Source organism: Herpailurus yagouaroundi, unplaced genomic scaffold, assembly GCF_014898765.1.
Source record: "Herpailurus yagouaroundi ecotype Mexico unplaced genomic scaffold, PumYag 182, whole genome shotgun sequence".
Taxonomy (NCBI): domain Eukaryota; kingdom Metazoa; phylum Chordata; class Mammalia; order Carnivora; family Felidae; genus Herpailurus; species Herpailurus yagouaroundi.
The window spans coordinates 9339002-9408866 of NW_024412413.1; the positions used below are offsets into that span (position 1 = coordinate 9339002).

The 69865-nt window shown below is 53.0% G+C and overlaps 2 protein-coding genes, 1 long non-coding RNA gene and 1 pseudogene across 5 annotated transcripts in view; 1 reads left to right on the forward strand and 3 right to left on the reverse strand.

The window, feature by feature from the left end:
• Nucleotides 1-7596: 7596 nt before the first annotated feature.
• On the reverse strand, nucleotides 7597-39945 carry TAB1 (TGF-beta activated kinase 1 (MAP3K7) binding protein 1). 2 transcript variants are annotated; one of them, XM_040490785.1, is made up of 11 exons: nucleotides 39824-39945; nucleotides 25695-25831; nucleotides 25192-25345; nucleotides 18864-18950; nucleotides 18187-18325; nucleotides 17268-17381; nucleotides 16563-16674; nucleotides 14285-14429; nucleotides 12498-12720; nucleotides 11278-11440; nucleotides 7597-9423 (listed from the first exon to the last, which is right to left on the reverse strand). In XM_040490785.1, the coding sequence occupies exons 1-11, from the start codon at nucleotides 39854-39856 to the stop codon at nucleotides 9216-9218; spliced, it is 1515 nt and encodes a 504-aa protein (XP_040346719.1). In that variant the 5' UTR covers nucleotides 39857-39945; the 3' UTR covers nucleotides 7597-9215. The 2 variants fall into 2 exon arrangements, with proteins under 2 accessions (XP_040346719.1, XP_040346720.1); XM_040490786.1 differs by having other exon boundaries at nucleotides 11278-11434; nucleotides 39824-39944.
• Nucleotides 39946-39984: 39 nt separating this feature from the next.
• LOC121040325 (uncharacterized) lies at nucleotides 39985-42864 on the forward strand. Its single transcript, XR_005795234.1, has 3 exons — nucleotides 39985-40088; nucleotides 41673-41849; nucleotides 42190-42864. It is a non-coding gene; the product is annotated as an uncharacterized LOC121040325 (long non-coding RNA).
• Nucleotides 42865-62302: 19438 nt separating this feature from the next.
• On the reverse strand, nucleotides 62303-62456 carry LOC121041146 (uncharacterized; annotated as a pseudogene).
• A 4772-nt stretch (nucleotides 62457-67228) lies between these two features.
• SYNGR1 (synaptogyrin 1) overlaps nucleotides 67229-69865 on the reverse strand; it is a 23417-nt gene continuing 20780 nt past the window's right edge. The window contains exon 4 of one of the 2 annotated variants that reach the window (XM_040490788.1): nucleotides 67229-68207. In XM_040490788.1, the coding sequence (XP_040346722.1) occupies nucleotides 68052-68207 (156 nt within the window). In that variant the 3' untranslated portion in view covers nucleotides 67229-68051. Of the gene's footprint in view, nucleotides 68274-69865 lie in introns of both variants that reach the window. The other variant, XM_040490787.1, reaches the window with a different exon arrangement.

Consider the following 69865-nt stretch of genomic DNA (forward strand, 5'->3'; position numbering starts at 1 on the left):
TGTAATGAGTTCCCATCACGACCCCAGGGCAGCTCTTCCAGCCCACGGGTCCTGTCCTCGTGCTTTAATAAAATGACCTTTGTGCACCCAAGGCATCTTCAAGAATTCTTTCTTGGCCGGCGGCTCCGGACCACCCCACCATCACCCCAAAACTTCGTCAACATGGCAGACCCCAAAGGGGTCTGTCACCTGGTCTCCTAGCCAGAGCAGGGCACAGGCCAGGCCTCTTACCTTTGTGTTTGTAAGCAACTATGAGATTCTGGGTCTCCCGCTCTGGAACCAGCATAAGGGCTGCTTCTAAATGGGGCCAGGATGACATTGACTTCTCCCGCCCTGGGCTGCCCCGTTCCAGCCGCCCAGGGGGATTCTGGGCCTCGCCGATCTCTGCAGTGTTCTCTCCCATCACTTTGAGCCCGTCCTGCAGGAAGAGAAGCGGCAGCTCAGAACTGGACCATGTCCTGCCTGAGATCTCACAGCCACACCTTGTCGTGTGATGGCCAAGTGGGGACAGAGGCCTGGGCACGTGCCTCAGGAGCACATCCTCAAGCTTTGTGGCCTTGGGCAAGCTGCCGGACCTTGGGCAAGCTGCCCGACCTGGCGCTCCCTTTTCCTGAGGCCACACTGAACATGGCTTTCCTTTCACTGGGGCTGCGGGGTGGCCAGGGTACGAAGCTCACAGCAGGCCCGACCAGCCAGGCAGCCTTCCCCAGAGGGCCTGGATCCTGGACTTACCTGAGGGCCCAGAGGTGTCATGAGGACCCCTCCTGGCGATTTCTTTTGTTTTCCTCCTGGCCCTTGCCGCTTGCCATCATTTAATACACTCACCATTTCCTTGTTTATTGTCTTTCTCCCCACTGGGCAGGGCCAAAGCTTTGTTCCTCATCTGTGGGATCCTAATCAGGCACGCAATGCTATTTACTAAGTGAATGAGTGGCTGTGGGGGAGGGCAGCCTGAGGCCAGTCAGAGGTGTGGTGATACCGGGAGAGGTGATGGTGGCCCGGCCAGGGGATGTGGGGCTGGAGGAGGAACTGATACTGTCCCGGGTGGGTGGGTGCCGGGAAGGAGGAGGGTGACGGGGGCGACCGCTCAGTGGGGTGTTTGATGGGGAAGGCTGGCCCCTTGGCAGACCACCCCCGACAGCTGGGCTCAGGCTGGGTCCCAGGCGTGACATCACCGCTGGGCAGAGCTGGCCCCTTGTCTCATCCCCCTCAACATCCTCTGGGCGAGGGTTTGGTGCTTAGCCCTGAGGTACGCCCGTCCGCACCCCATCTTCCACTCTTCAAACTCCATACCCTCGACCCCCTCCTCCTGGAAGCCTTCCCTGATTCTCCTGCTCCTCACCTCCTCCTGCCCACGAATTCCTCCTTCCTCTATGCCTGCACCACTCACTCAGGAAACTGTTCTGAGACTGGCCCCGGGTGCTGGCGCCATGGGGGTGCAGAGATGACCGTGGCTCAAGGGACACAAACCTAGAAAGCAAATCACAGCCTGACTTCAAACCCAGGCAACGCATGAACGCTCTTTTAAAGAAAGTATTTCTCGTGGATCCTGGAGTGGTCCTCCATCATTTTTATTACAGTGTTTCTTTTTGTTTTTTAATGTTTTTATTTATTTTCGAGACCGAGAGAGACAGAGCATGGGTGGGGGAGGGGCAGAGAGAGAGCCCTCATTCGACTGTCTCTATGAACTTGGCTACTCCCGCTCCAGGTGCTGCATATGAGCGAACCCTACCGTATTTGTCCTTTGGTGATGGGCTTATATCACTTGCTATAATGTCCTCAAGGTTCGTGCACGTTGTAGCAGGAGTCAGAATTTCCTTGCTTTTTTTTTTTTTTTTTTTTTTATCCCCCAAGGAAACTCTACCCCCAACATGGGGCTCAAACCCACGACTCTGACTCCAAGATCAAGAGTCGCACGCTCCCCTGACTGAGACAGTCAGGCGCCCCAGAATTTCCTTCCTTTTTAAGGCTGAATAGTACCCTATTGTACGTACACACCACGTTTTGCTTTTCCATTCATTCATTCATTCATCCACGGGCCTCAGAGGCTGTTTTCACCTTTTCGCTATTGTGAATAACGCTGCTTTGTGCACGAGTATCTGCTCTAGTTCTCGTTCTCGCTTGTGTTGGGTGTGTACCCAGGTACGGAATTGCTGTAACTGTATGTTTAACTTGGGGCTTATTTCTAAGGCGATTGTTCAGATGCATCCTAAATAGGATTAGAGCCGATTTATTTTTTAATTCATAGATTCAACACCCACTAAATTTGAACCGCTCATACTTTGCAAGATTATGTCCTGAGACTCCAGTGACACACCCAACAGCTGCACCATCCAGTGGGGCTGAGCTTGAGCCATGAGTGGCTATGGAGTTCTGGAACGTGGCTGACTGCACTTAGATGTTCTGTGTGCTGAAATACACCTGTATTTCTTTCTTCTTTCTTTTCTTTTCTTTTCTTTTTCTTTCTTTCTTTCTTTCTTTCTTTCTTTCTTTCTTTCTTTCTTTCTTTCTGGAACGTGGCTGACTGCATTTAGATGTTCTGTGTGCTGAAATACACCTGCATTTCTTTCTTCTTTCTTTCTTTTTCTTTCTTTCGCTCTGGAACGCGGCTGACTGCATTTTATATTATGTCCTGTGTGCTGAAATACACCTATATTTCTTTCTTCTTTCTTTCTCTCTTTCTTTCCTTTCTTCTTTAAAATTTATTTTGTGAGCGAAAAAACGCATGTGAGCAGGGGAGGAGAGAGAGAATCCAAGCAGACTCCGCACTGACAGTGTGGAGTCCAATGTGGGGCTCAAACTCACGAACCGAGATCATGACCTGAGCCAAGATCAGGAGTTGGATGCTTAACCGACTGAGCCACCCAGGCGCCGCAAAATACACCTGTATTTCAAAGACTTAATACGGAGGAGAGATCTTATTAGTAACATTTATGTTGAGTACACGTCAAAATGATAACGTTTGGGCTGTCCTGGGTTCAAGAAACTATAGCATTAAAACAACATTTGTTTCGTTTCAGTTTTTAAAATGTGAGCCCCTGGAGAATCCAACATGGCATGTCTGACTTGCATTGTCTTCCTGCTGGATGCTTAACCTACCAGATTAATCCAGGTGCTTTCCCAGCCTAGAGGAGCCACCTAGAGCTCAGAAGACTTGGCTGGTCCTCTTATTTATTTTTAATTGAGGTGAAGTTCACATAGTATACAATTAACCATTTTATTTTATTTTACTTTTTAATGTTTATTTATTTTTGGGAGAGAGAGAGAGAGTGTGTGAGCGGGGAAGGGGCAGAGAGAGAGGGAGACCCAGAATCCGAAGCAAGCTCCAGGCTCTGAGCTGTCAGCACAGAGCTCGACGTGGGGCTCGAACCCACGAACCGTGAGATCATGACCTGAGCCAGAGTCAGTTGCTTAACTGCCTGAGCCATCCAGGCGCCCCAAGCCATTTTAAAGTATACAGTTCCAAGTGGCACTTAGCACAGTCACGGTTGTGGGGGTTGGGCCACCCCCACCTCTGTCCAGATTTCGACTTTCTCATCCCCTAGAAAAACACGCCCGTTAAATAATCACTCACCATTCTCCTGTCCCCCAGCCCCTGACAACCACTAACCTGCTTCCTGTCTCTGGATTTGCCTACTCTAGACACCTCATTTAAAAGGAATAATACAGTAGGTGACCTTTTAGGATCGCCACCTCTCACTGAGCAGAATGTCCTCCGGGCTCATCCGTGTTGGAGCAGGTGTCAGAACCTCAGTCCTTTTTATGGTTGACTACCACCCTGTCATATAGGTATGCCACCACGTGGGTGCCATCATCTGCTGACGGATGACTGGGTTGTTTCTGCTGTAGCTACTTGAGTAACGCTGCAGCGGACATTTGTGTATACTTTCTGCGTGGTTGTATTGTTTTCATTTCCTGGAATTGCTGAGTCACATGCTAACGGCTGCTTCTTCTTGTTTTTTTATTTATTTTTATTAGTATTACTCTTTTAAATGGGAGATCAAGAAGATTCCTTTCCAATTTTTTAAAAAAATGTTTATTTATCGTTGAGAGAGACAGAGCGCAAGCGGGGGAGGAGCAGAGAGAGACGGAGACAGAATCTGAAGCAGGCTCCGGGCTCCGAGCTGTCAGCACAGAGCCCGATGCAGAGCTCGAACTTACAAACAGTGAGCTCATGACCTGAGCTGAAGTCGGACGCTCAACCGACGGAGCCACCCAGGTGCCCCAATAAATAATTTTAAGTGCTATTTTTGGAAAAAAAAAAAAAAAAAAAAAAAAGTTGCTTTTGTAGTAAAAAAAATTTTTTGATATTATGAATTTGACTGCAGAATTCACCTAGATATTCAAAATAAATTGAGACATCTAATTTGTTAGAAACCCCCAAGCTCTGGGGGTACTGGGGTGGGAGCAGTTTTCTATAAGGTAACGGTGTTTCCTGTAAAATCCCAGAAGCTCTTCCCTAGGCAATTCATCTATCCTTCCACGTTCATCTGACACTTCTTAGACACTGCCCGTGAGGTGACTGAGGGAGAGTCTAGGGTGGAGGGGGCCGAGGGGGGATCTCAGGGCTGGGGGAGAGAGAGGGAGGAACGAAACCTATGCTCCACACACTCCCGGCAGGTGCCGGGAAGCAGAAGGCGGGAGCTATACGGAAGGTTCTTGAGCTCAGCCCTGTCTGGACCACAGGATGACTTTGCTGAGGTGACAAGCATGGGAGCTTGATCACGGAAGGTGTGGAAACAGTCTGGGGCTCTGAGGCCCACCCTGTCCGTGCCCTGGCCCACTATGTGACCTGGGAGGAACAAAGGCAAGGTGCCAGACTGCACAACTGACCCACACGGCCTGCTGTCCTCTGACCTGAGGGTCTCAAAGGCAGGAATGGAGTCTGTGACCTCGTGTCACTATTCTTCAAAGCCGGCTGCCAGACACTGTGTCTGTCCTGGAGGAGGCCGCCCAGGCTCACGGAAATGTCAAGTGCCCGTCTTTGCTCTGGGCTGACATCACCTCTGCGTGGGAGCAAAGCGCGTGCTCATGCCGAGCCTGTCTGGTTTGGCAGTGATCTGTGTTCTTGTTTGGTTTCAAAATAGGGGGCCCAGAAGGCAAAACCATGAAAGATGCCCTTGTTGGAAGAAGTGTTCAGGAGCCCAGCTGATGGCCTCCCTCTGGGCTTTGGCTGAGAAGAGGCAAGAGTCACACACCCAGTCCCCAACGTCTGGGTTCCTAGGGGAGGCTGGAGGCCCCCCTGCTACCTGGGAAGCCCCAGGTAGAGCCCTCATTAGGCGACTTTATCGTGGGGGGCGGGGAGTGGGGGGAAAGGGGCAGCAATCTCGGCTAACGCTCTTGTAACACAGCGCAGTCCATTTCCACATTTGCAGGGAAGGGCCATTCTCACTTCTCATAGCTTTGGCGACTCAGCATGTCAGGCGATCTTATGAAGAAGTCGGTTGGATCCTCATATTACAGACGAGGAAACAGAGGCTCAGCATGAGCAAGGAGCTTGTCCAAGGTCACGCAGGTCATCCCAAACTCATTTAACATACATGTGAGGGGCTCCTATGTGGCTGGCACTGACCTTGGGGCTCGGACCCAACGGAATAAGGTAGACAAAGTTCCCCCTCTCACAGCGTGGACATCGTGGCTGAGAGAGACAACACAGGTAAACAAGCCAGAACGTCAAGAGTCTCTGTGAAGCGGATTAAACAGGGAGATGTGGCAGGATGTGGCTGGCGTGGGACCAGGGCAGGCCTCTGCCAGGAGGCAGCATCTGAGCTGAGGTCTGAATGACAGGAAGGAGCCAGCCGTGTAAAGAGCCCGATCAGGTGCTTTTCCCTAGGACGTTCCGGCAGCCTGAGTGGCCCCCGACGGGTCTCACTGTCAGCGTCAGCAGCGGTGGGATCCCCCGCCAACAGGTGCATCGTGGAGTTGGCTCTGCGGTCCGGCTGCAGGGCCAGTTGGTGAGAACTCGAGGGACCAGATGAAGGCTGGAAACAGGAGAACAAATCCTAGTGAGGATGGCCCAAGACAGTCCATGGAGCTCCTGGTGTTGCCAGGTGTCCCCACTGCCTGCTCACCTGCCTCGGGTCCCGGGATGGACGGCAGCTCTCGAAGGCCTAGCTCTTCTGGTCTGATCCAGGCCAGAGCCTCAAACAAGCCTCAGTTCTGTCCTGTGAGGGGACCAGATGTCTTCAAGGGACAGGTGGACACAGGCGGTGGCTGGGCTTTCTCTGGTTCTATTTGATCCAGGCCCCAGGGAAACAGTGCTCTCCCCAGCGAGGTGGGGGGGGATGGTTAAAGGTCAAGGCTGGAGGGAGGGGGGGCCCTGCTGGCTTGGCCCAGCGCCGGCCTTGGCCGTCTGCCTGCCTTGTGCGTCAGCGTGGGCCTGTGGCCTCGCAGCTTTGCCTGGCTGCCCTGGTTCTCCTCCTGGAACTGACCCTTGCCGTTTCTGAAATCCTAAGATTCCTCAACTACCCCTCTCTGCTTCATGGCTTAATCCACCAAAGGGAACCAGGAGGCTGACCCGGTGCCCCTTTCGGCCCCAGGAGGCAGGCTCAAGTGGACTGAAGGACACCGAGGGTGGGGAACAGGGAACACAAAGCCGGCAGAGGGCAGTGCCTTGCCCCCACTCCTGGGACGGAGCAGGTGCTACGAGAGACCCAGGGGCCTAGGGCTTGGCTAGGGCCACTTGCGGCGGGGATTATGCCCACCTGCCTGTGCCTCAGTCGCTCTGAAAGAAGGTACGCACACCACCTCCCTCTCAGGGTGCTGGGCTGACACCGGCCTCCAGAAGGACTCGGGGGCCAGCAGTGCTATGGGCCTCCCGAGGGACAGCTGGAGAAGCTGAGGGGGAGAGAGCCTGGAAGACGGTTCTGCAGGCTCTCGGCCCAGAGCCCCTTCCCGGCAGAGGGGCGGGGGCACCGGGAGCCTTAGACGCCGCCATCCAAACCCTGACCTTTTGCTTTTGTTTCTAAGCAGACGCTCTTGTTAGAGGGGAAGTTCTTAATTCCTACAAAGCAGGAAGAGGCCAGTATTTATGGAAAGTCCTCCACCCAAACAAAACCAAAACAAAGCAGAGCAACTCCCTGGATGTCCACAAACTGCTGACAGGGGGAGGGCAGTGTCCTAGTGACCTGCAGCTCTGTCGGCCACACCACTGCCCACAGGGCCTAGAGAACTGTCACCCTCTCCAGATGTGCGGGGACAGGGATGCCGGACAACCTAGCGCTCTCCCCTTGGGCGGTGAGGCTGGCAGGCCGGGTCCCACCAGAAGGCTGGGCCTCGCATCCGCGCTCTGCCACCGCCCAGCAAGCGAGCTGGGGCCTCCGGCTGCCGACGGGGACGGGGAGGCTCCACCTCCCAAGGCCGCGGCGATGGGAGGCCTCAGTAACTGCACTTTTTTTTTTTTAATTTTTATTTTTAGAGAAAGAGAGGGAGGAAGCAGGGGAGAGAGAATCTCAAGCGGGCTCCACGCTCACCATGAGGCCTGACGCAGGGCTTGATCCCACGGCCCTGGGATCAGGACCTGAGCCGAAATCAAGAGTCAGATGCTCTATGGACGGCGCCAGCCCGGCGCCCCCGAAGCACTGTGAACGCACGTTGTGCAAGACCACCAGTTATCCTTCCTTTATTGCAGTAAAAAAGTGATTCTATTTCTAGAACCAAACAGCATCACAGAGACATTCCTAGGAGCCTGACAAGAAAAGAACGCTCTTTGTTCGCAAGCCCTTGTGTCACCTGCGCAACAGACACAGCTCCGTGGTCAGGGTCCCCGCCAAGAGGCGCCGGTCCTCCTCGGGCACGGCCCCCTCGGAAACTGCCCCCTGCCCCCCAGCGCAGCACCCTGGGCCCCGCTCGGCTGCGGGGAGCACCGCAGAGCGAGCAGGGCCTCAGCACTGGCCTCCGATCATCCAGAGTCTGGGCACCCTGGAGGCCGCACGTGGCGGTGGCCCCTGGTGAGCTGGGTCTGGGGTGTCGTGGGCCAGGGTCCTGGGAGCCGGGGCGGGGCAGAGGGGCCCGGGGAGGCCTCAGACCCCGGAGAAAAGGTCTGAGTGCGGCTCCATCACCCACTGTGGGAGTCGGGCGGGCTGTGGGCCTCCTGCCTCCTCTTCCCCAAGTGGGGGGCGGCACTCCTGGCCCACAGCCCTAGCGGCGGCCTCTGCCCACCGACAGCAGAGAGCACATGTGATACGGTCTCAGGGCCTGGGCCGGTCTGCTCCTGTCCCCAAGTGTGTGTCAAAGCGGTGCGTGTCTCTGAAGCCCTCGGTCACCCGTGACAGCTGGTATCCAAAACCTCTTCCCTTCTGGAAGTGTTCCCCACTGTTCTTTCAAACGAGCCCCCAGGCCTGACTCGTGACCTGTTTTTTCCTTACAGCCGATAGAACTTGTCGTTGGCGGTAAAGCCGGCTAATTTTAGCAGCTCCCCGGTCCGGGGCCTTCCTCGGCCCGGGAAGGGAGACAGCAGAGCCAGCTCACCCCGACCCAGGGCCTCCCCATTCCTGGAGGGGCCTGACAAGAGCGGCCACCGTCCCCGCTCGGTCTGCGCGCATCCTGCCCCCTCTGGGGGGCTCCTGTTGGATCAGTTCCCTCTCGTTCCTTTCCGCTGGACCTGCCCCTGTGCAGGCCACCCCAGGCTCCCGGCGCTTCCCCTGGTCTCCCCGAACATTTGCCACTGAAAACCACCCAGGCAGGCCCAGGGACGGGGGCAGGCTTTGAAGGTGCAGATGCCAACCAGGGTTCCACGCGGAGGCTGAAGAAGAAAGGGGGGTGGGGGGGGGACACCGCCCACTGGTGAGGGGGCAGTCGCAGTGGCCACGGGCTCTTCCGGGGAAGGTGGTGGCCTTGAGAAAGCCGTGGCTGCCGGGCTCGTGGCATGCAGGGTCGCAGGAGAACTCCCCACGCTCCGTCCCAAGTGGCGGGCTTGCGGGCCAGCGCGGTTCCTGCACTGAGCCAGTGTTGTGAGACCACAGTGGTCCTGTGTCTGCCCAAGGAAGTGGCCTCCGGCTCTCTGTGCGGTGACAAGTCTGCACTGGTGCTCTCTCAGAGAATGTTGTCTGCAGCACCAAGCACTGTGTGGGCTGAGAGTATGGTGTAGGCTCAGGACCGGGCACACCGGCCCCCACGGGCACAGGCAAGTGGTAGGAAAAGGACCATCCCGCCCCAGAGCTGGGCCCCCTTGTCCCCATGCAAGGTCCTGCGTGGGCCACATTCCGCGGTCAGGGCTATGGCGCCGTCATCACACTCTGCTCGCCATGGTCCACGCTCCAGAGACGGTAAAACTCGGCAAAGTCCACATAGGGCTCGACCCGGCCATCCTCCCCGGGCGGGAGCGAGTGGGCAGGCCGGGAGCGGAAGAGGCCCCCGTCTGAGCTGGAGCTGCTGCTCTGGGTGTGCGTGTTGGTGGACTGCAGGGTCAGGGTCGGGCTCTGGCTGTGGGGACAGGGGAGACTCAGTCAAGGACCCTGGCTTCTACCCTACGACAGAGAGGCCCCTGCCTCAGCCGGCCCCTCAGGCCACAAGAGCCAGACCAGCCAGAGATTCTTAGGAGCTACTGACAAAAAAAAAAAAAAAAAAAATCAAATGTCTTTTCCAAGTTCTAGCTATAGGCGGCTACTTAAGTTAACTAGAATTTGGTGCACCTGGGTGGCTCAGTCGGTTGCGGGTCTGACTTCGGCCCAGGCCTGATCTCACGGTTCGTGAATTCAAGCCCCAAGTCAGGCTCTGTGCTGACATCTCGGAGCCTGGAACCTGCTTCAGATTCTGTGTCTCCTTCTCTCTCTGCCCCTCCCCCACTCACACTGTGTCTCTGTGTCTCCGTGTGTCTGTCTCTCTCTCTCTCTCTCTCTCTCAAAAATAAACATTAAAAAAAAAAAAGTCAAGTTAACTAGAATTTAATAGAATGGATCACCCGGTTCAAGGGCTTGATGGCCATGCACCCTAGTGGCTCCCGTATAGGACACGGGACATTCCCACCCTCAGAGCTGCACTGAGCTAGAGGGGGTCCATTCCAGCTTCTCCAGATCTCACTGATCACAGCCAGGAAGGATTCTTCTCCCAAAAAACTCACTCACTCCTTCTCTCCCTCACACTGGCTGGGTAGGGACGGGCCCCTGTCGTCAGAGCTCCCTGGGCACCCCCCCCACCCCCCGTCACAGAACGCCTAACAGCCGGGTATCACCTGCCCACCCGCCCTCCTGCACACTCCCAGCACTGCCCAGCCCCCAGCACCAGCTCGCCCACAGTGGGCCCTGACTAGTGCTCAGATGCAGGGCCCTGAGGAGTCAGAGGTGCAGAAGGACGGCTGGCTCTCCCGCCTGCCCTGTGACCACTGCTATCACACTCTGCCTCTGTGGGCACCACTCACCCTGCAGGGGTGGGGGGGGGGCGCTCCAATGCACTCGAGATGCCTGCCGCTCAGCAGCCCAGCAGGACCCCTGGGCGCACGTGGGGGCGGGGAGATGGGAAGGCCCCCTGGGAGGCAGTGGCCACTCCCTCCCAAAGGGCCTTTCCGATTGGCCACATCCTCCGAGTGGGCTGGCTGTGGCATCCCTGTTATTCTGTGCAGGGCTGGAATGTGGAAACTGGAGCCCTGGGTCCCCTGGCGGGGTGGGGGTTGGGGGGGGGGTGGACATTCCACGGAAGTAGAGGTGGGGGAGAGACACCAGACCTGTGAGGCAGGTCTGCAGTGAGGAGGGGCCAGCCCACTCACTCCTGGGCTCCAGGCCTCCCGCTGCCTCCACCACTCCCCCTGCTTTCAACTAGACGACTCCCTTTAAAGCTAAAATGAGACACCAGTCAGAGCACCGGCTCTGGCAAGCAGCAAGCCGGGACAGGCCAGACAATGTCCCCCAAGCATGACGCCACCGGGGAGGCAGACCTGCATCGCGTGCTCCAAGACGGGCAAAGATGAGAAAAGAGAAAAGAACAGAACCTTCCCATAAGTGAAAACTAATCTGTGGGACCCACAGGAAAACACGACCAGCGGGCCGTCCGCATCAGCGGCCCGTCTCCTCCCAGCCCCCCTCATCTGCTCTGCCCCTGAACCTCCACCCCTCCCAGGCCCGGCTTCAGTGAGCTGTGGGAACTCGCAGGGCTGTGTCCTCCGGCCTCTACATCTGGGGGAAGCCCGGGGAAGGGGCCGGGGAATTTGAGAGGTACGGGGCACTAGCACACCCCACCCAACGTGGCTCGGCCGGGACTCGGCCCCACGGCCATTCGTGTCCAGGTCCGAGGGTCCTCCCGGGAGGTGGGCCCGAGGGCGCCCGGGGTGAGGGGAGGGCTTACTTGGTGAGGGTGGGGGTGGCCTCATCCAGGGTGGAGGCGCTGTGGGCCCCATTGACCAGCTGGCCCTGGGAGGGCATGACGAGGGAGAGGGTCACGCTGGTCTTGCTGGTGCTCTGGGCGCTGGAGTACGGCACAGACACGGGATACACGCGGCCTCCTGTAGCTCAGGGAGAGAGAGAGAGAGAGAGAGAGAGAGCCGGGGGCTGCCTGCCGCCGCCGGGGGGGGGGGGGGTGGTCCCTGGCGTGGTGGGAACAGGGCTACTGCAGGGCCTAACAGGGACAGCGTCTGAGGTGCCGAGGAGGGAGGCATGGTCCTCTGCCCCTTGGGACAGCGAAGGGACGTCTGTCTCACGGCAGACTCTTCTAGGCGGGCAGGGAGATCCTCTCGGCAACAACGCACGGCCGCTGCTCAAAGCGGGAAGAGTGAGTGCCGAGCAGGCTCAAGGAAAGGGTTACTGCCTGGCTTCCCACGACGCTTTCAGCCAAGGGGTAGGCTGAGGTCGGCCCAATGAAAATATGGTTGCAATAACAACAAGCTAGAGAAAACTCCAGTAACCCCAGTGTCCGTGGGAGAACAAATGCATCTGTGCTGCCTGCGCGCTAAGGCTGGCTCGTTTGAAAAAAGAAAAGGAAGCGCAGCCCCTAGGAACCGATGGTCGTGACACTGAGCAGCACTGGGAGAGACACAAAAAAGAACCATCGCCTCTCTTCCCGAGCAAGCCGACTGCAGAATTACAAAGGCAGAAAAGGAAGCGTCTCGCCCCACCCCCGACACGGTCCAGGGTCAGAGCCAGGTTTCGGGGTACCCTCTGACCACAGGCCTGACCTCGCCTCTGTCTCTTCCTTCTAGAACCTCAGTTCTTCAGTAGAAGGGATGCCATCTGTCTCTAGGGATTTAGGGACTAAAGGAACTACATGGGTAGAGTGCCAGGCACACACCAGTGGCAGCCGTCACCCCTGTTATGTGGCTTCGAGGCTTGGCAAAGTGCTTGTCCACACACTCAGGTCTTTAGGAGGTAGGCGGGCAGGTGCTATAATCCACATTCACAGGCAAAAGGGAAAAAAAAAAAAGCTGAACTCAGCTCGGAGAGGCTTAAAGTCAGAGAGCCCGGATTGTAGCCAGGCCAGGCCCCTGGCTCCGTGTCCACTGCCGGCAGCAAAGCCCCCCACAGCCCCGGCCGGCTTCCTCCCACGGCCTCCTGTCCATGCTGTGCGCATACCTGGGGCCGGGGACGCTGCGGGCTGGCTCATCTCGCCTAGTGGGTAGCCGAAGTTCCTCACCAGCAAGGTCATGTCCTCGTGCCTGGGGCAGAACTTGGCACGCTCCCCACCACTGGCAAAGGTGTCACCGTGGATGCGCTTCACCCGGTCCACCACGGCCTGGGCCACCGCATCCAAGGAAGTCTGCTTGGCGAACTCAGTGTCGATCATGGCGGCGATCTCCTGGAGGAGGGGGATGGACCTGGTGAGGAATGGGGTGGGGCCCCTGGACTGTGGGCCGCAACTCCAGAGCCTAATCAGGATGCTTACGGGGCATCAGCCAAACAGGTGAAGGAAGTCACCACCAGTCAAGCCTGTAAGCCGAGCTTTTCAAGGTATTCAGGATAATTCTTCTGGAACTTTCTCATTAGTAAAGGTGTGACCTTGTGATTTCTCTGAGTATTGGCCTCCACACCAAAACAATGGGGGCTAATGTCCACCTCGCTACGTTATTAAGGGAATTAAAAAACACAATGGATGGGAGGACATTCTGGAGACCACTAAAAAGTGCCGAATGAATTGTCGTTATTACTAAGCTTCCTTTCCTGGAACTTACTGTAGGCTACGATATGCCGTTTATACTAGAAAGTGGGAGTACAGAGTGAAGGTGGGCCCTGTCCTCAGAGAAATCCACTATCCAGTTTTTTCTAGAACCCAGCAAAAGCCACTAGATAATTCTATGGCAAAAACCAAAACTAAAAAATCACACTGACAGTAAGATCACAGACACAAACTCCTCTACGGGATGGCTGGCCAGAGTCTCTTAGAAGTAAAGTAGGGGGGCTGGGGCAGGTCACAGGAAGTGACTGAGCCCCATCCGGGGTGGGCTCGGCTCTGTCGCTGTCACTTCAGGCAAGACCCTGAACTCTGTGAGCCCCAAGTTCCTTACCTCAATGTGTCAGTGAGCCCCTGCCTCCTGTGCTACAAGGCTACTGGCAGGGACGATAAGATAAAACAGGTGAAAAATCTTGAACACGGGTTATCAGGAGACAGGCATAAGTTTTCCGCGTGATTTTTAATTAGAAAGGACAAAGTAGAAAAGGTTACCTTCCTACAGGAATTGCAAATGGAAGGAGAAACACAGCCTGAATTTACTATCCAAGGTCAGGGAAAGGCAGCCTCCCTGCAAAACCATCCTGAAGTGACTGTCTCAAAGCCATGCTTTAGTGACAACTATCTGACACGTGTGTTCCAAGTGCAGCGAAAATAAGCAGCTCCCACTGGCTGGGGAACCTATCACACCTGGCCCTCAACACAATCCCCAAAAGCTAGGTGTTATCACCCCATCTCGGAGATGAGAAGCAAACTATAATCCGGGGGCTCAGCTCAGAGGGGAGGGAAGGGGAGGGAGGGGAGGGGGCCAAGGGAGGCTGAGGCACAGGCCACACCCCTCTGGGCTCTCGTCCTCCGTCCAGGGCCCTTCCTAGACAGACTTCAGAACAATTTGCCCATGGACATTCACTTCCTTCTCTCCCTCTTCCCCTCCGGCTGTGCTCAGCGCCGTGGGGACTGACCCTGCTTCAAGCCCAGAACAAGTACAGCTTTGGGTGGGATGGGTGTTCTTGGAGCTCTGAACCTTTTCTCCCCCCGGCTTTGAATGCAGAGAAGCTGTCCAGGGCTGGCATTCGAGAGCTAGAGCTCTGGGTCCCGAAGCACTTTGGAGCCAAGCAGAAGGGCTGGCTGGGCCCCCGGGGGAGCTTGCCACTCTGCGGGCCGGCCGGCAGGGCTCGGCCCGGGCCCGGCTCACCTGGTTGGCCTGCCCAGGCCCGTGGGCTGCCTCCAGGGCCTTGTACAGCCCCTCCGACATCAGCACCAGGAAGCCGGTCACCCCCTCCAGGGGCTGTGCACCGTGGATCTCGGGTTCTGCAATGATAGGCTTGGACTTGGCAGCACTGTAGGAAGAGAGTTGGGGGAGAGCCGTGCTCAGAAGGGCCCCCAGAGGACATTTTTCTGCGAAGGGCCAGAATCTACCCAGAATGTAAACTAAAACGCACATCTGACAAGAGGAAAAGAAACAGGAAAGAGAAAATAGGAAAACAGACCTGTCTTCTGAGGGCCAGGAAAGCGAGTGGGGTAGCTGGGTCAGGACAGCGAAGGTCGGGCACCCACTCCCGACCCTGGTCGACATCTCCTGTCCACAGAGCCTGTGCAGTGGCAGTGACGACGGCGAGAGGGGGTGGATCGCTTTCAGAAGCCCACTCCTCCTGGGCTCTTCCAGAACAAGTATCCAAGCCGACTCAGATGCCACGTACGCGTCCCCCCCCCCTCCCCCCCGCACCGGGACCCTTAATGGAGGCGCTGGCAGAGTCAGCGAATGTCACAGAACTCTAACACGTGCGTGTGCGCACGGAGCCAAGCAGAAGGGTTCCCGGCAACAGCACTCAGAGGAGCAAAGTCTGGAAACGTCCTGGGAGCCCATGAGTAGGGGCCGGTGAGGTGAGCGCTGACGCAGCCACACTCTGGGACTCCGCAGCCCACACCCCGCCCTCAGGGACAGAGGAGCGGCACCCGTCAGGGAATAAGTGAGGTGCGGTGCTCTGGAAAGCAGATGCCAGCACTTGTGGGTGCTTTAAAAAGGATGCTTTTGGGGCGCCCAGATGGCTCAGTCAGTAGAGTGTCCGACTTCGGCTCAGGTCACGATCTCGCGGTCCGTGAGTTCGAGCCCCACGTCGGGCTCCGTGCTGACCGCTCGGAGCCTGGAGCCTGCTTCGGATTCTGTGTCTCCCTCTCTCTCTGCTCCTGCCCTGCTCATGCTCGCTCTCTCTCAAAAATAAACATTAAAAAGGATGCTTGCCCCGTCCATGCACACGCACACACACACACACACACGCACATGTGCACGTGGACACGATACACAAGAAACCAGCAGCTTCTGGGGAAGGAGTCCAGCCTTGCGGCAGGAGGAAAACTTACTTTTCGTTGTATACCTTTGGCGCTATTTGAATTGTTCTAAACTACATGTGTACCTTCCAATTAAGCAAACAGAACTCCTAAGCAAACAGAACCCCACAAATCAGAGACAAAGGTTTCCAAACTCAATTGCCTAAATTTGGTGAGAGTAAGGAGTTTTAATTCCTGCTTTCTGGGCCACGACGAGCCTGGCTCTGACGCCAGGGTGTTTGGTATGATTCCCCCATGGCTCCCCCATCAAATACCGCGATGGCAACACACACACGCACACACAAGCCTATTTTCCCAGTCAATGTTAAGGATGTTGCTCTGGATTCAGGAGGCCTGGGTTCGAGTCCTGCCTCGGCCCCCTGCTAGCCCTGTGACCAGGCAGACTACCATTTCCTCACAAGAACACAGCTTTGGGACAACAAGCTCACAAGACCTGAGTAGGGACTGAGTAAGAACGCACGTAAAGAGCTGGGCACAGGCTTGGTACAATGAAGGCCCACGATCATCATCGCGGCCCATCTGCTGCTACGAGCACTGGGTGGCACCCACAAGGGCAGTGTCCTCCGAGGGCTGTGTGCAATTTGTCTCACACCTCTGCCCCGGCCCCAGCCACGGACAGCACTGACCAGCAGGTCTTTGGTCCGTCCCTATCCACACCAGGCAGCTCGTGCCAACGCCGTCCTCTTATGTCAGGCCCTGTGGCACTGGTCGCCACGCTTGGCTTTGACCCAGCTCCCCACCATGACCCAGTGTGATAACCCTGCTCGTAACCAGAGTCCGGACACCAAGATAAGGGCCTGAGCTTAGGATTCCCGCCGTAAGTTCCCGCTTTGCCGCTCCTGGCAGCACCTTTTAAAATAACCACTTAGAATTAAGGCTTCCAAAAGCAGTGACCTCCACCCCAACCACCTTGAAAGTAATAGGTGCTTGCTACCCTACGCTAGAACCCCAACTCCCGGTTCGCTGGGTTTAGGGCCACACGCCAACATCTCTGGGAGGAAGAAAGGTCTTCTTGGGCTCTGAATTACCTCAAACTACCTTTTGTCCCTAGAGCCTAAAGTCTGCTTTTGCCCAGGCCCTCTGGCCTTACAAACAAACAGGGGGCAGCTGGATGGGCCACCTACCTCAGTAGGTCGATGTCAGCGTAGCCGTACTTGACCTTGTAATCCCCGATGCGCCTGGTGCTCTCCTGCCCACAGATGACCCCCACTTGCTTGATCTTTCCTGCATCCAAACCTGCCAGAGGGAGGACAAAGGATCCCAGATCTTGTCCGTCATGAGAAACTCAAGCAAGGGGATCCAGACACAGCCACAAAAACAAGGCAATGAAGACCCAGCGAACAGAGAATGAAGTCACACCAGGACGGCCTGGAGAGCGGCTACCCCGAAGCGCCCCGGGGTCCCCAGAGCCCAGCCCCATCAGAACGCCCCCTCACTCAGCGGCCTGGGCTGCAGAGCTCCCTGGGAAGTCGGGGGGAGGGGGCAGCTAGGCCGAGGTAGCTGCAATCCTGGGACTTCTTTGGCCTTTTAGTCTCCGCCGATCACAGTACCTACCGCACGCTCACTACTCTCGCGAACACTTTACACATACGGACTCTCGACCCTCACAACGCCCCAAGACAGGTGTTACTATGATTCTCATTACACAGATGGGGAAACTGAGGCACAGAAAACTTGGGAAATTGTGCGTATCACCAGCTAGTAAGGGGCAGAGCTGGGATCCACCCCCAAGGTCACGGCCCAAGCAAGCCCTTCACGCCTCTCTCTACGTGGACACCGGAAGAGGACGCAGGGGGAGCCGTGGAGGGGTCGGCCCTACCCTCGCTCACCCAGCTGAGAGAGGCGGAAGAGCTCGTCCTCGTTCTCCGTGGTGTGGTCCACGTTCAGCTGGGTCACCTGCAGCCCGTCCACCGTGGATTTGCATAAAAGGGCACGGTTCGTACCTGCAGCACAATTTGAGCGGCTGAGCAAAGTCTGGGTGCAGCGAGGGGCAGGACACGTTGAGCAGAGAGAGAAAAGTCAGGCATCTCACACAAGGAAATCCTTGAAACGAGCAAAGAAAATAGGCTTAGACCACTGGGGTGAGTCACCAGTCAGGGCGTGCTGATGATATTAAGGAATTAGGTTAAACTTTTCCAGTGTCATCCTAGGATGATTAGGATTTTAGTAAGAGACCTTTTCTCTAGGGAGACATACTGAAATATCTACAAAGAGAAAACGACACGATGTCTGGGGTTTGTGGGGACAAAGGGCGGCAGAGGAAATGAGACTGGCCCCAAGGAGGTGATCGCTGTGGCCAAGGTATGGGCACACGGGGGTTCACTACGTGCTTATCTTTTTACATTTTTTAATTCTGTCCACAATGAAATCCAAATGTCCCTGTGGCCCCTCACCCAGCCCGTCTCGCCGCCCTTTGTGGGATGCCGAGTGGGTGTTCTAGAGCCAGGCAACCTCTTCCTGAAGGGGAAGCCACTGAGGCGACCCAGAGAGGGGGCGCAACTCGCCCAGAGTCAGTTGGGGCAGGGCGGGGACTAAAGCCGGGACGCCTGCCTCCTAGCTGGTACCTCCAGCTCCCCGGGCTGGGACTGGGACGCTCCTGCGGAGAAACAGGGAGACACACCCAACAGTCTCAGGAGACGCGGGCTGGAGGGCTGACGTGTCTGGGAAGCGGACAGTCCAAAGAACACACAGACCTTGAGGCTACCTCTTGCCCAGCACTCCCCGCCCGGGGACGGGTAGGCGGCTCACCGACGTTGGCGACATAGAGCCTGTTGTTGAGAAGGACCGCCACAACAGCCATGGCTCCTCCCGAAATCTCCCTCTCCAGTGCCTTGAGTCTTTCGAGGATCTTCTGGTACTGAGGAAGCAGCTGGTGCTGAGGGACACCCTACAGGCCGTCATCAGGGGGTCAGAGCAGGCCGGGTCCTCGGAGACCATCTCACCAGCCACCCCCTCCCTTCGAAGGCAAGGATCTGAGGTCCGGGCCAGGATGAAGCCGCACTGTAGCCCCAGGCAGGCTTCTTGCAGGAAAGCCAGACATGACCCGACTTGTGCCGTCAGTTCTGAAAGTGCCGGTGGCTGATGTGAGCGGGTGGGTGACGGGGCTACGCACAGGGTGAGGTCGGGGGATGAACCGGAAGGGCCTTTCCTCATATTCTTCACTGCCCGCCCCATGCTGGGCCGGAGTGAAGCTGCCGGCATGGGCCGGGGAGGCCTCTTGCAAGGGCCCCTGCGAACACATCGTCCCCCAGTCCCTCAGGCAGGAACGAGTCTGTCACCCAGTCCCCTGAATCCTGCTGCTCTGGCCTAGTCGTGTCAGTGGCCTGACAGTGACATGGAAGGGAAGTCCTTGCTCCTAGCAAAGCCAGGCCTTGGCGTGCTCCCCCCCCCTCCCCCCACCGCCGGGGAGCAGGCCGGGGGATTACCTCTGGCAGCTGGGACTGGAGGCTGGCCTTCTCAGCCAATGCGTCATCAATGGACTCCAGGAAGCTCCTCTCCACCACATCAAAGGCCTGGAGGCAGAGGACAGGGAGGGGTGTCAGGGCACAGGCCAGTTCAAAATACCACCGTCACCAGATACTGAAATGCGTCCTATTAATAGTGACAAACTCTGTATTAACTGCAGGTGGTCACGTGATGCGGGCTTCACAGGGAGCTCTGCAAGGCTACGTCTCCTAGAGAGCAACCTCCGGCAGAGACATCAGCTCCATGGGGCTGGTCGCTGCTAAGGTGGCACCGTGGAGACCAGAGAGGCAGGAGGCGGCGCAGGAGTTACCAGCAAGGCTGGGAATCCGGTCACCGGGGGTGAAGCCCACGTCCGCCACCTGCCCGCTGGGCAGTCTCCACCTCCTCATCCACGTGGGAGGCAAGCGCTACTCTGAAGGTGACGGAGACAATGCACCCTGTGCCCCCAAACCCTGGCTCAGAGTAAGTCTAGATCAGTGCCACCTAGTATCGCTACTACGTCCTGCCAGTCCCTCGACGCCGGTCACATGGCTGCCTTTGAGGTGGGGAGGGTGCAGCTAGAGTCACTGGCGCGGGGCCCTGAGGCCACGGAGGCCTCTGGCCCAGGTGCTGATGCTGGAAAACGGCCGAGAACAGTTTTCGAGGAACAGGAATCCATCCTTCTCATCTTAAAGTAAGTGTCTCTGGACGAGCTTCCAACAAGAGGTGCCAGGAACAAGAGCTCCAGAACGGCCCACAGAAACCAGAACCAGCCAATGAGCACCCGCGAGGAGCAGGGCCCAGCGGTGCCGGCAGCCACCGGAGACTGAGCACCCGAGCCTCACCTGGAGGAACGGGATCACCCTCGGTTACCCTGTTTCTGCCCGAGCTCAGCCCCCGCCCACTGCACCCGTGGGTCTGAGGCGGCATCCCTAACGCCCCTCCCCCAGGAGCATCTCCTCCACAGCCCACCCTGCAGGTCAAGGGGAAGGACCGCAGCTGGCTGGCTGCCCGGTCCTGCGCTCTGGGAAGGTGGGGAGCCCCTGTTCTCATAAAACAACTTTGTCCTTCTGAGTTGCTGCCTCGGCGTCTGCCAGTGTGATAACCCTGCTCGTAACCAGAGTCTGGACACCAAGATAAGGGTCTGAGCTTAGGATTCCCGCCGTAAGTTCCCGCGTCGCTGCTCCTGGCAGCATCTTTTAAAATAACCACTTAGAATTAAGGCTACAAAAAGTAATGAGCTCCACCGCCACCAACCTGGAAGTAATAGGTGCTCGCTACCCTGCTCTTTATCTCCTGCTGGCTCTGGACTCAGGAGGGAGGACTGTCCTCCTCCCCAGGCCAGGGGCGCCCCCTTGCTTCGGAATCTGTAAGTAATAATAAATCTGTGACACTACCTCCTTTCTGGGGCGGTACTGAGACTGTGCCTTCAATCAAAACAGCCCTCACGGGTCTCACATCCCCAGAGGGGACATGTGCTTGGATGCTGAGGGAGCTACCTGCTGACCCCGTGTCATCAGGTTATAATCTACGTAATCTTAATTCAATATCCCAGCTCTGGCTTCTCAATACCATTGGTGACAAGGAGAGGATCTCCTTTTTTTTTTTTTTTTTTTTAATTTAATTTGAGAGAGAGAGAGAATGAATCTTAAGCAGGCTCCATGCTCAGCACAGAGCCCAATGCTGGGCTCCATCCCACAACCCTGGGATCGTGGCCTGAGCTGAAATCAAGAGCCGGCCACTCACCCAACTGAGCCTCCCAGGTGCCCTGCAGTCTGTACCCTGTACGATGCCTCGGGGCTGTGAATGGCTCACAAACTTCCTCTCCCGGACGGACAGGGCTCTCTGGGAAGGAAGCACTGCTTGCTGGCAGTCCGTGGCGTTGCTTGGCACTGCCTCTGGGTGTTGCCACAAATCCCCACCCTAAGTTGTTACGCTGTAAAAGATCGGACTCCCCTGCAGAGGCCGACCGGCAGGCCCCAATCTGAGGTGGCTGTGTTTCCCATTAGTCTCTAAAGGAGACCCCACTGGGTGTCTGGTCTGGAGGTGACTGGTTACGATCGCACGCGAAAGCTGAGCCACAGTCAGCTAACTAGGACGGAAGGACTCTGCCTCCTTCCCAGCAGGGGCGCAGGCCGTATGGCCCTGGAAGCCAAAGAGAGTTCCCCTAGGTTAGTGCTGGAAAGGGAGGCTGGCGGCTGGGGCCACTGTGCTGGTGTTTGGGGCTGGGTGTTAAGCTTGGGCAGCCGGCCCCAACCGGTGACAGAGGCAACTCCACCAGGGGCATCCCGGCACCCCGGGCCAGCGCCTCTGGTGTTGCTGCCTTCCCTGCCGCTGTCGCAGATCGTCCCCTAACCCCACGGGATACTGGCAGTCCCACCCCTGGCGTGGTAGAGCAAAACGCACCCTCGCTAAAAGCAGGGCCCCCGAGCACACGGTACCAGCTCCTCCCAAGTCCCCAAAGGAGGTTGAAAATCGACTAGACTCTCGTAAGAACCCCGCTCACGTGGCTTGGGCCTTACTGGGCACAATGGCATATTGCACCCAACTGCTCTTGCTACATTCCCGGGGCCGGGGGCCTCTCCCAAAGGCACTGGTGAGCGCTGCGCTGGTTGAGGTGGACCTAACTCCCGGGAGATATACTGGGGCACCCTAGGGCAGGACGCAGCAGCCCCCATCCCAGGCGTTCCCTGCTACCATCCGTCGAACTGAGATGTCCAACAACGACCAGTGTGAACCAGAAATGGAGACAGGGGACTATACCACGCTAGCAGTGCAAGGTTTTCTAGAAAAATGTGCCCAAAGTGGGGAGGAGAAGGGTGCTGATTGGCTCTTCTGGGACTTTGGAACAGCTCCCACCTGCTGTTTGCGGCGGCTGAGATGCGCCAGTTGGCTGGGTGGCCCAAGACTCTACAATTCATACTTCGTTAAAAACACAAAAACAAAATAAAAAAACCCAGGGTGTTGAGGACCCATTTTGTCAGGGACACCCTAGAGGACCCCTGGACTTGTCTCCACAGCAAGGGGGCCAAATGTGTCAGGCCACAAGGGCAGGAGACAGACGAAATAAAAAAGGGGGTGGGCTCTGAGGAAGAGATCCCCGCAAGCTTGCAGAGCCCTTGGAGATAAGGAGAAAGAAGGTCCCGTGTCCTGACTCAGATTTTGGCACTGGGCCCATCCCTCCGTTGACATCAGAGTTCAGGCTCACCATAAGCGGACAACCCTGGATGAGACACCTCCTCTCAGCCAGAAACCGGGATGGGTCAGCGGGTCCGTCATTTTGCTAAGTGGTACGTTTCCACACTCCCTGACCGTGTCCAACCCAGAGGAGGCACCCCGGGGGCCAGAATCTCAAGAGTTTTACTTAAAGGGTAAGCCACCCCCACCCCAAAAAAAGGCCATGCTGTTACAACTTATAGTAACGTCAGATACAGTACCGCAGACATTAGGTGGTACCAATGCCGTAGCTAGACACGAGAAAGAATTTTTCTGAAGCCCAAATCTCGTCTGCCGGTAAAGGTGAACAGGCCCCACTCCTCCTACAGCCAGGAACCCAACGGAGGGGCCCTAGGGGATACAGGGACTTCTGGGCCCCTTTTAGGTCCCCACTGAGGGGCGGCCTGCAATGTGGCTCCCTCCCATACAAGATGGCCCACGTGCCTCTCCATATTGGCAGCTCTGGAGATCAGGGACCCTGATGACTTCCTCTCGGGACAGCCAGGACCCAAGTTAGAGGCCTCTGCTCAGGTGCCGCAGACGCCGTCACCTCTTGGCATGGCCCAGCCCCGGCAGCAGGATCTGGGTCCCGTACCCTGACTTCTGAGAGGGGCGGCTACAAGGCCCCTGCCCAGGAACCCAGCAGTCTCCTGGAGCCTGTCCCTCCTCCAGGGGACAATTACCCGTATACTTCTCTGATTACCCACTGGGACACGTAAAAGAGAAATTTTACCGCTCTCGTCGACGCCTTCTGGGACCCCCTCTAAACATCAGTGAGGGGCACCCTTTAAATTACAAGGCGTATCAGGCAGGCTACGGAAAGCGTTCGACCTCCATTGGATGTGACCCACCTGCGGCACAGAGGTTGGGCTATCGCCCCACATAAGATTCAAGGGCCACTCACAAGTGTTAAATTTCTGGGCCTCAATTGGTCCTCTGAAGGCTGGGAAACTCCACTTGAGGTTAAACACTAACTGTCAACGCTTCAGCCCCCGCCATGCTGCGGCAAGCCCGCCGCGGCCTTCGCACTGCGGACGCATACCTTGCTTGCCACTACCCTCTCCGCAGCCACACGCGGAGCCCCCACGCTTCGGTGGGGAGGAGCCCAACAGCAAGCTCTGTAGCTGGCACGGAGGCCAACTCATCAGGCCCTCCAGCTCCTTCCTCCAGGTGGAAGCGCTGGCCACCACGGACCACGCGTCCCAGGACTATGGCCTAACCGCGGCTCCCTCTGGCTGCCCACGGGCTTCCAGACCGGAAGGCTGCACTCCACAGCCACCCGCTTCACCCCCAGAACTTCGTAGTCTGGCTCCTTAACGGGCTTTGCTAGAAACAGGGGCCCTCGCCGACCGGAGCTGCCATCCTCACGCTTCTAATCAGATCGCGGGCAAGGGATGGCTCCCCACGTGGCTCCGCGCAGCCACAGAGGCCCATTCCCGAAAGCGGACAGGGCACCCCCAGGAAGGAGCTGACTCTGCAGAGGCGGGTCTTTCCGGAGGGCAGGAGGACATGGCTTCCGAGGTCCTCGGCCCCCTGCCCACGGGCCGTGAGGAAGTGGTGACGGAGGCGCCCCCAGCCCCGCCTGGGCCTCTAGCAGGCCAAGCTAGCCGCCGCTAAGAGCTGGCGTGCGAGAGGGGAGTCCGGCTGCTCCGTGCACGGCAGCGCCGCCACCATCCGTGGCAGGGCGGGGCCAGCTCAGCTCGCTGGGCTCGCGGCAGCACAGTTGGCTGTGTAGAGCACTGCTGCCCGTGGCCGGCCTCTTGTCCGTGTCTCTGCTGACTCCTGGGCAGCTGCTGACAGGCTCGCGGTCCGGTCAGGCCGACGGCAGGGGGATGATTTTCACATCCCGTCTGGGGTGCTCCGTGTAGAGGGTAACGGGGCAATCAAAGCCTTTCGCACTTCAACACGAATGCTACCTCGAGGTGTTTTCCCTCGCCCGAATCCCAGTCACCATACACTTGGGGCTCTCGACCGGCTCCACCCACCCCTCAGCCCCCCGCAATCAGTCCTCAGCTCCACCGCGCCAGCCTTTCTTAGTTACCACTTCTTCACTCTTTATTCCTCGGCCTAATGGTCCCCAAAGGTCCCCTGTCTCTTTGGATCACGGGGTAGCTACCGCCACAATGGCCTGGGTGCACTGGGCGCAGGGCTGTCCTGCTCTGGGGGCACCTCTCACAAAATGCACCGCTTTGAATCGCAGATGACGTCCCCAAACCAAACGCTGGAAACTGCCGTTCTTTGGTCCCGGGAAGGGACGAGCCTCTTAGCTGCCGGCAGGTTGAATTCACTGGGCGGCTCCCTCCCTCCGTCCCCACTACCCACTTCACTATGACTTGTGTGATACTCGCACTGGTTTACAGCCTGCTACACCCACCCCGAACACCTCTGCGGGTAGGAGCCTCCCTGTCTTGCTTTTCTGAGTACACCCCGCTCCCATTCAGGCCTCCCAACACCACGGACTCGGATCCTCAGAGCAAGGATCTCATTTCACTGCCCAACAGGGCATCCGGTGAACTTTCATTTCGGCCACAGGCCTCTGGCATTACTGGATGCCACGGTGGACTTTGAGAATCCTCGCTCCTTAAGTTCCCGGGCAGTAGACGGCTCCTACGTGGACTTCCTCGCTGCCAGGGGCACCTGCCACTTGAAATGCTAAGCCCCAGGGGCGCCTGGGTGGCACAGTCGGTTAAGCGTCCGACTTCAGCCAGGTCACGATCTCGCAGTCTGTGAGTTCGAGCCCCGCGTCGGGCTCTGGGCTGATGGCTCAGAGCCTGGAGCCTGTTTCCGATTCTGTGTCTCCCTCTCTCTCTGCCCCTCGCCCGTTCATGCTCTGTCTCTCTCTGTCCCAAAAATAAATAAACGTTGGAAAAAAAAAAAAAATTAAAAAAAAAAAAGAAATGCTAAGCCCCGTGGCCACCGCTCTCCTCACACCCGGCCGCCGGGAGGGGCTCCCACCGCTGCTCTGCGGGAAAGAAGGTGTTGGCAGCGTCTTCAGACCAACCCCGGCTGACCCCGCACTTTGCGGTCGCAAGGCTGAGCTCCCGGGGGAGCCGACCGGCCGGGGTCGCGGTCGGCCAGCCTGACCCCCGCTACCTGCAGCAGCACACGCCGCACGTCCGCCTCGGTGTGCTCCGTGCTGAGCTGGCCCAGCAGGAGCTCTGCAGACAGCCGCTGGGCCACGAAGCTGGTCACCCGGTTGCCATCATAGCCGTTGAAGACCCCGTACAGGAAGCAGTTGTTCTCACTCCTGACAGAGAAGGGGGAGCAGCTTGAGACGGGGGGCTCGCAGAAGAGGGACGCCGGTTCCCAAGTGGAGGGGAGGAGGGAAAGGACTGGGGGAGACCAGAGATACAGCAGCGGTGGCTTCGGATGCCCACCGGGGTTCCCCCACTCTGACCATCATTCCACCCCGGCATGGCCTTCCAGGACACTCCCTGACACCACTGCAGCAGGCCCTCGGTCGGCCTGAGGTCCAGAAGTGCAAGGGACAGCAGGAGATGCCCCCCCCCGTGGGTCACAGCTCAGTGGCAAGCCCCACTCGGGACGGGTGCAAACTTGCCTCCGAGGCTCAGGAGGGCACTGCCGGCAAGGCTCACCTGAACTTGAGCCAGCTGTCCTCCGGTGGGTGGCTCTCGGTGCCCTTGCCATCAGCAGAGTAGCTGCGGTTGGAGGCTGAACCAACCCCAGAGAGGTGGCAGAGCGGCAGGTCGTCTGTCCAGCTCGGCTGCTGCTCCTGAGGACACCAGGAAACCAGAAAGTGTCACCTCCTTCATGACGACGGACCCCACCTCACCTTCTTTCTCTTCCCCAACAGACACATAGCAGCTCCAGAGCCCCACAGACGGTTCTGCTTCCTTCCGGAAAACAGTGCTTGGATGAACAAACACCTGCAGAAGGGTTTGCATGTTTTTATGGGTAGTCCACAATGCCGTTCCCCAGGAAACCTGGAAAAAACTAGAGTTCCCAAATTCTAGGCTCAGCAGTGGTTTCTAAGCACGAGCTGTGTTACGAAACATGAGTGAGACACACAAAAGAAGCAGTCTCTTGGGAGAAAGCTCTTTGGTGGCTCCCCACCGCTCCCTGCCGTGGCTCTGACTCCAACCCCTTGGGCACCAGTTAAAACTGGAGATTTCCAGGCCCAACCTCCAGAACGTCTGATCCTGGTGGGGCCCAGGATGCCTGCGTCGCAGGCAGCTCCTCCCAGGTGGCCGATTCGGGAGGCCCGACGGCGCTCGAGAAACTGCCTTTACAAGCCAGTTTCAGTCATATGCCATGCCCTTGGCATCTCTCCCCTCGGTCCCTGCTCTGCTCTGGCACCCTCTCGCATCTGCTCCGTGCCACATCCCTCTCTCCCAGTACAAGTGCCTGCAGCACCTCACTCTTTTTCCTCTGCAAGAATATACTCCTTATCCTTGTCTAGCAATTCTCCATGTCCTTCAGAACTCTGGCTCAGGAGTCACCACCTCCAGGAAGTCTTCCTTCAGGAAGACCCCCTCCCGCTGCCACTGCTCTGGCTCGGCTGACAGCCCTTCTCATGCACTCCTCCTCCACCTGGCTCCCCTACTCCTGCCTGCCTGCATCTGACTGCCTTTCTACCCCTTGGATCTCAAAACAGGCAGTCCAGCTTTAAACCTCACATACACGCGTGAGCACTTATGCAGAGCCGTCCAGGCCCAGCCCAAACACAGATTCTGAATTTCCGAAATCTCCTGGGAGTGCACTCCGAAGTCCCAGAAACGGCTCTGACACAAGGCCCAGGTATGAGCCATTTTTCCTCACTGAAAGCCTCCCCATACCAGGCCCCTATCTGAGAGCTGTGCCTGGTTCCCAAGAGCCTTCCCAGGACCACCCGGCCTGGAAATGATGGGGAGCGTCGAAGGTCAACTGCAAAGAGGGTAACACTTGGATCGAACGGAACGCTGTACTGAAATATTCAACAGGCAGGTATCCTGCGCACAATTTCTTGTAAGGTCGTAGTAAGTCTTCAAAAAAGGATGTGAAAACCACTTCAGCAGGCTCTTGCAATCAGATATGCAAATGGCCTGTGGTTAGCTTTTGTGGCAAATTTTATCTTCTGTTTATTTACATACTGACAGTGAGTGCCTTTATGGTTTTTTAAAATTGCTTTGATGCTGCATTGATTCTAGCGGGTTCGTTCTGTGTTGCACCCTGGAGCAGCTTCTGCAGGGTGCAGGAGTTTATTTTTATTTTTAAATTAACATATAGTAAAATGGACTTTTTTTTTGGAATGCCGGTCTAGGAGTTTTCACACGTGTTTTGGGTGATTGCCGCCACGGGATCTGGGAAGAGCCCCATCATCCCAAAACGTACCCGTGAGTTGCCCCTTCGTAGCCACCCCTCCCGTAACGCCCAACAAGTAGACTTGTGCTCAGTCACTACGTTCGCTGTCTTTTCAAGAATCTCCTAAGTGAAATTAGGCAGTACGTGGCTTTTTTTTTTTATTGTGATGAAACACACATAGCAAAATTCACCATCTTAATCGTTTTTGAATGTACAGTCCGGTGGTACTAAATACATTCGGCGTTGGGCGGCCAGCCCTGCCATCCGTCCCCATAGCTCTTTCCCTCCTTTTGTAAATCTGAAACCCTGTCCCCACTAAACACAAACTCCCCTCACTTCTCCAGCCCCCGATGCCCACCACCACCACACTCCAGGTCTTGTAAGGCATAACCTTTTAAGACCGGTTCCCCTCACTCCGCATGATGCCTGCCTTGGAGACCAACCCCCATCCCCCCCCACCCCAAGTCACTGTGGGCGACAAGTCTGTCCCTTCATCGCAGAGAGCCTCCCGTCAGATGGATGCAGAAGCCTGTCCACTCATCCACTGAAGGGCATCTGGGCTATTTCCAGTTTTCGGCAATTATGAAGAGAGCTGGCATAAACGTTCACGGGCAGGTTTTGGTGTGAACATAACATTTCACGTCTCTGGAGTAGTGATGAGACTGCGGCTTAATTTTGTAAGAAGCTGCCAATCTGTTTCCCAAAGCGGTGTACCATCTGCATTCCCACCGGTAACGGGCGAGAGTTCCAGGTGCTCCACACCCTCGCCCCGCTGTGGTCCTATTAAACGCAGACATTCTGAGAAGTGTGCAGCCGATGCCATCGCGCCTTTGATTTGCATTTCCCTAACGGCTAATGACAGCGTTGAGCATTTTTTCATGTGCTTATTTGCCATCGACACAACTCTGGAGAAGAGTCTGTTGTAAGTCTTTTTTTGTTTGTTTTTTAGAGAGAGCAAGTGCTAGTGGGGGAGGGGCAGAGAGAGAGGGAGAGAGAATCTCGAGCAGGCTCCGTGCCCAGCGCAGGGCCTGCCGTGGGGCTCAGTCCACCATGAGATCATGACTTGAGCCAAAATCAAGGGAGATGCTGAACCGAATGAGCCACCCAGGTGCCCATTATGCCAATTTTTTAATTGGGTTATTTGTCGAGTTCTGAGAGCCCTTTGTGCTTTTTGGACCAAGTCCTTTGTTGGACATGTGATTTGCAAGTATGTCTTCCCAGTCTGTAGTTTGTCATTTCATTCACTTCCTGGTACCTTTTGCGAAGCAAGTTTTTAGTTTCTATGAAGTCCATTTTATCAGCTTTCTCTCTCATGGTGCACACTTCTGGTGTCTTAAGAATTCTGCCCAGCCCCTGAGACCTTCTAGGTTTTTCTTCAGATAGTTTCACGGTTTTACATTTAGACTTGTGATCCATTTGGGGTTAATCTCTGCATAAACCAGGAAGTTTCGGTCTAAGTTGTTTTGGGTTTTGTTTTGCACATACAGATAGCCAACTGTTGTAACACTGTTTCTTGAAAAGACTGCCCTGTCTCCATTAAATTACCTCTGCACTTCTTTCAAAAATTAACTGGCCATACTCATGTGCGTCTGTCTCTGGACTCTAGTCCGTTCCATGGATCCAGGTGTCTATCCTTCCACCAATTCCATGCTCTGGATTACCATACCTTTATAAATCTAGAGTTTAAATCTGTATATAAGCCTATATTATAAAATCTACAACTTCTTTATAATCTATATTATAAAATCGGGTAGTGGGTTGCCTCTAATTTTATTCTTTTTCAAAACTGTTTCAGCGATCCTAGCTCCTTTGCCTCCCACGTAAATTTTAGAATTGGCCTGTCTATATCTACACTGAAGACTTGCTGGGATTTTGACTGGAATTGTTTATAGATCAATTTAGGACATCTGACATCCTCACTGTGCTGAATTTTGCGATCCACCAACATGGTATGTCTTTAAATTTACTTACGTCTTCTTTATAGGACATCTACACAATTTCACCACAAGGGCTGAAAAGCCACTTGAAAACAAAAAATGTGACCAAAACCTAGCCATAGAAAAGAAACAGCAAGAGCTGAAATTCTGTTCAGCTCCTGACGACACCAGGCACTCAGCACTTTTAGGTCAAGTGACATACGGGAAGAAAAGTTGTCACAGTAACACAAATTGTTTCTAGCTGCAATCTCGACCTGTCTCATTTGAGAGTGATACAAATGTCTCTCTTAATATAAATGTGAAATTAATTAGGTCTTTGGACTCCACATATGACATTATGCAATTATAGTGTATTCAATTAATACCACCATGTATTCAATAAACATCTACGGGGCATTTATACAAGGCTGACATCATTCTAGGCACTGGGGCCACAGTGCAGGACATAATTGAGGGTCCTTGTTTGAAGCCTCCTTTCTAGGGAAAGAGAAACTTCCAACATGTTAATATAATAAATATTGTATTACAATACAATATTACAATACAATACATATTACAAAATATTTCAGACAGAGATATGAGCCACAGAAAAAATAATTAGGGTAAGGGGACAGAGAGTGATGGTGAGGGCTTTTAGATGAAATGGTCAGAAGAGGCCTCTCCAGGGGCCCCTGGGTGGCTCAGTCAGTTGGGCATGAGACTCTTGATTTCGGCTAAGGTCATGATCTCACAGTTCATGAGATCAAGCCCCACCTTGGCTCTGCTCTGATAGGGTGGAGCCTGCTTGGGTTTCTCTCTCTCTCTCTCTCTGCCCCTCCCCTGCTCACTCTCTCTCAAAATAAATAAATAAACATTAAAAAAAAAGAAGAGGCCTCCCTGAAGAGGTGACCTCTGAGCCAGACCCAAATGATCACGGAGCAGTAGCCCTTTCAGAAAGTGGGAAAGGGGCCTTCCAAGCAGAGGAAATGGCATGTGCAAAGACCCTGAGGTAGCAAAACAAGTGTGTGAGGTTTAAGTAAATGCAAGAAGGCCAGCATAGCCTCTGCAGTGACCAGAGGGGAAAATGGTTTGCTCGTGTTCATATACATGCGTGTGCCTATGTGCCTAGGTGGGGACAGGGTAGGGCCTTCCTTCCATGCCACTGAAAAGAGTTCACTGCCAAGGAATTAATTATTTTTCAACGAACAGCTTTGTTGCCAATTATCGCTTAGGTCTTAGGTCTGGTTAGCATGCCTCCACTGTCAGAGACCTCACAAAGGTTGGGCAACTTGGCAAATAAATTTCCCAAAGAATCTTTTTCTAGGGTCTGTCTCCTGCCTGCAACTCAAATGAAACTAAGCAAAAGATTAAGCACAAAAAGCATCTCCCCAGTCTGGAGTGTCTCAGGTCCTCCTCCTGAAAAGATGGGTCGAGACCACTATTCAGCACCCTGAAGCGCCACAGCTGTTTTGAAGCATGCAGGAAAAGATGTTCATTCATACTTTTTAGAATCCTATCTGTGATTAAAAATGAGATTAAGACGGGGAGCCTGGGTGGCTCAGTTGGTTGAGCATCAGACTCTGGGTTTCGGTTCAGGTCACAATCTCACGGCTTCCAGGGTTTGAGCCCGTGTCTGCTTGGGATTCTCTCTCTCACCCTCTCTCTCTGCCCCTCCCCTACTTGCGCTGTCTCTGTCATCCTCAAAATAAATAAATGAACTTAAAAAAAGATAAGATTAAGAGGGATTGAACTTGACCTCTAGTAGGAAATGAACAATACAAATGTGTCGCCCATGATGTAAAACCTGTCATCGATGCTGCAATCACGAGACTCCCTCTGCCATTCCCTAACTCCCATGAGGGTCAGACACAGGCTTCCAGGGACTCGAATCTTTACAACAAATTCATACTTTCCAGCAAAAAGTAACTATTACCCGAGCAACGTATGGGCCCCACTTGACACTGTGAGATACACTCTGACAAACACTAATGAGAGGCTCTTTCGAGGAAGGAAGGAAATGAACTAGAGTAGGTGACTGAGGAACTCACCACCTGGGTGTTTCAAGGCACAAAAACAAGTCACTCGTCCAATGGGCGCCCGTGACACTGCTCTCAGGGGCGGGCTGGTACCGCGCGGGCCGCCGCAGCCACACTCAGCTCGCACGGAGTAACAAGCTGTCCCAAATCAGAAAGATTCCAGGACGGTGGTCCACCTCCTGACGAGCACCCGGTTCTTCAGACAGGATTGATGACTAGTGCCCGGACACCTCTATGATGTTAAGTGCTCTTCTTTTAAAAAATGATTTTCATGTTTTTAAATTTTATTTTTGAGAGAGAGAGAGAGACAGAGCACGAGCGGGGGAGGCACAGAGAGAGAGGGAGACACAGACTCTGAAGCAGGCTCAGGCTCTGAGCTGTCAGCACAGTGCACACACGGGACTAAACTCATAAACCGTGAGATCGTGACCTGAGCCGAAGTCGGACTCTCGACCGACTGAGTCTCCCAGGTGCCCCTAAGAGCTCTTTTTGAAATGTGATTTTCATAATGATGAGCTAGTAATATTTTGGAAATATAGTTGACTCTTGAACAACGTGGGGGCTGGGGCACCAACCTCCTGCGCAGTCAAAAGTCTGTAACTTGGGGCGCCTGGGTGGCGCAGTTGGTTGAGCGTCCGACTTCAGCCAGGTCACGATCTCGCGGTCCGTGAGTTCGAGCCCCGCGTCGGGCTCTGGGCTGATGGCTCAGAGCCTGGAGCCTGTTTCCGATTCTGTGTCTCCCTCTCTCTCTGCCCCTCCCCTGTTCATGCTCTGTCTCTCTCTGTCCCAAAAATAAATAAACGTTGGAAAAAAAAAATTAAAAAAAAAAAAAAAGTCTGTAACTTTTGAGTCCCCCAAAACTTAACTATTAATAGAGGCTACCTTCCACTGGAAGCCTTACCAATGACATAAACAATCAACACGTTTTGTATGTTACATGTATTGTGTACTGACTTCTTACAATCAAGTAAGCTGGAAAAAAGAAAACACTAAGAAAATCATAAGGTGGGGAGCCTGGGTGGCTCAGTTGGTTAAGCGTCTGACTCTTGGTTTCGGCTCAGGTCACAATCTCACGGTTCGTGAGTTTGAGCCCCATATCCGGCTCTGCACTGAAAGCAGAGAGCCTGCTTGGGATTTCTCTCTCCCTCTCTCTCTGCCCCTCCCCTGCTTGTGCACTCTCTCTCTCAATAAATAAATAAACAAACAAACATTAAAAAAATAAAAAATAAATAAAAAAAGAAAATCATAAGGAAAAGAACATACATTTATTTATAGTACTATGTTTATCGAAGAAAAAATCCGCACATAGGTAAATCACTGTAGTTCAAACTCGTGTGGTTCAAGGACCAACCACATATTATTTCATTAGCTGGCAACTGGTGTTCAGGTCAATGGCTGTGGATTCCAGTGCTATTGTTTATTTAAGGAGAGTCTTTGTCCATTGATAATAACACTCAAGAAAACAGTGCTCAATGGACACTTTCTTAACCTGCCAGTCGGTACTAAAGCCAGCATCTACTGAGTGGGGGAGACACAAGAGGCATTCTCGTTAAGATCAGAAACACGGCGAGGATGCCCACCTCCTCCGGTACCTAACACTGAACTGGAGGCGTCAGCTCACGCAATTGGATAAAAGAGGCAGAGCTTAAGAACCGGAGAAGTACAATTCCCTCTATTTGCAGTTGACAATATTTGGAAAACCTAAAGAATTAATTTGAAAACTCAAAAGAAGTCAGAAGGGTGGCAGGATAGAAAAATCAAGACACAAAACCCAAGAACCTTCGTACACGTAAAGAAGAGATTGGCATCTAGCCTCCGCGTGAAAATTCCCACTGGCTGTTAACTAAAATAACGGTCTTTTCCCCCTGCGTTCTATCCAGGCGGTCTCCCCCAACCGCACTCCTATAGAGGATTTTTTTCAACCTGAATTGACTTTAGTGGGATTATACCCTACTGTTTTCATCTCAGCCTTCCAGCTTGTTGACATAATTTTGAATCTCACCCTTTCACAGATTAACAATCTCACTCAGCTGTCTATCCTGTGCAGCCAAGGCCTTCTACACAGCGTTCTGCGTGATCTCGAAAAACCTGTGACCAGAACAAAAGGAGTGGGAAGCCAACCAACTTCTTGCAGGAGGGTGTCTGCACCAACACAGGACGGAAGTAACACTTCCCCCAGAGGTCCGCTCTACTTGAAAGGCCAGATGTATTCTGGGGACCCCAAATGAAGAGGCTACTGACCCCAGACGTACAGTCGCACAAACAAGCACACACTTTAGAACAAATCGACTATTCATAAACGTGAAACTTGCTGAGCAAAGTCCTCCTTATTTCACACAGGCACTCTTTAAACATAAAGTTCCTAGCCACCTGAGTTTGGGTGGCTATTAAAAGATTACCCAAAAGTATCTTAAAATGTATCCACAGTGAGTGAGGCAAGGCCTCCCCTTTTCTGTCTTTCCCAGCCCCATCCACCTCCAAAGGCCCTGCTCAAATCCAACGGGAGCCATAGGCCCGTGTTTCCCAAACCTCCACCATCCGCTCACTATCTTCAAGAAATAATCTGCTTCGTACTTTTTCTTCAACCTGCCACATTTTCTTGGGGCGCCTGGGTGGCTCAGTTGGCTAAACGTCTGACTTTGGCTCAGGTCATGATCTCATGGTTGGTGGGTTTGAGCCCCATGTAGGGCTCTGTGCTGATAGCTCCGAGCCTGGAGCCGGCTTCGGATTCTGTCTCCCTCTCTGTGTGCCCCTCCCCCGCTTGTACGCGCGCCTCTCTCGCTCTCAAAAATAAATAAATAAATAAGCTTAAAAAATAAAATAAAATAAACTGTCACATTTTCTTTTACTCAAGTGACTTCATTTTGAACACAAACTTTTTCACTATTATAAGCAGAAAATGAGTATTACTTGCTGTATCTTTCTTACAGATAATAAAAAATGAAAACAAAACAAGGTTATTAGATTCCAGCTGAACCTACTGCCTGCTGTAGACTGAGCTGGAGCCCCGTTCTCTCTGCTTAAAAAAAATTTTTTTAACGTTTATTTATTTTTGAGACAGAGACAGAGCGTGAACAGGGGAGGGTCAGAGAGAGGGAGACACAGAATCCCAAGCAAGCTACAGGCTCTGAGCTGTCAGCACAGAGTCCGACGCCGGGCTCGAACTCACGGACTGTGAGATCATGACCTGAGCCGAAGTCGGACGCTTAAGCAACTGAGCCACCCAGGAGCCCCCTGTTTAAAAAAAAAAAAAAAAAAAAAGCAGGGGTAGGATGCCTGACTAGCTCAGTTGGTGGAACATGTGATTCTTGATCTAGGGGTTGGGAGTTTGAGCCCCATGTTGCATGTAGAGATTACTTAAAAAAAAAAAAAAAAAAAAAAAGCGGGGAGGGGGGCACCTGGGTGGCTCAGTTGCTTAAGCGTCCAACTCTTGATTTCAGCTCATGGCGTGATCTCCCAGTTCATGAGTTCGAGCCCTGCGTCGGGCTCTGAACTGGCACGTCATTAGGATTCTTCCTCTCCCTCTCTCTGCCACTCCCCCACTCATGGTCTCTTTCAAAATAAATAAATATAAACATTTTTTTTTAAGTGGGGGAGAAGACTTGCAAGAATCAGAAAGGTGCTGGGGCACCTGGGTGGCTCAGTCAGTTAACTGTCCAACTTCGGTTCAGATCATGATCTCACCATTTGTGAATTCAAGCCCCGCATCAGGCTCTGTGCTGACAGCTCAGAGCCTGGAGCCTGCTTCGGATTCTGCGTCTCCCTCTCTCTCCACCCCCTGTTGCTCATGCTGTTTCTCTCGCTCTCTCTCTCAAAAATAAACACACATTAAAAAAAAAAAAAAAAAAAGAATCAGAAAGGTATTAAGGATATATCAGGACCAAACCAAGTCTTTCTCCTGACATCATCAGAGTGTGAAAGAGAACAGAAAAGCACATAACTTGTGCGCTATATAACAATGACTTTCAGGCCAGCACATACCAAACCTCCTCATTGTATGTGTCCCAGACTCAGGGACAATGCAGCCCAAGGTGCCAGGGTCCCTTCCCTGAGAAATCTATCTTGGGGGCTCAGCACACATACCGATTATTAACCATTTGGCCTTCGGGCAACTCTCATGCTGTAGCTTGGTACTGTTGTATTGTTGTTGTAAGTGTATTTATTTAAGTAATCTCTATACCCAACGTGGGGCTTGAATTCACGGCCCTGAGATCAAGAGTCATGTACTCCACCAACTGAGCCAGGCAGGTGCCCCTGTTTTATTGTGGTTTTTGTCTGTTTGTTTTTGTAACCTGGTATTGTTAATTAGCCACTGATTCCAAGACATATATTTTCTATCTTTTAATCCCTGAAGTTGGTGTGTTTCAAGTTAATTGGCAGTGGGTTTTCTTTCTTAGTGGTATATAAAATAGTGATGGGTCCTTATCATTAATGGTGTCTTAGATCCAATGACCTATGGACCATTTCTCATATACTTGTGAGCATTCCTTGAGAGGAAGGACCTGCTTGGAACGCAGTCCCCATAGGAACTCAGACATTCCATGACAAGTGGCCAGAGAATTCCAGGAGTTTGTACCCACATAGGAGTATGAGAGTACCTGGTCTTCCCCGATTTCAGCAGTGGCCCCGAAGTCCCTCTGACACTGCTGTGGCTGGGTGAGTTGCCATCCTGTTGTCCCAGCTCTGCCCACTCCACCGGGGATTAGCCATGCCAAGCATCCAATGCCGACTCCACCCCACTGCCAAGTCTCCTGCTTCCTTCCTCCACACGCCTGAACAATTTTCGGAAAGGCCGCATATTTCCTATTCACACAAACCGCCCCCTTCCCCACCCCCGCACACACTGACGCATACCTTCTCCACACCCACAAATGCCAGGCCTGCCAGCGCCAGCGGCAAGGGGCGCCTGGGGAGCCAAGACGGGGCCCCCCCACGCTCACACAGCCTCGTCACGGAGCCGCGTAAATACGCACCTCGGAGAGCGTGCACCCCTGTAACTCTTTGGTGGGTTACAAGTTAATTTCTCGGAAGAAATTTAACACAAAAGGCAGTAAGAAAGAAGTCTGTTTCAAAAAGCCTAATTTTGACTTGATTGTGTGAGGGAACTCCCCAAATTCGTATTCTGGCATGAAAACTTTCTACAGTGATCCAGTTGTACGGACCCAGTGAAGGGTGTCACAAACACCTCGTGCACATGTATGGAAGCCGCTTCATATACATATGTTACCGCGTCACATAATAGGCCAGAAAAGTCCCCACAGAGATTCATCTCAAACTCCTGGGCAGCAGAAGTGGATAAAGCACGGTTCCAACTTCAGGCCACAGCTTGAATATCAAATTATGGTATGAAAAGGCTGAGTGTTTTTGTGGTGAAAGCACCCAGATTCCTTGGAGGCAAAAAGGAAGCTCAGAATGAGAGAATAATGCCCCCAGGAAGATGGCTGGGGGGGGGGGGGGGGGCCAACTGTTCTTTCTCTCCCAAAAGCTGAAAATACCCGGTGCCTCCTGCCATCTCTCTTTCTGAATGACCCCCTTTTCCTTCCCCACTTCTCTGGGACCAGCTCGCCCCCGGCCCACCCCCCCCCCCTTTCAGCAGGCTTTTCATCAAAGGCCCTCTATGTTTTCATCACAAATATAGTCCTAATACATGCTTAAAGGGGCTGCTAATAATTGTGGGGCAGTTACTGTGAGCAGCAGCTGGGCCACATTCTGACGGCGGAGGGGACGGCTGTGGGTGATGGCCTAACGGATGTTTTTATTTTAATGGGTGCGTATTTATTATGGATGTTAGAAAAAATATTTAGCCAGCGCCTGTGACCTCATGGATGTGGTCGCTCGAGTGATGTTTCTAAGTGAAAAAAAAATTAATTTCAAGTCGATTTTCATTTTATGACTAAGTACAGCAAAGCACAGGCAGAAACCACACTCTTGATTCTCCCAGCGCCAAATGCGCTCCAGGGTCCCTCATCTCGGTGAAGGGCACCGCTGTTGTGCCAAGTGAAATCCTGTAGTCCTTCTTCCCTCTCCCTCCGTCACGCACCCCACATCGGATCCAGCAGCAAATCACACCCGCTCGTCCTCCAAAATACAGCCAGAACCTGCTACTTCTCCCCACTCCTCTGCCGTCGCTCCTGCCTGGACGCCCGGGAGCGCCACGCAGCAGGTCCCAAGCTTCCACTCTCTCTCCACTCAAACCTGTTTTGACATCAGGCTCTTTCTCCAACCACAGACCAGATCGCGTGCTCCTCCTAAACACTGCCAAGTTTCGGGGCGCCTGGGTGGCTCAGTGGGTTAGGCGTCCGACTCTCTATTTCGGCTCAGGTCATGAGCTCCTGGTTCGTTCGTGCAAGCCCCGCGTCCGGCTCTGTGCTGACAGTGCGGAGCCTGCTTGGAGTTCTCTCTCTGCCCCTCCCCTACCTGCTCTCTCTCCCTCTCTCAAAATAAAGAAACAAACATCAAAACCAAAAAAACACCAGCAAGTTTCACAGTACACTTAGAATAGAGCCTAAAGAAGTCCACACCAGGGTCCACAAGGCCCCTTGGCCCTTGGTTACTACCACTCCCCCAACACGCTCTACTCCAGCCACTCTGGCCTCCGTGGTGCTCCCCAAACACACAAGCCTCTGCATCCCTCTTCCCTCAGGCAGGAACACCCCTCCCAAATCCCCTACTGCATCCCATCAAATGGTGGGAGGTCTCATCCAAATAGTCTGTCTAAAATGGCCCCTCTGCCCTTCTATGAAGCACCACCTGACGCTACAGATACTATTATATCGTAATCTGTATTTATTCGTTGTTACGGTCTCCCTTATCAGAACACAGGCTTCACGAGGGAAGTGTCCCCCATACCCACACAGTGCCTGCCACAGAGTAAGAGCTCAGTGACACTTGAGTGTTCAGAACTGAAGGCGGCACTTCATGGCTGGACTGTGACTACGCTAGGCTAGGGACTGTGACGTGTGAGTTCATTTAATTCTAACAACACTCCTGGGAGTCCCTTCGGCTGGGAACCAAGGTTCGGGGATGTTAAGGGACTTGTCCGAGTCCATTCGAAACCTGTGCTTTTTGTGAGGCCGTGAAGGACCCAAGTTCCTCTGAACACACCAAGCTACCTTCAAAAGCTCTTCTTCTGTTCAAAAGACCTTTTAAGGGACCACGCTGCCTGGGGACCTCTGCCATCTGGATACCCGTGAGGGTATCCTTGGGTGACAGCTACCCGACCTTGTGTGGTAGCCCTCACAGCCATCTGCTCAATGACGGTACCTGAGCTGATCTTACCACAGGACAGCAGAGAGCCGGTCAGCGAGCCACACACACTGCCCGGACACTCAGACGCCCTGTGAACAGGGATGTCTTGATCACCATTAGGATGGGAGGGCTCTCGTGTGGACATCACTGCCACCCCCTGGTCTTTCATCACGAGGCTATGTGCTTAAAGCTGATTATCCATCTTCCAAAGATTCCGTTACCACCCAGGAACACGTTCCGGAGCTGACAAGTACAGGAGGCAGGCAAATCCACAGGGCAAGTACCACATCTGCTTGCCACATCTGGGGTGGACCCAGGGGACCAGCACCCTACGGTGGCAGGTCCGATGGGGCTCATGATGCCAAGATGTGTATGCATCCATGTGCACGTGTCAGGAGGACGCAGGGGCTGTAAGACACCAGCGACAAATCCATGAAGGTCCAGACTGGGGGTAAGGGTGAGTCTCGGGACCATCCTCCCACTGCCTGCTTTCACCTTACAGTTAAGGAAACCGAGGCATGACCAATTAGAGCCAGGACCAGGACCCAGGCTGCCACTCGAGTCATTCCTCCGGTATCACCTGGAGGTTAACCCCGTTCCTGGAATCAGGCAGTCTGATGTTAACCCTGACTCTGCTACTTACTGGCTGTGTGGCCTTGGACAAACGACCACCGTTTGTCCTCATCTGTGCCTCCGTTTCCTCATCTGTCAAACGGGAATAAGAGTACCCACCTCCCAGGGCTGTGATGAAAATTCAGCTCATAACGTAAAGCAACTGGCGGAAAACCTGGAGGGTGATGAGCGGTACACCACGGGCTGCTGCTGCTGCTGCTGTAACTGTTATTACCGCACAGCTGCTCAGCGCCCGGGGTGGGCTCACCGCCCCGACTATCTCCGCCACCGCGCGCCACGTTCCCTTCCGGCCCCGGGACGTTCCCCACCCTCGACGCGCCCCTGACGCTCGGGGTCGCTGCGATCGCGAATCCCAGCCCCTGACCGCCCGGAGGCAGCGCGCACGCGCGGGCTACGCGGGGCCGCACGCGCCGCCGGCCTCGGGAATGGGGGGGGGGGGGCCGCCCCCGCGGGGGGGGGGGGGGAGGGCAGCGGCTACACCTCGTCAGCGAGAGGGAGGCTGCCCAGCGGCGGAGAGGGAGCCGCGCCTGCACCCGACAGGCCGCCCCCTGGGGTCCCAACCCCCAGCCCGGAGAGCGGGTCGTTCCTCACACTCTGCAGCAGGCTCCTCCTCTGCGCCGCCATCTTGGAGGGACCCCCGCGGGTGAGCCCGCCTCCCAGCAGAGCAGGCGAGAAGGGCGGCTAGAGCGGCCTGAAGGGGGCATGCTCACAGCGCCACCCCACGGCCAAGGCGGGATGGGGCCGTGAGCTGTCTTCCCCTTTTTCTGTCCTGGGAGGAAAAAAGGGAAGGCCTCCTTCCCTACGTGATTGCGTCTCGCCAATTTTATTTGCGCATTTTCTCCAGGATGCTTTTCAGGTGGGGCTCCTAGGACACCAGATTTGGGCTCTTCATGCACTCATTGGGCGTGGGGTCCGGTGAATTATTCATTCACTCGATAAATATTCGTTGGGTGACCATGCCTGGCCCAATAGAGATAAAGCAGCAAGCAAGACACCCTCAGAAAGCTCACCTTTCAGTTGGGGAGGACATCGTTTGCGTACATAAATCATTTCGAGCCGGGCTAAATGCTAGGAAGAGAAGTTTATGGAAGTGGCATAGGAGCGTAGGGCGGGTCAGGCAGAGGGGACAGCTAGTGCACAAGGCAGGAGAAAAGGGAGCATGTGAGTGTGAGTTCAAGGAAGCATGCGTGTCACACAAGGTCTCTCTGTGGCTGGAACAGAGATGGAGGGGGAATGAGATGAAGGGCCCTGGGGTAGGTTCTGACCTTGCCCAGCCCTGGGCAGGAGTTGGCCTATTCATGGGGAGGACAAAGGAAAGTTGTTGACTTCTGAGCAAGCCACAGACATGATCCCATTGGTAGAAAGATCCCTTTGACTACTGTGTACAAAACAGATGTTATGGGGGTATTGGAGTGAAGGCCAATTAAGGGAATGTTGTGCTAGCTCGAGGCAAGAGATGATGGTGGTTTGAGTCAGCTGCCCCTGCCAAGTGGATGGATTTTATTTAGGAGATGAAATTGTCAGGGCTTGATTTGTGGATTGGTTGTGGTTGATGATGGAAAGAGATTTGTCAAAGATTCACCCAGATTTCTGGAACGAACAGCTAGAAAATCTTGGGGTGGGGGGAGAAGGACTGAATGACCTTGAGTTCAGTTTGGTCATGTTGAGTTTAGGTGCTTTTAAGACCTGCAAGAAAAGAAGTCAAGTCAGTCCTGAGATCAAGAGGACTAGAGAAGACTGACGAGGTTTTGGGGTGTTGGGTTCAGAGCTGACAGGCAAGAAAGAATTCTGGAAGACGTCTTTACTGCAAAAAGATGATTTTATTCAAGCACAGGGACAGGACCCGTGGGCAGGAAGAGCTGCATGGGGTCGTGCAAAGTGACTGCTTATATACTGTGGAGGTGGGGGAAGGTAAAGGCAAAACAAGTTTCTTAAAGGGATTTCCATTTGCTAAAGAGAATTTACAGATTACTGGAGGCCCAGCTCTTGTCAAGCTAAAGTTGGTTTTCCCTCTAGCAAAGCATTATCATTAATAGTAGGGAGCTCCTGAAGATTAGGCTATTAATGGCATATTTGTAAACTGATGCAGACTCTTAGCAAACAAATTTAGCCATTTGTTTTCTGTCCTCTCCTTTGTCTTAGGCATCCAGGAATGCCTGAGGAATATCACATATCCCACTTTGGGGGGGTGGGGGAGGGGGCTGGCTTCCTGGTGTAACTTGCCTTATGCTCCCTCATCAAAGACAACAGCAGAGGAGCCCCTAGAGAGGTTGGGAAGCAGAGGCCAGGCCTGGAACCCAGGATGAGGAGTGCATGGGTAACAATGTAACATGCTTTTGAGAGATCTAGTTAGAAGATTACTGAAGAAAGTCCCTTAGGTTGTGCTCCCCAGAGGCCCTTGAAGAGAAACGGAACCCAGATTGAATGTGTTTTCTTTTAGGTTGGGAGAAACTGGGACCTATTTAAATGCTGAAGAAAAGGCTTACCAGAGAAGAGCTGACGATTCAGAAGAAGGGACGGGAGGCAATCTAGGCCGGGGTGGTGACATACCATCGTCTACCAACATAGCTCCACGTGGCCCAAGATGACAGTTTGAGCTACAGCGATTTTGTCTGAGGTCAGCCAGCAGGAAGGAAAGAGGAAGGGAGGAAGATGGCATTTCTTTCTCTCTCTTTCTCCTTCTTTAAAAAAAATTTTTTTTTAATGTTTATTTACTTTTGAAAGAGAGAGAAAGAGAGTATGAGTTGGGGGAGGGAAAGAGAGAGAAGGAGACACAGAATCCGAAGCAGGCTCCAGGCTCTGAGCTGTCAGCACAGAGCCTGACGCGGGGCTCGAACCCACCAACCGTAAGATCACGACCCGAGGCAGAGTCGGACGGGCGACTGAGACCACCCAGGCGCCCCTCTTTCTTCTTTTTTTAGATTGAACATTTACTTACAAGCAGCCTTCCCTTTTAGGCGACTTCCAGAAGTTCCCTGTGACGCTTCTTACATCTCAGTGGCTATACCTACCCCCATGGCCACATCGGCTGAAAGGGAGGTGAGGAAATCCAGGCTTTGGACAGAGCTACAGTTTCTGTTACTAAAGGAGTAAGACATAGATACCAGGACATTAGGAACAGTCTGTGCCATAAAGGGAAGTGGGAGGGACCAGGTGGTTTGTCTGTTGAGGTAGAGTCTGGAAAGATTCAGGCATTGGAGCCCAGCCCACTGCGTTCTAATCCCTACCCATATCCTGTCACCTGTGTGACCTTGAACAAGCCTTTACGGTATCCTCTGTAAAATGGGAGTGACAGTCTACCTGGCCGAATGACTGCAAGGATTGAATGAGATGCCGTGGAAGGACCTGACCTGTGGCAGCCCCTTTGTTACATGTGTGTTACATGTTTGTTACATGTTTGTTACATTTAAATTAAAAAAAATTTTTTTTTTCACGATGAGAAACACACCCTGAGGACCTGCTGTGTTCATAGTATTTCTTTCTCACTCCAACCAGCTATTACGATCATCCTTACTTTGTCAAACAGGAAACTCCAGTTCAGCAAGTCACCCAACAAATAGACGCTAGGATTTGAATCCAGGTCCTGTGACTGTGATGTTGTGATACCATGAGAAATATACATTCGGTCTTCATCCCTGGTTCTTGGCTTCCAAATCCTTGGGTGACAGGGGTTCCAGCAGCATCTTTTGTTATGATACTTGGTCTCCCCTCCTAGTTTCCACAAGGGTTTTGGAACTTTCTGAGTGATAGAAGTGATGGGAGTATCTTCAGTTATTCACGAAAAGCCCCTTCGGCCATCCTGGAGTTTATGACATGGCTGGTGGCTAGAAGTCCCTAAATAACTTCAGGCAGGGACAAGTTGCCAGAGGGTCCAATCATGGGATTAGAGGATTGAAACTTTCAGCCACTCTCACCCCCACTTCTGCTGGGGTGGGGAGTGGGGAGGAGGCTGGGGATTGAGTTAATCACCAACGGCCAGCGAGTTCATCAATCATGCCTGTGTAATGGAATCTCCACAAAACCCTAAATAAAGGGGTTTGGAGAGCTTCTGGTGAATGCATCTGCGTGCCGGGAGGTTGGCTCACCCCAGCCTCTGTGGGCCCAAGCACTCTCTGGACCCTTCCATATCTCATCCTATGTACCTATTCATCTGACTGTTCATTTATATTTTTTATAATATCCTTTTTTAAAAACATTTAATGTTTATTTATTTTTGAGAGAGAGAGAGAGGGAGAGAGAGAAAATGGGGGCGGGGCAGACAGAGAGAGACAGAGACAGATCCGAAGCAGGCTCCAGGCTCTGAGCTGTCAGCACAGAGCCCGATGCGGGGCTCGAACTCATGGACCACACAAGATCATGACCCAAGCCGAAGTCAGACGCTTAACCACCTGAGCCCCCCCGGGCGCCCCTATCATAATATCCTTTTTGATAAATCAGCAAAGTAACAAGTACTTTCCTGAATTCTGTGAGCTGTTAGAGCAAATCATGGAACCTGAGGAGGGGGGTCACCAGGACCCCCTGATATGTAGTCAGATTGGACAGAAGTGTGGGTAGCCTGGGGACCCACCACTTAGGACAGGATTCCGAAGTAGGGAGCAGTCTCGTGGGACTCAGCCAGTAACCTGTGGGGTCTGGTAATACTTCTGGTAGTACACAGAGACGTTTGTCGTCAGAAGGATTCCGCTCTTGTAGATAGATAAAAGCACCCTGGTGGTAGGCTCCAGGGCCTTTGCTGGCAACCCTCCCAACCCTTCACAGCTCAGCCTCTGCCAAGTGCTTGGAGGCCCCCGGACGACCACGTGGTCCCTGCGTCCATCTGGCGGCTGCTGTTTCCACATTTGACCACGCGGTGACCTTCTACTCATCATCAAGGCTCCTAGCGAATGAATAGCCCTTCCGAGAAAACTGTTTTGTTGTTGATTTTTACAGAGTTTGTTAATGTTGACTTGTTTTTGAGAGAGACAGAGCAGAAGTGCAGAGAGAAGGAGACACAGAATCCGAAGCGGGCTCCAGGCTCCGAGCTGTCAGCACGGAGCCCGACGTGGGGCTCGAACCCACGAACCGTGAGATCGTGACCTGAGCCGAAGTTGGACGCCCAACTGACTGAGCCACCCAGGCGCCCCATTTTTGTTTCTTTTTAATTCACATCTCAAGAATTACTCTTTCGGTCCATTTCAATCACTTAAAATCATAGTTCTTGTTTGCGGAGACCCCCCTCCCTCCCCCCTCCGCCGGGAGACAGGGACTATGGCAGTTCAGCTCTGGGTCTCCTCACAGGCTCCAGAGAAGTTGCTCAGCAAATGTGTGTGACAGCAAATTGGTCGAAGAGTCAGAGATTAATAGATACCTTGGTGCATGAGGCAGCTGGGGGACAGGCCATCTGTGCCAAGGTCCCCAAGTGATTTAGAGTGGGGAGCCGGGACCATGACTTGGGGCTTCCCTCCCCCCCACCGCCTCTTTCCACACCTGACCGCCTCAGTAATGCACAATGGTGAATCCTCCTTCCCAAATTCCTCCGGCCTGGTTTTCCAGGCAGCAAAAAGGCACTGAGTTCATCGTGGCGTCGGGAATAACGAGCACAGTCAATGCTTCCTGTTTGCAGGACCCCGGGCTCCCCAGGGGAGGGCGTGGAGACAGATCTGTGGACAGGCCCCCTTCTCCTCTGGGGACGGCGTGCCTGGGAACCCTGTTGCGGTGTAGATCCTGTTTGCCCCATCACACTGGGGTTTGCACTCAATCCAAGACGTGCCAGAGGAACAGACATACCACAACTACAGCCCTTGATAACCATTCAGACGGCCAGAGAGAGCTCCAGGCCCTGTCACCAAAGCCCAGATGGAAGGGCTGTCTGGCAGGGACCCGGGTCCCAATGCACATGAAGCGCACACGTGGCCCAGAATATCAGAGAACCCCGTGCCGCTGCACTGTGACCTTTCCAAACCCCAGCCAGCAGAAGAGAAAACAGCCATGAAGCACATTGGCCCCCTTCTGGGAGCCGAGAGGGCTGGGCACGGAAGGTCAGAGAGGCCCCTTGGCATAAGGTTTGCTTTCTCGGCCTCCAGCCATCTCCCGGAGGGGCCTGCGGTTTCCATCGAGCCTTTGTGCGGCTTCACAGACAGCCGCCGCGGCAAACGCTGGTTGGCAGACAGCAGCTTGGAAAGGTGGCTTTAAGGACACCGAAGAATGTTTTGAAGGTATCCTACCACCCTCAGGCTCACCTTCGTCTGCACCTTCTCCCTTCTGCCCGGGAACCCAGGCAGGTGAACCCCGGCTGCCAAAGGAGAGCACCGGGACCACCTTGCACCGAGCTGTTGGCCTTTCTGGAGTTTTCTTGGCACAAGCATTCTGCCATGTGGCAGTGTGGCCTTTGTGCGGATCATCTTAATGGATGCGTCACAGCCCTGGGACGGGATACAGTCTCATTTTCGAACGTCCGCTAATAAGCCTGTTTCCAGTTGGGGGCTGTTTACAAATAGCTCTGCAACAAACAGTCGTTTACGAGTTGAAAAGCCGTTTATTGAATTTCTTGGAGAAGCACAATGACGTATATGAAGGGGGGAGGGGAATGATTGGCTTTATTTTAGCAAAGAGAAGAAAGGGGAGCTGGGACCAGGGGGACAGCATCTGTGTGACCTGGGCTGGTGGGCATACGGAGATTCACGGTGCTGCTCTCCCCCTACCCCCCCCTTTTTTTGGTATATGTTTGAGATCTTTCATAATAAAAAAAAATTAAAAATAAAAATGCAGACATGGTCCCTGTTCTCAGCTCACAGTCCCATGGGGAAGCAGACGAGAAGCCCAGGCAGAGCGGTGTGATGAATGCCAGGATGAGGCCAGGGGACCCAGAGGAGGGCCGCTTACCTCTGACTTAGGGAATCGGGAGGGCTTCAGGGAAGAGGGGACAGTGGAGGAGGTGGTCACGTGACACTGAAGGGAAGGGGGCGCTAGGCAGAGGTCCCTTCGGGAGCAAAGGGCAGGTAGAGAAAGAAAGTGCTGCAGATAAAGCCTGGTGTGACGGACCATCTGGCCCGAGCAGAGGTGAGGGGAGCCAGAGCCGGAGCAGACGACGCAAGGGGCGGGAGTAGGGGGCAGTTCAGTGGCATTGCGTGAACCTTAGTGGCACCCAGGTGGCGTCCAGGTGCCGGGCAGCTGGGGGACCAGGCCGTCTGACCTGAGGACCGTCACTCCACTCAGATCACCGCGACTCCCGAAAGCAGGACAGATGGCAGGTGGCGGAAGGGGGAATTTGCAGCTTTTTGCTTCTCCTGAATTACTCCTCTGAGATCGTTTCCAGAATGCTCATCCCCCACATGGTGCCCTCGATTTCTTTGCTATTTTTAGCCTACCTCTTCCAAGAGGCCATGACCTCTTTGAAGGCAGGGGCTAGGTTCTACTCGTCTCTGCAGCCCCAGCGTTTAGCCCACAGCAGGTGCTGAATAAACGCTTGTGAACGAGTGAACCTCCATCGCGCGTTTACTCAGAGCAAGACACAACTGTCCACGCTTTACATGCATTGCTTCGTATGCCAGGGCTTCCTGACCACCCTCATGGAGGGTGTTACTGTCACCCCCTGGGTTAGTTCAGGTCCTCCAAGACAGGGTTTGGGGGGAGGTACCTGGAAGGAGAGCCAGCGAAGGCGGGTCTGACTCCTGCGGGAGGGTTGGGTGAGAAGATTCTCAGAGGGCAGGTAGTGCCGTCCTAGGAGCATCAGAAAATCATCCAATCATTGGTTAGGGGAGTCCGGCACCCCACCCCGTGGGAGCCGGCCAGCGTAGCTCCCCTTTACTCAGGCCCTAGCTGGGGACAGCCCCACTGCTGCAACCTTGGCAGAAACCCCAGAGTGGATCCAGAGGAGCAACAGCTAGAGCCGGCTGTCAATGTCACGCACAGTCCCCATTTTGCAGGCGTGAAGACTGAGGCCTGAGAGGTAAGGTCACTTGCCCATGGCCACACAGATAGGAAGGAGTTGAGCTCCTTTGCTTCAGAGGCCATCTTTGTGACCCCCCCCCCATTCCATAACAGTGTTGTTATGCATTGGATCGAATTATGCATTGAATTGTGTCCCCCAAATTCATATGTGGAAGGCCCAACCCCCGGTGCCTCAGAACGTGACCTCCTCTGCAAAGAGTGTCGCTGCAGACGCAATTAGTTACGATGAGGTTGCACTGGAGTGGGGTGGGCCCCCCATCCAAGGTGACTGGTGTCCTCACGGAAAGGGGTGATTTGGACACAGAGACCCACACAGGGAGAATGCCATGTGAACAAGGCAGAGAAAAGGGTGATGTGCCTGCAAGCCAAGGGACGCCAAAGACGCCTAGCAGCCTGCCAGAGCTGAGAACGAGACTGGGACAGGTCCTCCTTCAGCAGGAACCAGCCCCACTGACCCCTTAATCTCAGGCTTCTGGCCCCCAGGACCACGAGACAACACATTTCTGTTGTTTAAGCCCCCCAACTCGGGGTAACTTGGTTACAACGGTCCTACCGAATGAACACAGCGTGAACCTCCTTGGAGGCAGCTAATGATGCAGAGATGTGCGAGCTGGACGCCCGGGATGTGCTCCGCCCTCAACCCCAGCAGCATGAACCAGGATGGGATCCTTCCCAGACGTGGTTCCAGCCCCCATCCTTGGTCGTCTGTGCTCCTGGCTGATAAGCTATCTTATGAGAATGCATTCTAGTTTATCTCTCATGGCTCAAACCTCTAGAGGGTATCCGTGCAGGGGACTCTTCGGGCCAGCCATCCCCAGGCCCGGCTGTGGCCAGCCTCCTGTCCCCTCAGCTCTGTCTGTGAAGGTCCCGGCTTCCCAGCCCTCCGAGGGAAGCAGGTTCTTCCCGCCATCTGCCAGGCAGCCTGTTTCCCCACATGGTAGCTCCTCTTTCCAGGGACTCCAGACCCCACCCTCAGCTCCTCTAGGCCCCCGCTGCCCGCCCTAGGCTTCAGGAGCCCAAGGAAAGGGGAGTTTGCTGGAAGATGGCCAAGGGCTGACAAAAAAGGCAAAAGGTGTCTTTCCTAGGCACCCAGAGAGCTACAGAAAAACCAAGAACAGAGACTGAATCTCTTGCTTCAGGGCCGCAAGCTGTATGTCCCTGCATTCAGCCATTCATTCAACAAATTCTTGGCTAGTGCCTGCGATGCAACAGACCAGCACATGGGAAGGGAGACGAGTGTGAATCAGTGATTACTGAACCCATCGTAGGTTCAGTATAGATGGACTGACACACTGGGTGGGGGTTGGGTGGAGAGAGAGGCAGAAATCCAAGAAGGCTTCTTGGAGGAGGCAACCACCTTGGGCAATTTACGTAACTTCTCTAAGCATCTGATCAATTATTTATTTTCTTTAGTAAGTAACTCGTAGGCAAAACTGTAGGGGTCAAAAGCAGAACAGTGGCTCCCAGGGGCAGGGGGAGAGAAGGTAAAGGGCCCCAAGGGAATTGTTGTTGTTGTTGTTATGTTGGGAATGTTCTATGACTCGGTGATGATGGTGTTTCCACAACTGTATATTTTTGTCAAAACTTACAAAATTGTACACTTAAAAGTGGTGAGTTTTACTGTGTGTAAATTATACTTCAAGAAAACTGATTAACAAAATAGAAAATGACATTTTATTTTATTTTATTTTATTTTATTTTATTTGAGAGAGACAGAGAGAGTGTGCATGGGGGAGGGGCAGAGAGAGGGAGAGAGAAAATCCCAAGCAGGCTTCCCGTCACCAGCGTAGAGCCCGACGCGGGGCTCAAACTTACAAAACCATGAGATCATGACCAGAGCCGAAACCAAGAGTCATACGCTTAACTGACTGAGCCACCCAGGCACCCCAAATATAAAAGAACTTTTAATGTGGTTTTATACCTTATAAAAATAATACATGTTTATTTATTTTTATATTTTTAATGTTTATTTATTTTTGAGAGAGAGAGAGAGAGAGGGGCAGAGAGAGAGGGAGACACAGAATCCGAAGCAGGCTCCAGGCTCTGAGCTGTCAGCACGGAGCCCGACGCGGGGCTTGAACTCACGAACTGTGAGATCATGACCTGAGCCAAAGTTGGACGCTTAACTGAGCCACCCAGGTACCCCAACACATGCTTTTTAAAATAATTAATTAAGGGTCGCCTGGGTGGCTCAGTCGGTTGAGCGTCCGACTTCAGCTCAGGTCACGATCTGGCGGTCCGTGAGTTCGAGCCCCGCGTCGGGCTCTGTGCTGACAGCTCGGAGCCTGGAGCCTGCTTCGGATTCTGTGTCTCCCTCTCTCTCTGCCCCTCCCCCGTTCATGCTCTGTCTCTCTCTGTCCCAAAAATAAATAAATGTTAAAAAATTTTTTTTAATTAATTAATTAATTAAAATTTAATTTAATTTAATTTTATATTTTTTTAATTCTTAAATTTACAGCCAAGTTAGTTAGCATATAGTGCAATGATGATTTCAGGAGTAGATTCCAGTGATTCCCTCTCTACATGTAACACCCAGTGCTCCTCCCAACAAGTGTCTTCCTTAATGCCCCTTACCCATTTAGCCCATCCCCCCACACACAACCCTCCAGCAACCCTGTTTGTTCTCTATATTTAAGAGTCTCTTATGCTTTGTCTCCTTCCCTGTTTTTATATTATTTTAGCTTTCCTTCCCTTATGTGCATCTGTTTGGTATCTTAAACTCCTCATAGGAGTGAAGTCATATGATATTTGTCTTTCTCTAATTTCGCTTAGCATAATACCCTCTAGGTCCACCCACGTAGTTGCAAATGGCAAGATTTCATTCTTTTTGATTGCCAAGTAATACCCCATTGTCTATATACACCACATCTTCTTTATCCATTCATCCATCGATGGACATTTGGGCTGTTTGCATACTTGGGTTATTGTCGATAGCGCTGTTATAAAATAATACATGTTTAACGCAGAAAATGAAAAAAACAAGAACAGAGAAAAATATTAAATCACCCATATCCCAAGGCTACTTGGATATAACCACTATGATTAACATTTTGGTAAATGTCCTCTGAGACATTCATGTATATATCAACATGTGTATCTCATGCTTTTACAAAATTAGATATCACTATACATATGATTTTATAACTGAATATTATAATTTTGATGTTTCATTTCACTATTCTTCTACAATACAGTTTTTCTTTCCCTCATGGTATCCTGTTTATAGTCACAGCCAAGTTTAATTAACCAGTTTCCCTTGTGTGATGCCTCTGTCTGTTCTTTCCCGTTTGTCGGGATTACACTCAAGTTGGTATTGGGCATCACCGTAGACCAGAATTTCTTGAACTTCTCTGTGTGAGAATGCTTCTGGCCGCCGGGAAAAGCCCCCTCTCAAAATAATATTTTAAAACAGTATGGAGGTTCCTCAAAAAACTAGAAATAGAACTACCCCACGACCCAGCAATTGCACTACTAGGCATTTATCCACGGGATACAGGGGGGCTGTTTTGAAGGGACACGTGCACCCCCATGTTTATAGCAGCACTATCAACAATAACCAAAGTGTGGGAAGAGCCCAAGTGCCCATCGATGGATGAATGGATAAAGAAGATGTGGTACATAGACACAATGGAGTATTACTCGGCAATCAAAAAGAATGAAATCTTGCCATTTGCAACTACGTGGATGGAACTGGAGGGTATTATGCTAAGTGAAATTAGTCAGCCAGAGAAAGATAAAAATCATACGACTTCACTCATATGAGGACTTTAAGAGACAAAACAGATGAACATAAGGGAAGGGAAGCAAAAATAATCTAAAAACAGGGAAGGGGGCCAAACAGAAGAGACTCATAAATATGGAGAACGAACTGAGGGTTACGGGAGGGGTTGTGGGAGGGGGGGATGGGCTAAGGGGGTCAGGGGCATTAAGGAATCGACTCCTGAAATCATTGTTGCACTAGATGCTAACTAATTTGGATGTAAATTTTTAAAAAATAAAAAATAAAATAAAATAAATATTTTAAAATGCATAGAATTATATACCAGCGTTTCAAAGGAAACCAATTACAGTATATTAAAACCTATTTATCAAAATATATTTAAAAAATATTTTTTAAGTTTATTTTGAGAGAGAGATGGAGTGCACGTGAGTGGCAGAGGGGTAGAGAGAGAGAGGGAGAGGATCCCAAGCAAGCTCTGAGCTGTCGGTGTGGAGCCCAATGTGGGGCTCGATCCCACACACCATGAGATCACGACCTGAGCCGCAATCAAGAGAACGCTTAACCGACTGAGCCACCCAGGCGCCCCTACCAAAATATAGTTTTTAATCTGTGCCACAGAGATCCAAAGGTGTGAGACACGTGGAGCAGAGCCACCCCAGCAGACCCACACCTACAGTGAAAAGCAGAGCAGCCCCGGTCCCACCGACCCGCAATCAGCCGAGCCCCACAATACTGGCAGACGTGTGTGGTCATTGTTTTAACCTACTTGAGTGTTGGAATCGTGTGTTTCACGGCAAGGCTGTCTGATTCCGTGGGGGACGGGGGGGAAGTAGCCTTCCCGCGGAAAACATCCCCTAAGGTTATAGCTAAGCCTGGAGCTGAAATGGCAAATAAACATACGAAAAGAGGCTCCCCATCCCGCGTCAGCAGCAGATTGCAAACTGAACAACAATGAGATCACCACACACCTATTCACGTGGCTAAATTCCAAAACGGTGATCACACCAAATACTGACGACGAGGATGTCGAGTGACAGGCATTTTCCTCCGTCGCTGCTGGGAATGCAAAATGGCACAGACAGCTCGGAAGTTTGGTGGTTTCTTACAAAGCTAAACATAGTCTCACCGTATGGTCCGGCAGTTGTTCCTCTGAGTATTTACCCAAAGGAGTTGAAAGTGACATGCACACAAAAAGCTGCACACAGATATTTATGGAAGCTTTATTTGTAATTGCCAAAGCTGAAGGAACCAAGATGTCCTCTGACATCTGGATAAGCAACTGTGGAACGTGCGGGCAATGGAAGAACATCATGGATGAAAAGAAATGAGCTATCAAGCCATGAAAAGACATGGAGGAGATGTAAATGTGGACTGCTAAGTAAAGGAGTGAATTGAAAAGCTATGTACTGTATGATCCTAACTATATGACATTCTGGGAAAGGCAAAACTGGAAACAGTAAAAAAAAAAAAAAAAAAAAAGAGGGCGTCTGGGTGACTCAGCAGGTTAAGTGTCTGTCTTCGGCTCAGGTCACGATCTCCCGGTTCGTGAATTCGAGCCCCACGTCCGGCTCTGTGCTGACAGCTCAGAGCCTGGAGCCTGCTTCACATTCTGTGTCTCCCTCTCTGTCCCTTCCCTGCTCACACACACACACACACACACACTGTCAAAAATAAATTACCATTAAAAAATTACAAAAAAAAGAAAGAAAGAAAAGAAAGAAAACCAGTGTTCCTAGGGGTTCAGGAAAAGAAAAGGAGGGGTGAATAAGTAATGCACTGGGGATGTGTAGGGCAGAGTGCCTACTCTGTATGATACCATATGGTGGATACATGGCATGGTACGTTGGTCAAAACCCACAGAATATCCAACACCAAGAATGAACCCTGATGTTAATCATGGCCTTTACTTAACAGTAACGTGTCATTATTGGCTTATCAATGGTAAACAACGTCCCACACTAATGCAGGATGTTACCTAATAGGGTAAACTCCGGGGGCAGGGAGACAGGAAGCCTATGGGAACTCTAGTTCCTGCTCCATTTTTATGTAAACCTCAACCTGATCTAAAAAATAAAGTCTATTATGAAGCGCACAAAAAGAAAAAAAGGGGTGGGGGGAGAGCTGTAGCTAATAGATGTGCTTCTCCTCCCTAATGCATGTAACAGCAAGACCTCATAACTTTGAAACGGTAACGAGGGAGGGATCGAGATCTCCACTGGGATCCTGTGGGTGGAAAAGCCACAGGTACTGCTGATTCTCCCGTGGTTTGCTGCCTACATCCGCAAGTGAAGGAAGTGCTAAATCTCATCTCGAGGTCTCTGAAAATAAAGGGGCAGTGTTTTTGCTCCCCCATCCAGCTTCACGGATTGCTTGTCGTAGAAGCAGTTTTGCCGGGTCGGAGTGTGCGCACTTGTAAGATTTTGCTGGCAGTCGGGGAAGTGGTCTTCCAATTGGCAGGTGCGGTTTCCAGTCGATGGGGGACACGAAGGCAAAAGAGACAAATTAGATTTCCTTGCAACTTACAGCCCGTTGACAGGTTGTTGAGACAGGCAGAGTGGCCTTCCTCTAGGAGCTAAGCTGCCTGGAGGATGACACTTTGCTAAGCGCAAAACGCAATCTTAGCTTAACGTTATCCCAGCCCCCGAGATCCTGTTTTAACACGTAAACATTCCTTTGGGAGCCTCACCTCTGTCTCCCAAGACGTATGTCGCCTATCACCCTCCAAACATATGGCCCACTGATAAAAGTCTGAAGGGTCTCATGATTGGGTTTTTACTAACCAGTAATAAATGACCTTTTCCTAAGGACAGCTGGACCCTCAAGGTCCTAGAAACCTCCTTTCCAAAATACCTTGGAGGCTTGTGCTGTCCCTAACCCCCTCCCAAACTTCAAAGTACATAATCAGCCACTCTTCACAATCCCCAGGCAGCTCTTTCTGCCCACGGATCCTGTCCCTGTGCTCTAATAAAACCACCTTTTGGGGGCCCCTGGGTGATTCAGTCGGTGAAGCGTTCGACTCTTGATTTCAGCTCAGGTCGTGATCTCGCAGTCTGTGGGTTGGAGCCCCTCATCGGGCTCTGCGCTGACAGTGCGGAGCCTGCTTGGGTTTCTCTCTCTCCTCTCCTGCTCACACGTGCGCTCTCTCTCAAAATAAATAAATGAACATTAAAAAAATAAATAAATACGAAATAAAATAAAGATATCTTTTTGCACCAACGATATCTCAAGAATTCTTCCTTGGCTGTCAGCTCTGCACCCTACAGTCACCCAGCATTTAAAGCGCCTGCTCTCCTACCTCCAACCTGCAGCTAGGGGTCCTCAACTTCTTCATCCCGGGGCCACCCTGCTCTTTAACACTCAAATGGAAACAGCCTGAGCGGCTGTTCAGGACACCAGGATCTCACAGGTTTGCCTCCCCAGAGACCGCAGAGCAACGCTTCCTTGCCCTGCCCTGCCCTGGCTGCTGCCTGGCACCCTGGCCACCTCCCTTTCCTCTGGATCGCCGCCCTGCTCCCCAGAAACGGGTCACCTCCTGCCATCTGGTGACATGTCCAGGCTTCAGATCCCAGGATGGCGTCCCTGGGCTCAGCACCCTCCCAGAATTCCCTGAAACACGGCTACCCCCGGCCTGGGGACATTTACTGCAGGTTTGGGGAGAACAGACGGCCGATTTAAACTAGAGGTCGCTGCTACCAAAGTCTGCAATCTCAGATTCTCCACGGGGGGCACCCTGGTTGTCTCTTTTCTTAGCCCTCCTCCTCCTCAGTACAGGGACTCACTGGACCTTTACAAGCGTGCATGCTCTTGACCGGGGCCTCCCTGGAGTGTGGACCTCCGCAGCCCCCCACCCCAGGGGGAGGAGAAATCAGGCCTCCTGTCCGAAGTCTGCTTCTGCTTCTGCTCCCACAGCTTTGACCGTGGGAATATTCGTTCTCTTCGGGGGCAACCCCCACCCTCCTCAAGAGCCTGGACAGGACAGACCATTGCAGCATATGGCTGCATACCCCAAGGTCAGGCCGGCTCCACTGCCTGTGGTCGGACAGCCCAGACCAGTGGCTTTAAAAAAAAAAAAAAAAAAAAAAAAAGAAAGAAAAGTTCTTTAACAGACCCAGCTTACATAATTTCAGAATACTCAACGCCTTACTTCACAGGCCGATAAAGAAACTTACTTAGCAGCTGTTACTTCACAGCTGCCTGCCCAAGAGGATCGATCCATGGAGGTGATCGTTCCAGAACAATCCAGAAGAGAAGATCGTCTCTGCAAGCAACTTCTCTCTCCTGCCCTAGAATGTAAAAGTCATTTGTAATCTTTTTAAAAAAAAGTTTATTGGGGCGCCTGGGTGGCTCAGTCAGTTGGGCGTCCGACTTCAGCTCAGGTCACAATCTCGCGGTCCGTGAGTTCGAGCCCCGCGTCGGGCTCTGGGCTGATGGCTCAGAGCCTGGAGCCTGTTTCCGATTCTGTGTCTCCCTCTCTCTCTGACCCTCCCCTGTTCATGCTCTGTCTCTCTCTGTCCCCAAAATAAATAAACGTTAAAAAAAAAATTTAAAAAAAAAGTTTATTTATTTAAGCAGTCTCTCCACCCAATGTGGGGCTCAAACTCACAACCCCCAAATCAAGTCAGTGCACGCTCCACTGACTGAGCCAGCCAGGTGCCCCTATTTATAACCTGTAAAGTGGCAGTTTTTAGCATCGGCAGTTTCAAGATGCATTTAATAAAATTATTCTATCATGGGGTGCCATGATAGAATAATTTGATTGAAGTGAACATTTGATAATTCGGTAGATTAAAAATGGTACCTCAGGGGCGTCTGGGTGGCTCAGTCGGTTAAGCGTCAGACTTTAGCTCAGGTCATGATCTTGCAGTTCGTGAGTTCGAGCCCCGCATCAGGCTCTGTGCTGACAGCTCGGAGCCTGGAACCTGCTTCGGATTCTGTGTCTCCCTCTCTCTCTGCCCCTCCCCTGCTCATGCTCTGTCTCTCAGAAAATGAATAAACGTTAAAAAAAATCTTAAAAAAAAATTTTTTTTTTAATGTTTATTTATTTTTTGAGACAGAGAGAGACAGAGCATGAACAGGGGAGGGGCAGAGAGAGAGGGAGACACAGAATCCGAAACAGGCTCCAGGCTCTGAGCTGTCAGCACAGAGCCCGACGCGGGGCTCAAACTCACGGACCGTGAGATCATGACCCGAGCCGAAGTCAGATGCTTAACCGACCAAGCCACCCAGGCGCCCCCCAAAAAAATCTTTTTAATAGTACCTCAGTTTGATTTAATTCGCATTTCTATGATTATTTGGAAAACTGAACTTTTTTGGACATGTATATTGGCACGCTTGTGTTTCTTATTCTGTGAATTGTCTGTTTAGATCATGAACCTATATCTCTGTCTGTTAGCTTGTTGGAAATGGTTTTCCCAGTTTTCCATTTAGTTTTCCACAAACTAAACATTTACATTCTGACTAACCAAGTCTCTCAATATTTTCCTTTATGGTCTCTGTCTTCTGTGTTATGCTGAGAAAAACCTACCTGACCCCGAGGGATGTAAATATTCACTTAACCGGTCAGTGTTGATTCATTTGGGGTTTAATGCAGTGTAAAAGATCCAATCTGATCATTTCCATAAACATCAGCCAATTTCCTCTGGAAGCCTTTTATCAAATAATCTCGGTCTTTCCCCCACTGCTTTGAAGTGCTGCTTTTATTTGGTTTGTAAACCTTATGTACCCGGTTCTTTGTTTTTGAAATCCCTACCTCCCAGGGATATTACCAGGATTAAATGAAGTAACATCTTCAGAGTCCCTAGCATGGGAACGTAAAATCCTCTCCAAACCTCTTGGTTCTCTTCCCTTCTCCTCTTCTCCAGACCATTACTCCCTCCTCATGCCATATGCTTCTACTGTTGACCTTGGGATTCTGGGAACAGTTCCAGCCACACAGAAGATGTTTACTCGGGCTCTGCCGTTTGGCCCCCAAACTTCTTTTTGGCCTGTTAGCACCTCAGCCAAGGTGACCTTATGATGGAGGGCTGGATGGGTGAGCCGCCAGGGGAGGATGGTAATTACACAGTGCTGAGTCTGTGGTAGGGGTGGGGGGAGTCAGGTGAGACGTCCCAGGGGGAGGTGACGTTGGAGCCGGGTCTAGGAGGGGAGAGGAACTGGCAGGCAGAGAAGGGAGAAAGGGCATCCGTGGCCAAGGGAACAGCGTGATCCAAGCAGGGGAGTGTGGGGGGGCAATGGCAGAGGTCAAGAGTGGCAGGAGGCTGGGGATGACAAGTCAGGGAGGGGTGTCTGTGCCCGGGAACGGGTAGGGATTCATTTAAGTGGGAGAGTCCCACGATCACATTTGTGTTTTAGGAAGATCAGCCCAGGCCAGATGGCGGGTGGGGAGACCAGTACTAGGAGGCTGTTGAGAGAGCCCAGATGCAATGGGGGGGTGGTGGCCAGGACCAAGATAGTGGCCTTGAGGATGAAAGGAAAGGAGCAGTTTTCAAAACCATCCAATTAAATGAAAAGAGAGAGACTGGCAGGGGTTTGAAGTGGAAGAGACAGGAGGTGAGGAGGACCTCCAGGTTCCTGCCTGGGGGGGCGGGGGGGGGGCTATGTCCGTGACGGAGGATTTACTGAGACAGGAGCACTGGTCGGGGAGCACTTTTGGGCTCAGGTTGGGGAGGACAAGGGGATCAGTGGAAAGGGGCGGGGTGGAGAGGACACAGAAAAATTCAAAACGTGTAAAACTCGAAGTATTCTTGTACGCATTCCAGGCATCTGTTAAAGAAGGGCAGAACCAAGGGGGTGGCAGAAGGGATGATGGGAAGTGGATGGTTTGAAAAATATTATGAAGTGGAGTCGACAAGATCTGGCAGATGCTCTGATTTTTTTTTTTAAGAGCGGCACGGATCTCGGATAGTACCCCCAGGGCGGGTAACTGCGGGCTGAAGGCGCCTGTTTCCGAGACGGGGAACACAGGGAAAGGAGGAGGCTTGGTGGGAAGATTAATGAACGCAACAATCCTCAGCTACTTACTCGATGCCAGGAACTTTGCATTTAGGATAGAGCAATGACACAATCTCTGCTCTTAGGAGACTTAAATTCAGTGAGGAGGGCTAGACAATAAAGAAACAAACAAGTAAACATATGTCAAGTGGTGAAAATTGTTATGGAGGTAAATAAAGTGGCAGTGAAGTGCAAAGTGTTTTAAACATATTTTTGTTTTATTTCTAAGTAAGCCGTACACACCATGTGGGGCGGGGACTCACGACCCCAAGGTCAAGAGTCACACGCTCTACCGATTGAGCCAGCCAGGCGCCCCTGGTTCGCAATGTTTTAACGATATGACCAGTGATGGTCCCACTAAGAAGGTGTCACATGGGCAGAGACTTGGAGAGAGGGGGAAGAGCATTCCAGGAAGGGGAAACGGCAAGTGCAAAGGCCCTGAGGCAGGAGCATGCTAGATATGTTCTAGGAACAGTGAGGAGACCAGTGTGGTGGGACAAGGAGGAACAGTGTGGTAGGGGAGGAGTGACCGAAGATGGGATTGGAGGGGAAGCGGAGGCAGATACTGTGGGGCCACGTAGGCCATTGTAAAGGCTCTAGCTTTTATGCTAAGAAAGCCATGAAAGCTCTCTGGAGAATCTTGGGCAGAAGAGGACCCTGAATACACTGAATTTTTAAAAGCTTAGTGAGTAAGAATTCCTTGGTCTTTAAATTTTTAAAATGTTTATGGGGGGGAGGGGCAGAGAGAGAAGGAGAAAGAAAACTCCAAGCAGCCCTATGCAGGGCTTGATCCCACGAACCAGGAAATCATGGCCTGAGCCGAAATCAAGAGCCGGACGCTCAACCAACAGAGCCTACCCAGGTGTCTCAAGAATTCCTTGGTCTTTAGGTCTCAGTTCTACCACTTTGCAGCTAGGTGATTTAATTTCTCTGTGTCCTCAGCTTCACAATCTGTAAAACAATAAAATCAATCACTCTGTACGGTTATCGTGAGGGTTAAATACAGTTAAAATGAAGAAAGCACTCAGAACCGTATCTGGCACTGTAGGCCGGGAGCAGCAATTATGATCATTATCATCAAGGCTGCTGGTGTTGAGAACAGACTGGAGGGCGCCAGGGCGGAAGCAGGGACACCATCCGGGCAGCCCCTGCAGTGGCCCAGTGGTCCAGGAGAATGGGCGAGAGTGACTGGGACCCGAGTGGAGAGAAATGGTCAGAATGAGGGAGAGCTGATAGCATCCGCCGGTGGGTCACATGTGAAATGTGAGAGAAAGAAGGAGTTATGGTGGCTCCAAGGATTTTGCCCTGAGCACACGGAGACTGAAGTCGCTGTTTGCTGGGAGGGGAAGGAACATCGGGAGTCTGCCTTTGAGCGTGATATACAGGAGACGCCCCTGGATGTCGCAGTGTGAAGGCAGGCAGTTGGATATACAGGTGGCCCAAGCTGGGGGCATATGCTTGTGAGCGGTCAGTATACAGTGGATGCTGAAAGCCGCGGGACCAGATGGGCTTACCAAGGAAGCGAGCACAGATGGAGAGGAGGGCCGAGGATGGGCCTGGGAGTCTGCCGTGTTGACAGCAAGGGCTCAACGGATGCCACCGCCCAGCTGATGTCATTTTTGAAAAGCCTGCAGACTTTTGAAAAAGCTTGAGGGAAAGGTTTGGGGTTTTGTCGGAGATCTCTCAAATGGTTGAAGTAGCATTTCTAGGACACATAATTGGGACAGGCTTGGGAAGACACTAGAGACGGGTAAGCACAGAGGGGGAAGGGTGGGGGGTCAGAGTTGACATCTTTGCTGATCCAGAAAGCAATTTTCTTTTTTTTTTTTTAATTTTTTTTCAACGTTTTTATTTATTTATGGGACAGACAGAGACAGAGCATGAACGGGGGAGGGGCAGAGAGAGAGGGAGACACAGAATCCGAAGCAGGCTCCAGGCTCTGAGCTGTCAGCACAGAGCCCGACGCGGGGCTCGAACCCACGAACTGCGAGATCATGACCTGAGCTGAAGTCGGGCGCTTAACCGACTGAGCCACCCAGGCACCCTGGTATAAAAATAATTTAACAAGAGGCAGTGGCTAAGAGCATGGATCTTTTTTTTTTTTTTTTTTACTCATTTATTTTTTTTAAGTAGGCTCCACGCCCAGTGTGGGGATCGAACTCACAACCCTGAGATCAAGAGTCACATGACCTACTGACTGAGCCAGCCAGGCACCCCCAAGAGCATGGATTTTGAAGGTGAATGTGCTATGGTTCTTCAGGCTCTGCCCAGTGTGACCCTGGCTGTGCACTTCTGTAGCTCAGCTCCTCATCTGTAGAATGGGCTCAGTTTAGTGTCTCCATCACAGGCTTTGAAAGAACGAAATAGAAATGCTGGCAAAGTGCTTAGCATAGCTCTGGCCCTACAGAAAACCACACACACACTTTTTTTCTTCTCTACTACCACTCGCACCAGCACTTCTGACACCAAACGTGGGTTTTTTCTCAATTCAACCATTCTCTGACACCAGCTGGATGTCCTACAGTTCCGTTCAGTTCTGACATTATTGACCTAGAGTTAGCGTCAGATCCCACAAGTTAAGGGCTCAGTCCCGAGACTGCCCTCACTTCAGATGTTAATGGACAGTCCCAGCCTCCCTTATGTCTGATCTGCCAGCTATAAATCAGGGGTTCCCATGACCCCTTCCCCCAATAAGTCAATAATTTGGTAGAAAGGCTCACAGAACTCAGGAAAGTGCTTTGCTTTCTAGTATCTATTTATTTAAAAAGATAGAACTCAGGAATAGCAGGATGGAAGAGATAAGTAGGACAAGGTATGAGGAGGCCGAACACAGAGCTTCCGTGCCCTCTCTGGGAGCACTACCCTCCCAGCACCTTGATGGGCTCACCAATCTAGAAGCTCTGTGAATCCCTTTGGTTAGGATTTTTATGGAGGTTCCATTATGGAGGCATGCTTGATGAAATCACTGACCATTGGTGATTGAAGTCAATCTCCAGCCCCTCTCCTCTACCCACAGATCAGGCGGTGAGGAGGCTGAAATTTCCAACCCTCCAATCACGTGGCTGGTTTCTCTGGCACCCCCCCCCCCATCTTTAGGGATTTTCCAAAAGTTACCTCAGTAATATACACGCACGTTTGACTGAAAGGGGCTTGTTATGAACAACAAAAGGTGCACCTCTAAATCCTATCATTCAGAGATCCCCAGGAATTTCCTGTGCCAGGAACTAGGAATGGATGAAAATCAAATTTATTGGGTTATAATTATAGCCAATATGATGGGTCCACAATCAAGTGTTGCTATCTAATTGACAAGGATACTAAAAGAAAAAACAACTTCGAATAGAATGAAGGGCCAGTGGAGAGGGGGCTGGGATCAGTATTCTGGGCGGGGCTGAACTCAGAGGCATGTGACCGGTGTAGTTATAGAGGCTTCCCCGCTCTCAGGAGGGACCCACTTCTTGGTTTAACGCTCTGCTCTCACTGTCTTGAAATTCGTAATAATTTTCTCCTTGGAACTGTGTTTTGTAAAGGAAGTCCAATGGGACAGCGAAGCATGTGTGTGAGCAGAGAAGGTACACCGGGTGGCAGAAAGCGGGGTCCGGGCCAGCAATATGGCAGGCGGCAGGCAGCATGAGTGTTGAGCAGTTGACCTGGCCACCCAGTGTGCACCCACATGGCGGGGCAGTCTGGGATCCGTGCCCAGACTGCCAGCAGCAGAATATGGCTGCAGTCCACCAAAGCCATGGTGAGAGAAGGGACCCCACGTGGAAGGGCCCATCCAGTAGATCTATGCAAACGTGAGCTCTGCAGCCTAAGTCTGGGACGGGAACTGCCAGCATTTGGGCAGAAAACGGTCAGTAAATTATGACAAACTCAAAGCATACGCATGGACGTTGCAATAAAGCATGTCGGGGAGTTGCCAATTCCTCAGGGTTTAGAATCCCTGGTTCTGAAAACTGCTACAATATTGCAAAGCAAATATTCGGAGGCTTAGAAATAGAACTCAAATGTAAAGGTCACGTTTTACAGAAAATTCTATTTTCATGTGAAGTTTCATTATTAACGAGAAGGGCAATTTTAAATTATTATTATTATTATTTGCTTGTAATGCAAGGTATGGCAGTCTAGTGCCGAAACAGGTCATTAAAATTATAGACAAATTATGAAGTCGCTTTCATTTTTTTTCCCCCAGAGGAGGGCACAAATGCTCTCCCTCGCTATTAGAAATTACACAGTTGATGGGCGCGCCTGGGTGGCTCAGTTGGTTAAGCGTCCGATTTCAGCCCAGGTCATGATCTCGTGGTTTGTGAGTTCGAGTCCCACTGCTGTCGAGTGCTGACAGCTCAGAGCCTGGAGCCTGCTTCTGGATCTGTGTCTCCCTCCCTCTCTGCTTCTGCCCCGCCTGCGCTCTCTCTCTCTCAAAAATAAAAATAAACATTAAAAAAAATGTAAAAAGAAAAGAAATTGCACAGTTGAGTTTCCCACATCTGGAGAAGTCACAAAGGTCAGTGTGGCCTAAGCGCAGTCTATGAGCCTCACCCTGGGAGAACCACCTTGGTGATCACCGTGCCCCCATGTAAGTATCACTTTCACTGTGTTGTACAACGTCACAAGTTACAGACAATGTTAAAGAAAATATTAACGTGTCACTGTATAAAGTTACATGTTAAATTCAGGCATATGTGAAATTGATTTTCTGAAGACTTCAATCTTTTGACAAACTGTTCCAGGAGAATCATCAGCTCTAAATGTACTAAATATAACAAAGAAAATATTTTGAAAGGAAAAAAATTGTATTTTAGTACCTTAAGCTGCATTTTTAAAACCTGCTCTTTGAATAGGAGGCCCTGAAATTTTTCTAGGGGCTCTGGTTCTGAAAACTAGTATTTCTTCGAGAGGGTTTTCATATTTCTCCGAATTATTCTGATTCTGTTAAAACCCTGTCGGGCTTTTATTTAGTTGCGTCAACTCCAATGAATGGTCATCAGGTTACCACTTGTTTTAAAACCCACATCGCAAAAACAAAAACAAACAAACAAGCAAAAAAACCCGCATCACAGATGACGGCTGGTCGTCTTTGCCGCGGACACTCTCCACTGCAATGTCCTTCTCATCCCAATCTGGAAGCCATCTTCTCCAGCTAAGGCTCGTTCTTCCGAGCAAGAGGAGGAAGGTAGAACCCGGGTAGGCGGGAACGCGCTGGTGGCCCTGTCTGTCAGAATGGTGCCACTTCCGGGCTCTTCCAGCCTCCTCCCACTCCCGATTGACCAATCTTTTCACCCCATCGTGGAGGGAAGGAATCTGATTGGCTTAGTCGTGGAGGAGGGCGGTGCCCTTTACAGCTGCCTTGGCACCAAGGCCCTGGGACCCATCAGCCTATGAAAGGGCGGCCCTTGGATCAGGTGCTCACCTCTGCCCAGTCAGAGGCCCCGCGGTAGGACTAAGGCGGGACTAAGGCGGGACTTGCGGACAGCCCAGGGCATAGGCGTGGCCAGACTGTGACTGACAGGCCGATACCGGGGCCCCAGCTTACCTGCCGCTCCCCTACCGCCTGAGCTCCTGCGCTGCTGCTGGGGAGTGGTTCTCACACTCCTCAGCCCCCTTGACTCAGTCCATCACTTACCGATCTGCTCTTTACTCAAATATATCTAGATTTCCCCCACTCTTACCGTGTCCATGGTGACCTTCCTGTCTAAACGAGGGGCAGCAACCTCTTGGTTGCCACGTGACCACAGGAGTGGTGTTTTAAACACACACAACAAGGATTGGGGCACCTGGGTGGCTCAGTCGGTTGATGGCCCAACGTCGGCCTCTCCCTCCTCCTTCTCTCCCGTGTATCTGCCACGCCTGCCTTCCACGATTCCCAAGCTCTTCCCCCCCAGCCAGGGACCCCTACCTTTCAGTTCTGCTCTCCAGATCGCTCAGCAGCCCACCCCCTTGCCACTGAACCCTTAACTATCCTAGAGAGCTCAGATGAAGGGTCATCTGCTCAGAGGGTCTGTACCTGAGCCCCCGTCTCAACTCGCATCTTCTGACATTGTCTCAGCGCCGGCCACAACTTACATTTCCTGTTTGCATGGTTTAACGTCCATGCCCCCTGCTGGGAGACTACGCAGGGCGGGGCGGAGGGGTGGTGGTGGTCAAGGGCTGTCCACGTTCCTCAGTGTTGACTCCTAGGCCCCAGCACAGCGTCTGGATAAATATTGTGCCAGCCCAGGGCCACTAACTTTAAATACAGTGCAAACGCATGTGTAGGTCTGCATGGAATCTTGATTGCCTCTAGGGAGCGGGAAAGGGACCAGGATAGGGAATGGTGGCGGGGCGGGTGTGTGTGCACATTTAAGCCTGTGTGCCTGCGTGTACATATGTAAAGCTGGGGGGTACTGGCTTCGACTGCAATGATTTCACTTCTGCTGAACAGTAATGAACAAATAATAGCATGTGCCAGGTCAGGGGAGAGAGGGAATGGGCAATCCAAAGCCACACTCATGGCGAACAAAAACATTGTGACACGCTGCGATCCGCTGGTGGGTTTTGTCTTCACTTTATTACTATGTCACCAGAAGTCACCACCTTCACTTGGTTCACCACAAATGGACAGATGTCATAAAGGAGGGTGCCACGGGGCCACTGGATTCACTCTTGAGACTTAACCAGGTGGTGGGGGAGTCCAGAGTGGGGGCCCAGGAGGGGGACCGCCATTCACTGCACACACGCACACACACAGAGATATATTTGTGGAGCCTTATATTATACATCTTATATATAGAAAATATATATATTTATACTATACACAGGCAGTTACGCTGCGGGAGGGCCGGGACACCCAGACGAGGGCTGTGGGCACCAGGGGAGGGGGGAGTGTCACATCGAGGGGCAGCGCTCGGTGGCGACTGGACCAGCCCATCCTCCTACAAACTCTTTGGAAGGGTGGTCCCTCTTCCTGCTCCTTAGACAATCAAAGGGGTCTGGGGTCAAGGTTGGGGGGCCCTCAAGGGGTAACAAGTGGGGGCTCTTGGTTACATGGGGGAAGCCTGGGACCCCCAAGAGTCTTTGAAGATCAAAACTCACCAGGGAAGGCTGGAGTAGGGAGCGGATGCCAGTCCCTGGGGAGTTAGCCCAATGGTTACACCTCCAGGTACCAGAAGCCACCCCCAGGCAGACAGGCTTTGACTGCGCAGGATGAGTGTTAACTCGGAGGCAAGAGACCCGGATCCCAAACCTCTGCCTCTGTGTGTGACTTTGCACAAGTCACTGTCTTCCCGGCTGACTCTACCAACTCTAAGGGTATTTGCAGCTCTAAACTTACGTGGAACCCAGCTTTCCTGAGCCCTCTCTTGTGCTTGGTGGGAGCAGGAAACCCAAACTCGGCAAGGTCAGGCTGGGGCAGGGGGGGCGGGGGGGGGGGGAGTCTTCTCCAAAAATCAAAAATAAATAAAAGTCTTGGAAGCAAGAGAGAGGCCGAGGGAGGCAAGAGTACACCACTGGCTTGTGAATACACCTTGGGGGCCCTGGGGGGCTGTCCTCGGCCAGGGGAAGAAGCAGGACGTCGCTACCAACCTCCCAAAAGGGGAGTCAGGAGCCTTGGGTCTCAGCCAAATCCCACCCTCCGCCCTCTCTCCCTCCACCACTGGCTGGTCCCTGTCAAGAGCCAGCCTGATGGTGGGATCACATCTGGGCCGTACTCCAGGTCTGCACCCCAGGTCAAGGGAGGAATGCAAAGTGAGAGGATTCGGTGCCCCTCACTCCTGGCAGGCGTCCTGTAAACCTTCCCAGTCTGGGGTGGCAGGGAGAGTCTATGAGGAACACCCAGGGGTTGGATGAAGCTTAAGTGGTTCCTAGCATCACGAGGAGCTAGTCGGTGCCCAGGGAGAACGGATGGACAGCGCCCTGGGGTCCCCCTGTGTCCATCGGCAGGGGAGGGGCTTGGTGGGGAGTGGGCGAAGGGAAGGGGCCTCTCACAGCCTCCCGCACCGGCACAGGACTTCACTTTGCCAGAAGCACACCCACGACCACCCGCACCCTTACCTGCTTCGTAAACCTGGTCTGGTAACAGGTTCCACCGCTCGGCCTGGCAGATACCGCAACCTCATCCCGTCCCCAGTCGGGCCACCGGGAGCGGGGGTACCATGGACAGAGTCCCTCCACCAGATGTGGAAAACCGGAGTCAGCAACCCTGAGCTGCTGCTCAGCTGCCTGGGGTTCTCTGCTGTCACTGCTGCCCCCCCGGGGAGGGCTTGGACAGGCTGGGGTTCAGATGCATGCTCCGCCGCTAACTCATTCACACTCTGAGCCTCTGTTTCCTCTGCGGTTAAGCGGGGACAGCGGTGCCACTTCTCTACCTGGGAAATTCCCTCTCTCTCCCTCTGCGGTGCTGCTCCTGCCCCTCCTCGGGGAGCCTCACCCCTTCACAAGCTCTCATATAGCACACTGCCCTCTGGGGGACCCTGGGTAGCGGCGGGTTTGGGGCCCATCTCTGGACCACCGGCTTGCATGCCTTCTGAATCCCCGGTGTAACAGCGGAGTCTGCGGGAGTGAGTGTCACCTGCCTCTGAGGATTCTGGTGGGGGAACGGGGTGCCGGTGGCGGGGACATCCAGCACGGTGCCGAGCCACAATCCCCTTGCCCTGCTCCCCGAGGCACTGGCCAGTGGACGCTGGGCCCCATGCCCCCCCACCCCTCCATCCTGTAAGGCCTCCCCGCCCCTCAAGGCTCAATAAAGAGCCCACCTGTGCAAGAGTCTCTCTCTGCTCCCAACCCTCCTTGTGCCTTTGGAGTCGCCTGCTTACCATCTCCACTACAGCCCAGGCCTCCTCCCCCCTCAGCCTGCCATGCACCAAGGGGCTTTCAGCATTCATCTCGGGAGCCGTTTGTCCCATGGCAGCAGCTTAATGGCTGGCTTTGCTGGGCCCAGAGTCCCTGCTGTCTCTACTCTGACTCCCACATTGTCCTCTCATCAGGCCTTTTGCAAGGCCAGTGGAAGGACCCTCTGGGTCCTTGGCAGTTGCAGCCCCTGAGCCCCCCTGGCGAACCCTGGCAGAGGCAAAGATGACACAGTGTTCCAGATCAGTTCCGTTTCCTGGGAGGTCACGAGGGCAGGGAATCGGGGCACCTGCTGAGTGGCTGGGACCAAGAACCCCAGGCAGTAAGCCCGGCTCTGCCACTTACTCGCTGTGACCTTGGGCCTCCTCGCCCACCCGGCCCTGGGCAGGGACAGCGGTCAGTCCTTTGGAAGGCCACCGGAGCTCCCGGTGGGGCACGCACGGCACGGAGCAGTACATGGGTGAAACGGGCGAGTGAGGCAAGCCCCCCGGGCCCTCCCACCCTGACAGGAGACCAGGGCAGGGGTTGGTGGGGATGTGGGGAGAGGGGCCTAGAGACAGGGCTGTCCCACTTCGGGAGCAGGCCAGCCGGGCAGAACAGGCCCCCGGCTTGCAGCAGAATCAGGGTATCTCACGGGCTGAGGTCCCCAAGGCCTCCCAGAGTGTGACGATAGCACTGAGAGGTGGAGCCCCAGGCTGGGGGATGGGGAAGGCAGGGAGGACAGGGGACAGCAGGTGCTCCGCAGTCAGGTGGCCTGGGCTTGGAGCCAACTCGCACTGGCTGCCGAGTGACCCTGGGCAAGCGACCTTGACTTTTCCAGGCCTCAGTTTCCTCAGCCACGAAATGGAGACAGCGCCAACACCCACAGTAGGGCTGCCGTCACTCCGGCAGGGGACAACTCCAGTGTCCTGCCGGCATTCACACCCACCCTGGGGCCAAACCTTCCCGGCATCATCCGGGTCTATCTCTCGCACCGCTCCCACCTCTGGTACCCACGGGGCCTCCTCCGTCCCTCGTCTGCCTCCTATCCGGGACCGTTTCTCTTTCACCACCGGTGCCAAGCACACACCTGACACACAGCAGGCACTCAATGAACACTCGACGACACAACGGATGAACGCGAACACCCCCAGCCCCCGCCGGACAGACTTGCACACGTGTAGATGCACCCCCAACACCTTACTGCCCCATCCCACCCCGAGCTGCCCTGGACGTCGGTGGAACGAGGCGCTGGGCAGGGCAGCCTGGGAGGGCGCGGGGGTCTGGGCGTGGGCGGTGGGCGGTGGGGGGGGCGGGGAGGGCAGGGGCGGCTGGGACCGGGGCAGGGACAGGCGAGGGGCAGGCGGTCACTGCAGCTCAGTAGCCCTGCGACTGGTAGCCCTGGGGCTCGGCATCAAAGGCGTTGGCCGGTTGCTGGTAGGTACCACCCATGCCGGTGGGGTCTGGCCCGGTGCTGGGCTCCACGTAGGGGGCGTAAGGCATGCTGGAGTCCTGGCTGGGGTCCATGTAGTCCTGGGAGAAGAGGGCCGAGTCGGCGCCAATCTGATACCGCTGGAAGGCCAGCATGGCCTGGCCCGCCTGGGGACGGGGGCCGGCGGGGACGAGGACAGGCGGGAGGGGATGGTTAGAGGAGAGACAGACAAGAACGCTGGGTTAGTGGCAGTTAGTTCACAGGACACAGGCAACAGAGGGCTAAATATCCTCGAGGCCCCACAGATGAAACCAAGCCTGACTGAGGGGCAGAAGTCTGTCCTTGTAGCCAGCCCTCAAGAGACCCAGAACCACACTGTCCATCCAGCCAGAAAGACCTTCAGAAGGTCTTTGGGTCACTATGGGTCACCAAAAACTTTCCACTGTGGAGTGTTAAGGTGGCCCCAAGGCCACAACATCCTCCTCAAACTGTGTTCTCGGGGGTGTTACGTGGAGAGGGGAAAAAGTTTCTTGGTGTGCTGGAAAACCCCCTAAAAGCCACCGCACCTCTCTTGCGGCGAGGTGAAACCATGGAACTAAGTTCTGGCCAGCACACCAGCTGTCCCACCCATTGACCTGACGCCCGGAGGGCAGATGTGGGGCTAGAGCTCTCACAGCCACGCAGGACCACGAGGTCCATGAGCTAATTGTAGGGACAGAAGGGGCCTGGGTCACTGGAGACTTCTGGAGCCACGAGGCCAGTCCCGGACTGTCTTCTCAGACTTGGACTTCATTTAAACCACTGCTATTTACAAGTTCATTTGCTGCTGAACCTAATTATAACTAAAACATTTGGTCAAACAAGTTTGGGAAGCTGAGTTCAACAGAGTAGAAGAAGTTTCAGGGCCACAGGACTTGTTAGGGCCTTGACTAACGTCTACTGGGATCCCCGAGGGGAAAACTTTGGCAAGCGACCTTTGCCAACCTTACCTGACCAATGAAGCCCTCTTCTCACGGGACCTAGTTGGGAAAGACTTGTCTACAGCATACGCACAAAGGTGGGAAATTCTTTTTCAGTAAAAGCTATTACGTTGTTATTAAGGACAATGACATTGACCACCCCCAGCTAGGGAATGAATTTAAAACATAATTTTTAGGTTTACGTTGAAAGCCTTCCCCAAAGATCTTTCTAGCAGGTAATCTTCCTGTGATGGAAAGATGCTAATGCTCTACATACCCATTTCTGGGCTGGGAGGACTGAGGCTTAGTGAAGGGAGACCTCACGGCAGAGTCAGTGCCAGAACCCAGACCTGAACCCAGAGGTCCTGCTCCTTCCCAGGCCAGGGCCCTCCCCATCTCCTTCCCATGGATCAGCCCCCTCACAAGGGAATAAACCAACCAGGAACCTGAAAGGGCCATCTGGTGAGAGGCGGCGGGGGGGCCGGGGCCGGGATGTGTGCTTGGCATTTTATTCTAGAAAGTTCCAGAAGCCCAATGACTAGCCACTGACTTTTGATTTGTGTCATTGGTAAAGGCTCTGAGGGGCAGCCCTTCCTGAATACTGTTTAAAGCAGTGCAGAAGCCTGAGAAAGGCAGACCAGGCCCGAAGGAGTTGAGCTGAGGGAATCAGGCCTCCCTAATTCAAGAGGCCAGTTCAAGAGGCCACAACGCAAGAGTATGAGGGTGGGGGGTGGTGCATGGGACCCTGCTGGACTCAGGTGCAAAGGGGAGGCTGGGAGTTCTGCTCAGAGCCCAGGGAC

Coding starts and splice junctions, on each gene's coding strand:
- TAB1 (XM_040490785.1), bottom strand. CDS start 39,856: ATGGCGGCGCAGAGGAGGAGCCTGCTGCAGAGT. Junction 25,832..39,823: donor GGAGGAGCCTGCTGCAGAGT/GTGAGGAACGAC, acceptor TGGTGTCCTCAG/GAGCAGCAGCCGAGCTGGAC. Junction 14,430..16,562: donor GCTGACATCGACCTACTGAG/GTAGGTGGCCCA, acceptor CTCTTCCTACAG/TGCTGCCAAGTCCAAGCCTA.